This window comes from Helianthus annuus, chromosome 1 (assembly GCF_002127325.2).
Source record: "Helianthus annuus cultivar XRQ/B chromosome 1, HanXRQr2.0-SUNRISE, whole genome shotgun sequence".
NCBI classification, from domain to species: Eukaryota; Viridiplantae; Streptophyta; class Magnoliopsida; order Asterales; family Asteraceae; genus Helianthus; species Helianthus annuus.
This window is the reverse complement of record NC_035433.2, coordinates 79407856-79463654: the sequence shown is the minus strand read 5'-3', so window position 1 is coordinate 79463654 and position 55799 is coordinate 79407856. Positions and strand designations below refer to the sequence as shown.

Genomic DNA, 55799 nt, shown 5'->3' with positions numbered 1-55799 from the left:
CACAACGTTTTATGGAAATTACCGGGAGGAAATCAATTGGTGGTCCGTCAACAAAGCTTGGGTTCGATAAGTCAAAAGTAACGTGTTTTAAATGCAAACAAAAGGGCCATTTCAAGAGAGAATGTAGGAATGCATACGTTGATGAATCTGAGAATCCATTTCGTGATGATTATTACAAGAAGGCAATCTACCATCAGAATAAATCGGAGCCGCCCAGACTAAAGCAGGCTGAGGAGCAAAGAGAAAAGTCAAGGGCTTTGGCAGTGATTTATGATGACGAGGGATATGATTGGAGCAAAGAGGTTTTGCCGGAAGAGGATGCTGTAGGTTATGCCTTCATGGCATGTCATGATGAACCAATTCCATGGAAGGATACTCGTACTGAGGAAGAGAAGTACAAGTATAGGATGATAACTGCTGAAACAAAAATTATCAGACTTTCTGGTATATACTTGGAAGCAAGAAGAGCTAATCGATGGGATCCGGATAGAGAGTGCTACTTGGATCGATATGGAAATGTTGCGATTGATGACAAAACTTTAGATATTGAAGCCATCATTGCAGAATACAAAGAAGAGGATGAATATTGGCAGCATAAGTGGTGGGGAACACCAACTTCGAAGATGATCGAGGAGGAGAAAGAAAAAGAGAGAAAGGAAAAAGAAGAGAGAGAGAAGAAAGAAAACGCAGAGACTGAGAGATCAAAGATGGTTGATACAGAGTTGATCGATGTGACTCGGAAGTTGACAACTGAGAATTCAGAGAAAATGGCTGACCAAGTGCTAGCTGCAAAAGCACTTGAGGTAGATTCTATTTCTGTTTCTGAGTCAAAAGAGAAGGTCAGTCAAAGTGTGTCAACATCCAGGTCAGGTAAAAAGGTCGATGGAAATGTTGACTGCAAAAATTGCAACAAACAATGCAATTTTTGTAGTACAGTCACGTATTTGAATGATGAGAAATTGAAAAATCTGAAATCAAAAGTTAAAACTTTTGAAGATCAGATTCTCGATCGTGACACAGAGTTAAAAGTTTCAACTGAACGGTTTAATGAGTTAACCACTAAATGTGACAAAATTACAACTGAAAATGAAAAGTTAATTCTGGAAAACCGTCAGATCTTCGAAAAATTTGAGAAACTTAAAAGTGTTGTGAAAGACAGTGATGATCGAAACGGAAAAACATTCACAGAAAACGTACATCTAAGAGCTGTGTTGCGATCAAAAGAAAAAACAATTAATGAACAACTGGATGAGATTGCAAATTTAAAACTTAAGGTTAAAGAATTTGAAATTGAGAATGAAAGAATTCAGTTGAAGTTGAACAGCTACAGCTCAGCTAGCTTTGTTTTGCAGCACATTGTTCCCAAACCTATAGGGAAAAACAAAGCTGGAGAGGATGTGTTTTCTGATGGAACGGGTGTAGGGTTTCACAAAGTTCCACCGCCAATTTTAGACAACTACACGAAAAAGCAGTCTAGTTTGGTGGAAATTGAGGAAGAAAGTGATGTTTCACTACCTGAGAACATTGATGTCACGTTCACGTCTTCCAATGAAGAGGGTGTCCAAAATGATGTGGTGAAAAGTGTGATAGACAAAGTGCTTAAGCCGGATTGTGACACTTCTGAGGAGGATGGGTGTTTTCTAGATAAATACATTCCGAAGCAAAAGTCCAAAAACAACTTATATGATGAATCTGATCTTGTCATGTACAAGATGTCGGGATCGGATAAGTTGTTTTCGGATTCTGAATTTCCATTAGAGAATGTTAATCTGAACAAATTGACAAATGTTTTCAAACTGGTTGAAGTCGAGTTGTCAGCAGTGAATAATCTGAGTCGAAAGAAAGAGAGGGTTTACAACAAGAAAGCTGTTTATCCACCACGTTTTTACAATAACAACAGAAACAATTGGTCGGGTGGTTATCAGGGGGGTAAACCATTTCATAAAAGAAATGTTTCAAACAAGAGGTATGTCGAAAAGAAAAAGTTTGTGCATAGTTCAAGTTCACTTGCTGATGAAGAAAAAGAAATTTTTATAAAATCAAACAAAGAATTTTTTGAGAAGAGAGCTTCACAGGCTCAGTCTGAAGGCACGAGTAGGGTAGCTGATACTCGTACGTGTTTTAGATGTGAACAGGTTGGTCATATTGCACGAAAGTGTACATATGTGAAGCCTAAGACTGAAGCTGTGAAGGTTCAACAAAAGAAAGTTGATGTGAAGGGTAAAACACCGATGTATGTTGAGAAGAAAGTGATTGAGAAGAAAAATGTTAAAAACAACAATGTAAAAGCAAAAACTGAACCCGTAAAGAAACTGGTAAATCAAAATGATAAATTTTATAAGAGGGTTGCAGTAGCTCAACAGGTGTGGAAACCTAAAATTGAACTTAAAGCTGAGAAGAAAGTTTCAAATTCTGAGGAGAACAAGGCTGAAGAGCCAATTATTGTTGATTATGATGCAAATTTTCCGCCTCTAAAGGCTAAAAATTTCAAAATTCAAATTGCAAGAGTCAAGGTTGCACCTAAGGCTGATGAGGCCTGGGTGGACACCATGTTTGACTAAACAGTTTGAATTGCCGGAGCTTCCTGGATTGCGAAGCATGAATCGGCATCTTTCTTGAAGTTGTTTGAATGATGATTTGTTATGTGCAGGATCTTCCAAAACTTGTATCCAGGTGGATAATGGATAGTGGAGCTTCAAGGCATATGACAGGGAAGACCGCATTGCTATATGATGTGAATGACATTAATGGTGGTTATGTGGGTTTTGCGGGTAATCAAGGAGGCAGGATCATAGGTGAAGGAACATTATCAAATGGTATTATCACGTTTGAGAGAGTTAACTACATCGCTGAGCTGGAGAACAACTTGCTGAGTATCTCCCAGATCTGTGACAGGATGTATACTACTCATTTCACCGACAAAGAATGTTTGATCTTGAAACCGGGATTTGTGATACCTGAAGAGTGGATCATCATGAGGGCACCAAGAGTCAATGATCTGTACGTGTTGGACATGAGCATTGCTACTACAACCACGGGTCAGGCTCATTGTTTTGTGTCCAGAGCAACGGAGAAGGAGTCAAGGTTATGGCACAGAAAGATGGGGCATATTCATTTAAGGAAAATGAATCATTTAGTGCATAACGACTTGGTCACCGGAGTGAATATTAAAGGTTTTCATCTGGAAGGGGAGTGCATAAGCTGTGTCAGAGGTAAACAAAAGAAAAAGTCACACCCTACAAAACAAGTCAATTCAGTTTCGAGACCTTTGGAAAGACTTCACATGGATTTGTTCGGTCCAGTGAATGTTAAAAGTATAACAGGAGATTCTTACTGTTTGGTCGTGACTGATGACTACTCCAGATTTTCGTGGGTCATGTTCTTGAAAACGAAAGACGAAACCTTTGATAGTTTGGTAGTTTTGTTTAAGAAAATTGAGAATCTGTACCAGAGACCGATTTGTAGAATTCGAAGTGACAATGGTACTGAGTTCAAAAACAGTAAGATGGAGGAATACTGTGATGAAAGAGGTATACTGCATGAGTTTAGTGCTCCGTACACTCCTCAGCAAAATGGAGTTGCAGAACGCAAGAACCGGACGCTAATCGAGACAGCCAGAACGATGCTTGCAGATTCCAAGTTACCAATCAATTTCTGGGCTGAAGCTGTTTCTGCTGCATGCTATACTCTCAACAGAGTTCTTACTGTGAAGAAGTTCAACAAGACGTGTTTTGAGCTAATCAATAAACGCAAGCCGAATTTGAAATATCTAGAACCGTTTGGGTCACCCTGTACGGTAATAGAGTCACATGGCAAGCTTAGTCCGAAGAACTTTGAAGGAATATTTGTTGGATATTCAGGTCCTACACGGCGTGTCTTTGTTCCAAGCGAAAAGCGTATTATTGAAGCAGCAAATGTTGAATGTCAGGGTTATACAATGCCGCCTCAGAATCCTGGTGATTCATGGCGTTTTAATTATGACAAACTTTGGGAATCGTTTGACATTAGAGAAGAATCAGAGGAAGAGGAAGATTTCTTTGATGAGCTGGATATTTTATGAGAATATGAATCGTCGCTCAGGTTTCCAGCAGAGTATTCTAGCAGACCTCGGGAGACTTCAAATGATGATGAAGCAGGTCCTAGTAACGCTGGTGAACATGATGATGAAGTTGCTCCTGGTAATCAGTCGGAGGTGAATGATGATCAAGAAGCTGAAAACATGCCAGTTTTTGACCATGGTGATTCAGATCTTGAGGGGGAGCAGATCCAGTTGTCAAGTCAAACAAACCAAGTTGGTGAACAAGATGCAGAGCAGAATGTTACTAATCTGGAGGGAAATGTAGAAGTTCCAAGCAAAGTGATGCCGCGAACTCTTTCTTATCATCCAGAGGAGTTGATAATAGGAGAATTGCAATCAGGCGTTCGGACGAGACGTCAAATTGACCAGGGCTTAACATGTTTTTATTCTATAGTAGCACCTTTACAAACTGAATTTTCATTAAGTTGTTTTATCTCGCAGGTCGAACCGCGGACTTACAAAGAGGCGCTTACTGAAGACTCTTGGGTCATAGCGGTGCAAGAAGAATTAAGTCAGTTTGAGAAGTTAGGTGTGTGGAAGTTGGTTGATTTACTGGACGGTCAAAGAAAAATCAATACAAAATGGGTTTTCAAATGTAAGAGGGACGACAGAGGAGTGGTTGTAAGAAACAAAGCTCGACTCGTTGTTCAGGGCTTTAGTCAACAGGAGGGGATTGATTTTACCGAAGTCTATGCTCCTGTTGCACGACTAGAGGCTATCAGAATTTTCCAAGCATTTGCGTCTTGGAAAAATTTCAAAGTATTTCAGTTGGATGTTAAATCAGCGTTTCTTTATGGGAAGGTCAAAGAGGAGGTTTATGTTGGTCAGCCGCCGGGTTTTACTGACCCAATCCACAAGAACAAAGTTTATCTGCTGGATAAAGCGTTGTACGGTCTACATCAGGCGCCGAGAGAGCCTGGTACGAGACTTTGTCTCAACACCTACTCGCTAACCAGTTCATACGTGGAAAAGTGGATGCCACTCTCTTCACCAAAGTCGTTGATGGTCATCTTCTGATAGTACAAATTTATGTAGACGATATTATTTTTGGGTCAACGAATGAGAAATTATGCAAAGATTTCGAACAGGTGATGAAGCAGAAATTTGAAATGTCTTCAATGGGGGAGATGAAATTCTTTCTGGGATTACAAGTTGAACAACTTCCTGAAGGTATTTTCATTCATCAAACGAAGTACGTGCATGATATTCTGGAGAAATTTGGAATGTCAAGTTCTACTTCAGCTGCTACCCCACTTGCGACAAATCATGGTATTCACCCAGATCTCACCGGAGACAGGGTTGATGAGACACTTTATCGATCCATGATAGGTTCTTTGATGTACCTAACTGCTTCACGTCCTGACATCATGTACCCAACGTGCCTCGCAGCAAGATTTCAGTCTAACCCGAGAGAATCGCACATGATTATTGTGAAAAGGATTTTACGTTATTTGAAAGGCACACCCACATTGGGGTTGTGGTATCCTCGCAAAGGCGATTTTACACTCGAAGGGTTTTCCGATTCAGATTTCGGATGCTGCAAAATTAATGCGAAATCAACAACTGCAGGATGCCAGTTTTTTGGACCAAGATTGGTTACTTGGCAGTGTAAGAAACAAACATCTGTGGCGCTATCTACATGTGAAGCAGAGTATGTTTCTGCTAGCAGTTGCTGCTCTCAGATCCTGTGGATACAGCAACAGATGCGCGACTACGGTTTGCAGTTTCTTAACACACCTCTGTTTGTTGATAATGAGGCCGCAATTAATATAACTAAAAATCCAGTACATCACGCTAAAACTAAACATATTGAGATTCGTCATCACTTTATTCGCGATTGCTTCGAGAAAAAGTTGATACGAATTGAGAAAATCCACACTGACGAACAAAAAGCTGATTTGCATACCAAAGCTTTTGATAAAAATCGCTTTCAATATTTGTTAAAACTTAATGGTATGAAATTGCTTTCGGTGTCGGATGGGGTTGTGAGCGTTGATGAGAGTACTGTTGCGGATGAAGATGAGAAACAATCTGCGATGGTTTGTCGATTTTTTAATTGTTTTGGTATTTAGGGGGAGATAGATAGTTGTACATATTTTATTTTCAGAAAAATACAAAAACAGTAAAAAATGCAAAAATCCAAAAACATGATAAAATTGAAAAAGAGCTTGTGTATATAGGGAAAATGATAGTACATCAGTTAGACAATTACAGTATGCTAAAGATTTGGAAAGATAAAATGAGTTAAACAGTCTCACTAATGATGTGTCGATAGGTTTTTGTACATTTAGTAGATATATTCGGGATATAAACCTAAAATTTCAAACTGGTGAAATTCGTGGGGAACACTACTTGGATATATAGGTAACCCCTGAAATCTCGTTTGAAAGGTCTCGTATTCTGATATACTAGGTGGTTATACTCTATGATGTCTGGGGTATTATTCCGGGACTTCTGCTGAACGGTGGTTCTGACCTAGTCCCTGGCTAATACTTTCACCAAAATGCTTGAAACATAGCATTATAGCCCTCAGCTGATTAGACAATAAAATTGATAATCAGTTGTTGTAGCTAAAAGATTCTCTAAAGGGAACACATTGCAAAGTCGAAGCTGATATCTCTCTGCTGAACGGAAGTTCTGACCTGAGATCCCTCAGTTCTCGCATACCCTAATTTATGTACAGACATCATTGTAGTATCTTTGCCTGTAAGACTGAATATTGGGATTCTGGATACGGGAGTATATTCAAGAGGTGGGACACATGAATCGATCTATGTTCTTAAAACACTTAAACAGTATCCTGAATAGATTGAAGTTTGTATGAAAATTTAAGATGGATCAGTATATCGACAATCGAGGTGAATTGTTTAAATCTGAGTATGTAATATAGCTTAACGGTACTTGTAATTGGTCTGAAAAGCTGATATGATTCCCTGACACGCTCGCCAAAAACAAATTTGTAAATAGTTTGTTTTCTGCAATTTAAGTTTTCTGTTATTTCATTTCTTAGTTTAGATCAGCCTAAAATCCAAAAAGATTTTATTTCTGCTTTATTTTAGACAAACCAAAGTGGAAAGTTGATTGTCGGATTCTAGCAAAATGAAGCAGATGCAGGAGATTCTGAGCTGAAGATCGAGGAGAGCTTATATTGTTGGAAAATGTTTGTTTTCAAAAAGTTTTAAACAAGTTCATTAAGTTGATACTTGTTATTTTTCAGAAGATTGGAAAATTGTTTTACTAAATCAGTTTGTTTCGTCACAAGATCAACCAGGGTCATTAAGTTGAACTTGGTAGATTAATCAAGTATTCAGGGTCATTAATTTGAACTTGAAAACTTGAGTGGATTTTTAAAACTGATTGAAGTTGTGTTTATTGTTTGATAAGATAGAATGTAATGTTATCGGTTGAGTAACAGGTTTGGACGATATTTCCCAACGGAGGCAAATTGCAAAAGCTTGATCCAGATATCTCAAGATTCCAGCATAATGAGAGGGGGAGTCAGTGAGAGGGGGAGTTTGGATTAATAGCTATTGGGAAGTTGGTAGATAAAGCTAGAAGTCAGTCTGAGAACCTGTGAAGAATGCTTAAAGATAGACAGAGTTGGTAAAAAGACAAAGACTAAAGACTACGGATCAGAAGATGCTAAAAGGACTACGTCAACATCCAAGGGGGAGTCTGTTGATGCACGGAATGTCTGTTGACTGCGTCTACAAGAAAGTCTGAAGTCAAGATTGGTCTAAAGGGGTCAAAGTGTAAATATTGAGTAAAATAGACTTAGGACCGCTTATTTGTCAGTGTTGTATTGAGAACCGCTTTTGTGTCATTAGGTTTAGACTGGAACCGCTTTTAGGACATTAAGGTAGGATCGCTTATATGACAAGGTGCTGGATCGCTTATTGGACTGTCACATAAGCGACCCATGATCACTATAAATAGGGTGGAGCGGTTCTTCATTTGTAACGGTGTATGTATGTGCTGAGGTGCCGAAATTCTGCTAAAATTTTATCAGAAAGCAATACAAACACAAGGAATTGAAAGGATTAGCTGTTGTTACTTTACTTACGTTGATTCCGCCTTCGTATGTGAAGATGAACTACTTCGACTGACTTTTCGGGTCATAGAACGGTCCAACACATAAACCTAAATGTTGACGGTTTGAAAGTCACTCAAAGTGTTTTTAATTTTTTAAACCTTGTAAAACACTGTTAAATAAGTTTATCTAACTTACACATAGAGTTGTTTTTTAATCTTATTTAACACAATGAACTGACCCATTTTAACCCATCTCCATTTTTTTTTGTCGTGATGCACTATAGGAAACAATGGTTCAAAATGGGTGAAAGTGAATGAAAGAAAAACCCTTCATGCGGTTCTCAAAGAACCGAATTTCATTATCCCCGGAATCCCAGGTTTGTAACCATAAAACTTAAACGTTTTCGTGCTCTTTTGTAATTAAGCCTCACGTATCTTTTATTTTTTATGCAAATTTTTATATTTTTATTTATGGGTGTAGTGTTTTTTGTTGTTTCCAAGAAATCTAGCTTCTATAAAGACTTCAAAAGTGGAAGTTGGTCCCTTCCATCCCGACACGGGCGCTACCTCACTGCCGCAGCCATGTTCCGTGGTAAAATGAGCACAAAGGAAGTGGACGAACAAATGATCAATGTGCAAAACAAGAACTCGTCTTTTTGTCGAGTGGATTCCTAATAATGCGAAGTCAGCCGTCTGTGACATTCCACCGAGTCGTCTGAAAATGGCGTCCATGTTTTTTGGAAACTCAACGTCGATTCAGGAGGCGTGTGAGCGAGCAGTTTACGGCTATGTTTAGAAGGAATGCTTTCTTGCATTGGTACACGGGTGAAGGAATGGATGAAATGGAGTTCACTGAAGCCGAAAGTAACATGAATGATCTGGTTTCGGAGTATCAACAGTATCAAGATGCTACTGCTGCTGATGAAGGTGAATACCAGGAAGATGAAGAAAGTGGCGAGTACGAGGAAGAAGTGTAGGTCCCTTTCCGGAGGATGACGAACCTAAACCTTGTTATACAAACCCACTAGCGAGTGCGGAATCCAAGCTAGCAAGCAAACCGGGATGAAGCAAGTATAAACACAAACACACAAGGTTCACCGATTAACACCACTGTATTAATACGTATGAAGGTTTCGGTTACAAGCACAATGTTTACAAATCTGACTTGCAAACTCTCAAAGTGTGTGTGTGTGTTTCGGACAGAATCCTCTCAAAGAAACTCTCAATCTTTCTGTGTGCATCTACCTTCTCACATACACTGCATGGGTATATATATACCCAACCTAGGTTGACATGTCCGAAAGATTCGATAGATGGTCGAAGGATCATATATATACCCAACCCAGGTTGGTGCACTTGTGTCTGTACTTTGTCTGTATTCGGTCTATATGTAAACGATGTCCTAGTTAGTCTGTAAGTTGACCGAGTCAAGCATCCTCCGGATTGACTTGGTTAAACTGTTAGTTATTGGTTCTCATTTGTCTGGCTCGAAGGATGCGCATCGAAGGATAATACTGATCCTTCGATGAACTCGAAAGATGAACCTTCGAATGGATGATCGATAGATCATCCTTCGAGGTGAATATTGATCCTTCGAAAGCTTTGTAGTCGATAGATGATCATTCGACCATCTATCGAATCTTTCGGACATGTCAACCTGGGCTGGGTGTATATATACCCATGCAGTGTGTTGTGTTTTAGCTAGACACTTAGATGCACATAGAAAGATAGAGAGACTTTGAGAGCATTCTGTCCGAACACACACACACATTCTTGAGAGTTTGCAAGTTAGATTTGTAAACATTGTGCTTGTAACCGGAACCTTCATACGTATTAATACAGTGGTGTTAATCGGTGAACTCTTGTGTGTTTGTTTCTCTACTTGCTCCATCCCGGTTTTCTTACTAGCTTGGATTCCGCACTCGCTAGTAGGTTTGTATAACAAGGTTTAGGTTCGTCATCCTCCGGAAAGGGACCTACAAGTGGTATCAGAGCCGTGGCTCTTTACCTTGTTTAAAACCGGGTTTGTTCAAGTTCTTGGTGTGTTTGGACACTAGGTTTAGCACCCGTTTTGGTGGTTTTTCTTGCATCTTAAAACTGAAAAACGAGTTCTAAACCTTCGGGAGTGTTCTAGGTTGGGTTGGGTAACTTGAAAACTTGTTTTTTTTAGTGACCTTGAATTTTCCGGCCAAGATTCCGGTTATCTCCGGTGACTGGACTTGTTGGATAAGATTTGCCTTTTTGGGAAATCTTGTTTGAAAGTCAAAAAGTTGGTGAAAAATCGTGTGCAGAACATCCCTTCTGCCGAAAGTTGGTACACCAACCTGTCACCTTTTTCACCAACCTGTCACCTTTTTCAGTTGTGTCAGAATTATTCGAAGGATATCTTTCGACATCGAAAGATCATCTTTCGATCAAGGAGGCTCGACAGATACCCATCCTTCGAATATCTTTCGAAGCGTGTATTCTATCTTTCGAGCCAAGGAATCTTTTCGAAGGATACATCTTTCAAGCTACTGTTACTCTACGAAAGATAAGGATCCTTCGTATTGGTGAATCTTTCGAGATCTGTGTTCGAAATATAAGGAGAATCTTTCGAAATCATCTTTCAAAAGATAAGGATCCTTCGTGTGGTCAATCCTTCGAGGTCAATCTTTCGAAGTTTTTGTTCGAAACTCAACAGTGATCCTTCGAACACTGTTGATCCTTCGAACAATCATTGATCTTTCGAACAAGGTTGTATCTTTCATTTCGGGTCTGTTTGAACCTTAACAGTTTGTGTTTGTGTAGGTTATCTCTTAGTAATTGATCAAAATGAGTTGTACAAGTCCTTGGGATTGGAGTTTGAACTCACAATCTAGTCAAGAACTAACTTCTGCTGATGCTTGGGCAAAAAGTATGTTTCCACCGCCATCAATCAGTCCAAGTCAATGGGCTTTGGTATCCAATCAAAGTCAAAGCATTCAAAACCTTTTGATCAGTGAGAGCGAAACGGGCAGCAACAATCGTCCACCGAAGTTGAACCATATGAACGATTTTCCATCATGGAAAAACCGTTTTCACACGTATGTTCAAGGGCAAAGCACCGATCTTTGGACGTGTTTTATCAATGCGTTCAATACTAATCTTGAAACTGCTGCGTCCACTTCAGAAGGTTATGCCAACATGCTGGAAAATGACAAGAAGGCTTATGAATTGGAGAAAAAGGCCTTTGCTACACTTACACAAGCACTCAACAAAGATATCTATCATCAGTTCTCTTACTGCAAGACCACGAAAACGTTGTGGGATGCCTTAGTAGCTAGAGGAGAAGGCAATGCAGCTGCTCGCAAGTCTCGTCATGATTTGTTGAAGAAAGAGTTTGAATCGTTTCAGTTTTTGGAAAACGAAACTCTAAATGATATGACAACCCGTTTCTATCATCTGATCAGTGAAATGTGTGCTTATGGGGTTGTTTCTACTCAACAAGACATGGTGAATAGGTTTGCTGACGCCTTGCCTCCAAAATGGAGTTCTTTTATTGAGTTGTTGAAGCACACTGGAACTCTAGACACGGTTAACATCTACGAGTTCATTCAGAAGCTGGAACATAAAAATGATGAAGAAATCAGGAAAGCAAGGCGTGCTCCCGCTCCTCAGAATACAGAAATGTACCTTCCAGGCTTCGATGCTTTGGCATGATCCGCTGCAGCTCAGCAACAGCAACCTAAACTGCAGACTGCTTTTGTGTCCAACACAAGTTCCTTTCCGTTTCCTCAGTCAACGGCTGCTCCACCACAACCTCAATTCGATCCGAGGTCGTACATTCCTGTCCCAACACAGCCACAAGTCCAACCTCCACAAAAACAACAGCAGGCTCATTATACAAACAATCCTCAAAATCCTCACACAATCCGAGTCGACAATTCAAACCTTTCACACCTTAGCATTGAAGTTGCTAAGGAGCACATGGAAATTATCAATACAATGGTCAGTGCTTAGTGTGGTTTGGTAGCAGGTCAGCTTGGAAACATCAACATGACCAATGAAGATTATCAACAGATCGACAAGGAAGAAATGGAGTTGATGGATATTAAGTGGGCTTTTGCAAGTGCGGTTAGAAGGGCCAAAGACTTCATGGCTCGTACTGGTAGAACTTTGTTAGAAGGAAAGAAAGATACGAAGTATGGGTTTGATATCAACGCCGTGACATGCTTCAACTGTGGTAATAAAGGGCACTTCAAACGTGAGTGCACCCTACCAACAAAACATAGCAATCACAACCCTTTCAGAAACCAGACGAGTACTACAAATGTGAATGCCCAGCAAGAGAACCGTGAGAGGAGGATGGTGGCAGTTAATAACAATCAGGGCCAGCCTGGAACTTCAAATCCCAATCGGGCTCTGGCTGTTCAAGCAGATGAGGGATGTGACTGGTCAGTTCAGTTTGGTGATGATGATCAGAGAAGTGGAACAGCTTGTTATGCAAAGATCATCGAGCATGTTCATAAAGAAGAGTCTTCTGGAAGTGATGACAGTTCTGGTTATTCTGGAAGCTCTGATGAAGAAGGCTCTGTTTCTGGGGATAATCACTCAGAGCCTGATGTGAAGGAGGAAGAAGGTGATGATATTCAGGATCTACTGAATGAAGCTGATGAGCTTAAATGTCAGAAATCAATTCTGATTAGGAAGGCGGCTACTGCATCAAAGGAAATGGAGAAGTTATTTTCTGAAGATGGAGCTTTTTCTTTTCAAACTGCCTTTATGGCAAACGGTTCAGCCTCTTCTAGTCAGGTAAATTCTGAACCTCCTGCTCCTAGTGTTTGTAAATCATGTGTGCTGATATGAAGCTTGAATCAGAAAAGCTTCATAGTCATAACCAGAATTTGGTTATTGAACTGTCGAAATGCAAAGAGGCAAACATGGCTTTAACTCGGAATGAAAAAGAATTTAAATCTGTAATAGAGACATTAAAGAAAAATGTGTCCGAGGTTAACAAAGTAGTTTACCACAAGCAAGTAAGTATAAATGAATATATTAACATTGTGGAAGAAACTAAAAAGCAATTAGCCATTGCCCAATGCGAGCATGGTGCGATCAAACAGAAATTGGATAGTTATTCTAACTCCCAATTTGTGCTTGATCACATCATCGATGTTCAACAACCGAAGGGAAATCAGAAAGGCATAGGGTATAAGAAATGTCCGCCCCCTTTGATGAACAATTATACCAAAATGCCTGATGAGGAGGAAATGCCTCGGTATGAACCCAGTGTGCCTCTTGATGTTGAGGAATTTGGTGCTGGCCTAGGGTTCAAACCGGACAATTCTTCAAACACATCTTCTGAGCAACCGGAAACTTCATCATTCGTGAAGCAAAGTCCTCCAATTATCGAGGACTATGAGACATCGGATGATGAATCAGAAGTGGATGTAGGTGAACGGGATAAATCACTTAACAAGATGAAAGGAGTAGTTATTCCACGAGAGAATCACATTCTTTGTGATCCTGATACTCCTGATGTTCCATCTGTTAAGAAGCAAGTGATTGATCCTGTCAAAGCTGATAAGACAGGTGTGACTACTGTTAAAAGCAGTAACGTGTTGTATACATTGGTTGGAGATAATAAAATCTACTCAGATCATGTTTTCCCAATTAAAAATGTAAATAAATCTTTGATTGACAAAGTCTTTGAAGACAACACAAACAAATTTTTGGGAAAAACACTTCCGGGAATTGTGGTAACACAATGTGATCCAATTCCTAAGGCTGAGATTAGAAAACAGTTTGGTAAACAAAAATCTTCAATCACTCAACAACCTACTGCTTCTAATGGTAAACAACCAGTCAACCGAGCTCAAAAGCATAAAGTCTCTCAGATGAAGTCTGAAACAAAAGGAGCTCGTTTTCAAAAGAAAGCAAAAGATGTCAAGTTCGTGTCATCCAAGGGTACTGATAAGATTGAAACTTTTGAAAACAAATCTAACACGGATTTTGTAAAACAAGTAACAATCTTAAAGCGTAACAGTGATAACAATTACACTCAAATCACAAATGGGTGTGATGAAAAGGCTAGTACCTCGGGTTCCACGAGTTCGACATCTTGTGGTCAATCAAGTTCTCCAAAATCTGTTGAACGGAGAACATGTTTTAAAAGTGGAGAAATTGGGCACATCATCAGAAACTGCCCAAATGCTCCAAAGAATAAATTTGTTGAGAAAGCTCCACCTGAAACAGTTCATCCTCAACGTCGGTCAGTTTCACCTAAACATGATAAACGAACTGTAAAAGAACAAGAAACTAAACAACGACGTAAGAACATGAAAACTGTTGCAAAGGCTTTAAAATCTGAAGTTAAAACAGTTGAAAGGAAACCAAGTGTGTCACAACCTGTAAAACCAGAATCTTCAAAAACTAGTAGGCAAAAACGAACTTGGTTACCTAAGTCGGGTGACAATTCAGGGGGAGCAGTTGTTCTTGAAAACCATCAAGAGATTGATATCACGTTTCGTGATGCTCAGGGACGACCCAAGACCACTAAGGCTTGGGTCCCCATTCTCAACTAATGTTTTAAATGACATGTGCAGGATGTTCTAGGAGGAACTATTAATAGTCATTGGATTGTTGATAGTGGGGCATCCAGGCACATGACTGGCGACTTACGGCTCCTATACGACGTGAGAAACATTAGAGGAGGGTATGTTGCTTTTGCGGGTGACAAAGGAGGTTTTATCACTGGAGAGGGAAGTATCTCCAATGGCATCGTGTGCTTTGACAAGATCAATTATGTGAAGCAAATTGATCATAATCTTCTCAGTGTGTCGCAAATCTGCGATAAGAAATTCACCGTGCATTTTGATGATGCGGGCTGCTATGTGCTGAAACCTGGATTCAAAATTCCACAAGAGTGGATTCTCTTATCGGCTCCAAGAGTTAATGATCTTTATATTCTCAACATGAGCCAGGCGATTACTACATCTGCACAAGTCACTTGTTTTGTCTCAAAAGCCACAGAAAAGGAGTCTATATCTTGGCACAGAAGAATGGGACACATTCACTTGAGAAAGATGAACCATTTGGTGAAGAATAATCTTGTGAATGGTGTTCCTGTCAGAAGTTTTCATTTGCAAGATATCTGTGTCTCGTGCCAAAAAGGGAAGCAAACGAAGAAGTCTCACCCTTTGAAGAAAATCAACACTGTCAGCATGCCTCTCGAACGTCTTCATATGGACCTTTTTGGACCTATGAAGCACAAGACAACATTCGGAGATGCTTATTGTCTAGTTGTTACAGATGACTATTCTAGATTTTCTTGGGTATCCTTCATGGCACACAAGAGTGCAACTCCTGGCATCCTCAAGGATCTTCTTACAATGTTGGAGAATCTCTATTCGTTAAAAGTAAAGAGGATCCGAAGCGACAATGGTACTGAATTCAAGAATCAAGTTATGGATGAGTTTTGTACTTCTAAAGGCATTCTTCATGAGTACAGTTCTCTTTATACTCCACAACAAAATGGTGTCGCGGAGAGGAAGAATCGAACGATTATAGAAACTGCAAGAACAATGTTAGTAGAGTCGGAACTCCCTATTCAATTCTGGGGGGAAGCTGTATCGGCTGCATGCTACACGTTAAACAGAGTTCTTACAGTAAAGAGACATGGCAAGACTTGCTTCGAACTCCTTCAGAAAAGGAAACCGGATCTTTCTTACCTTGAACCGTTTGGTGCTCCATGTACTATGATTGAGCCGGATGGAAAGTTTGGTGCAAGAGCTATCGAGGGTTTCTTCCTTGGATATGCTACTCCGAATTTTCGTGTTTGGAATCTAGCTACCAAAAAGATTGAGCTTTGGAGCGAAGTTAGGGTTCAAAGGTACACGAGTCCTGTTAGGGCTCCGGGTGATCCGTGGATGTTCGATTATGATGGACTATTTGACTCCTTCAATCTGCCAACCTTTGACGAAGAATCAGCAGCGGCTAGGATGTTGTTGGAAAGTGACAACGCTGCTGTCTCGCCTTTGGTTAGACCTATTGTTGTTGACCCTCAAGCTTCTTCATCTGTCAACAATATGGTTCAAAATGAGGTTTATGAAGATGCTGCTGATTATAATGATTCTTCCGAAGATGAGGAATATCATGATGCAGCTGAAGGATCTTCGGCTCCAGTTGCTCCTGTTCAAGGTGCCTCTGGTGATACACCTCATATGTAGAATGTAGACACTGCTGAAGGGAATGCATCAACTTCTACACACATTCCTGGTGTGGAGTTGGTTGTTGATCTTAATCTTACCAATTTGGATATCAATGCTCGTGTGCCAGATAATCCTGAAATGAGGATTCATGATACCCATCCCCAGCAGAACATAATAGGAGATGTCCATCGCGGTGTGCAGACGCGTAATCAGCTGAGAAACAACCGAAATGCTGGTTTGTATTCAGCTATAAGAGAATCTGGTCAACAGAATGACTAGTCCTTCGCGTGTTACGTGTCACAAGAAGAACCAAAGTCGTGGAAAGAAGCGTTGAAAGACAGTGCTTGGGTTGAAGCCATGCAGGAAGAATTACAGCAATTTCACAAGCTTGGTGTTTGGAAGCTTGTTGAAAAGCCTGAGAACTACAAGAAGATTGGCACTCGATGGGTCTTCAAATGCAAGAAAGATGACCGTGGAGTGGTTATTCGGAACAATGCTCGTTTAGTCGTTCAAGGTTTTCGTCAGATTGAAGGGATCCACTACAACGAAGTGTATGCACCTGTTGCACGTCTCGAAGCAATTCGAATCTTTCTAGCCTATGCTTCCTTCAAAGGATTCAAGGTTTATCAGATGGACGTGAAAAGTGCATTTTTACATGGTGTGGTTGAAGAAGAGGTATATGTCGAACAGCCTCCAGGTTTTGAAGATCCTGTCCATCCTGATCGGGTTTGGTTGCTCAACAAAGCTCTTTATGGTCTTCATCAAGCACCATGAGCTTGGTATGCAACCTTATCTACCTATCTGCTGGAGAACGGTTTTCGAAGAGGTCTTATCGATTGTACTCTCTTCATCAAAGAACAAGATGGAGATCTTCTTCTGGTACAGGTATATGTTGATGATATTATTTTTGGTTCTACTAATGATGTTTTGTGTAGGAATTTCGAGCGCATTATGCAGGATAAGTTCGAGATGAGTGCTATGGGGGAAATGAATTTCTTCTTGGGCCTACAAGTGCAACAAACGGAGTCTGGGATATTCATCCATCAGACTAAATATGTTGGCGACATCTTGAGCCGGTTCCAGATGTCCGATGCAACGCCCATTGGTACCCCATTGCCAACTAATCACGGAATTACTCCTGACTTGAAGGGTGAAGCTGTTAGTCCTTCATACTACCGCGCAATGATCGGATCCCTTATGTACCTCACAGCATCAAGGCCAGATATAATGTACCCAACGTGCCTGCTTGCCAGATATCAAGTTAACCCGAAGGCCTCACATCTTGCAGCTGTCAAAAGGATTTTTCGTTATTTGAAGGCTTACCCCAACACCGGTCTGTGGTATCCTAGGGATAATAACTTTGACTTGGTCGCATTCAGTGATTCTGATTTTGGCGGATGTAAAATCGACGGCAAATCCACAACGGCTGGATGTCAGTTTTTAGGAAATCGCCTAGTCACATGGCAGTGCAAGAAGCAGACATGCGTCGCTACATCAACATGCGAAGCTGAATACATTGCTGCCTCAAGTTGTTGCTCCCAAGTTCTTTGGATCCAACAACAATTGCGGGACTATGGTTTTGAATTCCTAACTACTCCTATTTACGTTGATAATTCTGCTGCTTTAGATATCACTAGAAATCCTGTGCAGCATTCAAAGACCAAACACATCGAAACCAAATATCACTTCATACGTGATTGCTTTGAGAAAAGGCTAATCGATGTTGTTAAGGTCCACACCGATGACCAACGTGCCGACTTATTTACCAAAGCTTTTGACAAATCTAGATTTGACTTCTTATTATTGGTAAACGGCATTAAGGTCAAGCAAGAGTAAACCAACATCGGAAAATCATTTTTGTAAATATCTTTGTGTGTTTTAAATTTGTCTTAGTTTATTGATTTTAGGGGGAGTAAATCCGAAAATCAGAAAATCCAAAAACATCGAAAAATTTCAAAAACACAAAAACAATAGAAAAACAAAAATGAGTTTCCTGGCAAGCAAAAGAGAAAATGATAGTACATCAGTGGTCTATCCAAACCTCTTTAAACCTTAAATGAAAAACGATAAGCAGCTCTATATAAGATGTATCGGTAGGCTCACAATCATTTTAAAGTGTGCAGGGTGATATAAATCTTAATCGACTGAAGACCAGGTGGGAACCATTCATTGGCATATGGTCTTAGTACCGAAATTTCGTTTGATAGATTGCCGAGGTTCTGAGATATTCGGTCTTTATGCTGCTTATCATCTGGGTATCATGGTTGTATCTTTTACCGAAAAATAACGGGGACGCAAGTCTAGATCTTCCATGATACTATACATACCTGTACATATTACATACTGCATTCGACCTCAATAAGTGATAAACAATCACATGTCCAATCAAATAAGTGATAAAATATCACATTTTTCCGGGTGTCAAGTTCGTCTCTCTGCTGTACGAAAGTACTGACCTGTTCACGGACTTGCACCTGTGCCCTCATGCATACGAAAATCAAGTTCCTCATCAATAAGTGATTATATCACATAGGGCTTGTTTTCAAATCAAAATAAGTGAGTATCTCACAACTTATACGGTCAAACAGATGATAATCGGTATACTCACCGGTAAGATGAACTCTCGTGCATACCTTGATACGGGAATGTGTCGTGATGTGGATGAACACCGGTCGGTAAGTATAAATCATACCTTAACGTATCCCCTCGCCATGATTACATCTGATAAGTTGAGCTTAAGTGGACAACAATACCGATAATTGTTATAGGATGCTTATCTTAATGTTAACTAACTGAACAACAAGAGTGTTTTGGCATGACCGTACACTGATATGATTCTCTTACCCTCGAAACTCGCAAAAAGAATGTCTGTATATATTTATTTACTGCTTAACTTTTATTGTTTTATTTTTAAACAGTTTCGTCGTTTGGTGCATATCAGCACGACATTAGCGGTGATGTCGTTTGATAACACTCAAAGGATTTTAAAATTGTTGTCTTTTAATTTCAAAAATACTAAAATCTGAGTTTTAATATAAACTTTATAAAAGCCAAAAAGATTTTATTTCTACCTTATTTTCGATCGTACGATGTTGGAGCTCGAGTCTTCGTTACCTGAAACCTGAACGAAAACCGAATTGACTAAATCTTCATAAACGGTCAAAATTTGCAAGTTTTGAAAGTTGGAAACTAAAATTGACAAATTTATTAAACTTTCAACCTATCGGACGGTGTTTGATTGTGACATGGTCATTCGTGTGTCATTTGTTTATGTTAACTATATTCCAAGCAGTTGTTCTCATTACGCGTTTAGATTTCTTGCATGTGCAGATTCTAAAGGCTAGGAGAACATGGTCGATGACAAAGCTTCGGAATGAAGACACGACGTGAAGGCGCTCAAAAGATGAAGATGATCGAGTTGCCGCTGGCCTTCATCAACACCACAAGGATCTCACTTCATAAAGATAAAGTCCTTTCACGAGCATAACTCAAGGGGGAGCTTATGTTAAGGGGGAGTTTGTCAACACACTTCCTACATGATACGGGTAGTTTGTTGATACACTTTCTGCTTTCAAGACGTGAAGACATTAAAGATCCTCCGACATTGAAGACTTGAAAGGACATCAGAGTTTTGAGAACTCGAAGACCAAAGACCATCGAAGTTCGAGACAAAGATACAGCCAAGGGGGAGTTTGTTGGTGCACTTGTGTCTGTACTTTGTCTGTATTCGGTCTATATATAAATGATGTCCTAGTTAGTCTGTAAGTTGACCGAGTCAACCATCCTCCGGATTGACTTGGTTAAACTGTTAGTTATTGGTTGTCATTTGTCTGGCTCGAAGGATGCGCATCGAAGGATAATACTGATCCTTCGATGAACTCGAAAGATGAACCTTCGAATGGATGATCGATAGATCATCCTTCGAGGTGAATATTGATCCTTCGAAAGCTTTGTAGTCGATAGATGATCATTCGACCATCTATCGAATCTTTCGGACATGTCAACCTGGGCTGGGTGTATATATACCCATGCAGTGTGTTGTGTTTTAGCTAGACACTTAGATGCACATAGAAAGATAGAGAGACTTTGAGAGCATTCTGTCCGAACACACACACACATTCTTGAGAGTTTGCAAGTTAGATTTGTAAACATTGTGCTTGTAACCGGAACCTTCATACGTATTAATACAGTGGTGTTAATCGGTGAACTCTTGTGTGTTTGTTTCTCTACTTGCTCCATCCCGGTTTGCTTACTAGCTTGGATTCCGCACTCGCTAGTAGGTTTGTATAACAAGGTTTAGGTTCGTCATCCTCCGGAAAGGGACCTACAACCTCGCACGCGGATAAAGAAAAGACAAGTTGCTTTTTGTATTGCCAAGAGATAAGACGATTCCCAAGAAGTTATGCGCCGCGAGAGGTTGACTTTCTGTTCACCGGGCACCCTCAGAAGTCTGCGTCAGCATACTCCAGCAAATCCAAACCACCTTCAGCTCCATACCACAATCCATGCTTTGGCGTTCCTTTTGACCGCTTTCATGTGAGACTCTTTCGGAGTTGATTGGAACCGAGCACACAAACAAACAGAAAACATAATATTTGGTCGTCAGGCAGTAAGATACATTAGCGAACCTATCATTGCTCGATATAGAGTCGGATCCACTTCAGGATCTTTCTCCTTATCGGGTGAAAGCTTGTGATTTGTCGGCAGAGGCGTGTCATAAGGTAAGCTATCTTCCAAACCAAATTTTTTGAGAATCTCGTGGACATACTTCGTCTGATGCACCGAATATGTATGCCTGAGAGTGAGTCTTTTGAAGATGGTGTTTTGTTTCCACTAGGACGACCCAAAAGCAACTGAATTCAAGTGGCCAAATTATTTCTGGCCAAATCTGTAGTATGTTGAGTGAATGTAATGGTATAGGTTGATTTCTCAGGTGAACAGCTTTTGCCCGCGAAGTTTTCTCCGATTGCTGTGAATATGGAGCCAGTGGCAGGTAAATATATAAAATGCAGATTTATCTGCTTCGATTTCTGGCCAAATCTGTAGTATGTTGAGTGAATGTAATGGTATAGGTTGATTTCTCAGGTGAACAGCTTTTGCCCGCGAAGTTTTCTCCGATTGCTGTGAATATGGAGCCAGTGGCAGGTAAATATATAAAATGCAGATTTATCTGCTTCGATTATAATTGAGGTGAAACGTAACTGCATTAATTTGTTGGATTTATGTTTGATTGATTTTATACGGTTAATCTGTTGAGTTTGTAAGATCGAATAAAGTTTTCGAAGCAGATTTTGTGCAATTGCTAGAGGTGATAAACTGATTATGCATTTTTGCATTTATTTGTTTGTAGATATACGTTCAATTGATTCATTAACTCTGTTGAGCTTTTAAGATCGAATACAGTTTTTGAAGTAGATTTTGTGTAATTATTGAAGGTGTTTCAGATTACTACTTGGAAACTACGGGTGTGCCCTTTCAGATTCAGAGGAAGCCATAAAACTGTCCCCAACAAATGTTGAGGTTTTTATTTTGTTCTTTACTCGATATTTTGTGATACATTTTGTAAATTCTTCTCAAATTCTTATTAGTACATGATTATGTGCATGTGTGTTTGTTGAATTCATAGGCTTATTATAGAGCAGCTAAAGCATCATTATCTGTTAATAAGTTGGTTGAAGTGAAGGCCTTTTGTGAAAAAGGAATCGATCAGGATCCAGATAATGAAGAACTAAAGAAACTGAAAAAACAAATTGATTGTCAAATATCGGAACTTCAACAATGCAAGGCTCAAGTTTCTAAAGCTTTGAAAACCGCTAAGGTCTTGCATCTTGCTTATGTTTGTAGGATTGGGTGGATTGGAAAACGGGTTTAGGTTGAAAGTCGAAATGAAAAGATTTTTGTCCAATCTTTATGAAAGAAGTTAAAGAGTAAAATACCATTTTCGTCCCAGAGGTTTGGTCAGTTTTGTGACTTTTGTCCAAAGGTTTGTTTTTTCGCATCTGGATCCAAAAGGTTTGAAATCTTGCCATTTTCACCTGGCTCATTAACTCCATCCATTTTTCGACTTTAAGTCAGGGGTATATCCGTCTTTTTTGTTAACTTAAAGGGCAATTCGATCTTTTTCATTTTACATGCAAGCATTTAGCATAATGTACAAGTATTCAAAAGACCGAATTGCGCTTTAAGTTAACAAAAAAGACGAAAATAACCCTGACTTATTGGAGAAAAATGGATGGAGTTAACGAGTCGGATGAAAATGACAAGATTTCAAACCTTTTGGATCCAGATGCGGAAATGCAAACCTTTGGACAAAAGTTGCAAAAATGACCAAACCTCAGGGACAACAATGACATTTTACTCAAAAGTTAATAAATATACAACAATATGTTACACCTTCGAATAAAATGACTCCAGGATCTTGTATGCATTAAACAAACAATCCGGGCGACTTTCAAGTTGTAACCCCTTCAGCCCATTTGGCGTATCTGAGATTAAAAATAGCAACCTGTGTAAAAAGCTTATTGTTTGAAATTTTTAGCTGTAATGAGAACCCTCTTGTTTTGGGTTTCCTTTTTCTTAAAATACGATTTTCTATTCTGATTATGCAGGATGTAATGTCAGCAATTGCAGACAGAGGAATAAAAATCGGGAAGGCTACATTTCAAGAATTAACCGGATTGAAAAAGCCGATATTAGATAACGATCATATGCTTCACTGCCCGTTCTTCTTCTTTATGCAGAGGTTATGTCGAGTGACTTCATTGAGGATTTCTGCGAGACCAATATGTTTTCAGCTCATCTCGACTTGTTATTCTTTCTCACTCATATAGATGATCAGAATATTACTAAAATTAGGAAAAAAATTGTTGGTGCACTTGTGTCTGTACTTTGTCTGTATTCGGTCACGATGTAAACGATGTCCTGATTAGTGTTGTAAGTTGACCAAGTCAACCTTCCTCCGGTTTGACTTGGACAACAGTTGGTATATGTTGAAGGATGTTCTGTCTCGAAGGATAAGAGATCGAAGGATGATGTAGATCCTTCGATCTCATCGAAAGATATGCCTCGAATGATTAGACCTCGAAAGGTGATCTTTCGAGGTCCTTGCTGATCCTTCGAGTGAATTGTCATCGATAGATGATCCTTCGGACCATCTATCGGATCCTTCGGACTGGACATCATGGGCTGGGTATAAATACCCATGCAGTGTGTTGAGTTCATTAGAGAGAAACACTTAGACAAATTCACACACCCGATAGATTGAGAGCTTTGAGAGCATTATGTCCGAATCTCACACACACTTTGAGAGTTTACAAGTTAGATTTGTGAACATTGTGCTTGTAACCGAAACCTTCATTTGCATTAATACAAGTTGTGTTAATCGGTGAACCCGTGTGTGTTTGTGTTTATACTTGTCTCATCCCGGTTTGCTTGCTAGCTTGGATTCCGCACTCGCTAGTGAGTTAGTATAACAAGGTTTGAGGTTCGTCATCCTCCGACAAGGGACCTACAAGTGGTATCAGAGCTTGGCTCTTTACCTTGTTTAAAACCGGGTTATTCAAGTTCTTGGTGTGTGTTTGAACACTTGGTTTAACACCCATTTTTGTTGGTTTTTCTACACTTTTAAACTGGAAAACGTGTTTTAAACTTACCGGGAGTGTTCATAAGTGGGTTGGGTAACTTGAAAACTTGTTTTAAGTGACTTTGTGTTTTCCTGCTATATTTCCGGTCAAGGATTCCGGTGACTGGTTTGGGGATAAGGTTATCCATTTTGGGAAATTTTTCAAAGTTGGTGGGAAAGGTACAGCCTGCACATCCCTTTCTGCCGAAAGTTGACTTACCTACCCATCACCTTTTCACCAACCTATCAAATCAGCGTCAGTTGTGTCAGAATCTTTCGAAAGATATCTTTCGACATCGAAAGACCATCTTTCGATCAAGGAAGGCTCGAAAGATTATCATCCTTCGACCCATCCTTCGAAGTCTGAAACATATCTTTCGATAAAGGAATCTATTCGAAAGACAGGTGTCCGAAAGATAAGGATTTAACTCGAAAGATAAGGATCCTTCAAAGGAGAATCCTTCGAGTTCTTGAATCTTTCGAAATCATTGTTCGAGATTCAACAGTAGTCTTTCGAGTACTGTTGATCCTTCGAACAAGAGTTGATCTTTCGACTGTAGTCAGTTTATTGTTAACAAGTTTCTGTGATTTCAGATCTTTCGACCAAGATCCTTCGGCTGTGTGATCTTTCGGATTACTCACTTAGCATTTATTTTGCTCATTAATCATGAATCCGAATTGGTGGAATCCGGCCCCCGACAGCGGTAAATATACAAGTTCTGGTGTCACTCCCTCATGGTGGGGCACACCGGCGCTAGACAGTGGAAAATACACGTCTACAAGTCTATCGCCTTCATGGGCCGAGTCTCCGGTATCGACATCTTCTCAGGGAAATCAATGGGCATTGGTATCGAATCAAACTCCTAGTATCCAAAGTATCTTACTGAGCGAAAGCGAAACAGGAAGTTTGAATCGACCTCCAAAGCTGATGCATTTAAACGAGTATCCGGGTTGGGCTGATCGTTTCCGTACATATGTTCTTGGCCAGAATACAGAGCTGTGGATACGTTTCACCACAGATTTTGATCAAGCTATCGAAGTCGCCGCTTCAACAACTGCTAGTTTTGCCGATCTTCCAGAAGATCAAAAGAAAATATATGATATGGAGAAGAAAGCCTACGCCATTCTCACTCAGGCGTTAAGCAAAGACATCTATCATCAGTTTGTCAGCTTCAAGACTACGAAGAAGTTGTGGGACGGTTTGAAAACCAGGGGAGTAGGGAATGAAGCAACACGTCAATTGCGTCATGATCTGCTCAAGAAAGAATTCGACTGTTTCACATGCTTAGATAAGGAGTCTTTGGGAGACATGACAAGTCGGTTTTATCATTTGCTTACTGAGCTGAATAATTTTGGTGTGACGACAACTCAAGCAGAAGTGGTGAAAAAGTTTGCTGATGCTTTGCCTCCACAATGGAGTAGTTTCTTGGAAATCCTGAAGTATAACGGAGTGTTGAAAACTACAAATATCAACGACTTCGTGCAGCTTCTGGAAAACAAGGATCAGGAGGAAACATTAAAGGCGAAGAGAGTTCCATTGCCACAAAATCCTGAAATGTATTGTGGAACTTCCAATACTTCGTCTGCAAGAACAGGTCCACATGCTCCTTTGCAAACAGCGTTTGTCACTAGCACGGATATGTATGGGAATCCGGTGCAAGTTCCTGTTAAGCCACCTCCCACCACAGATATGTACGGAAATCCAATACAACCACTACCTCCTCCTCCTCCTGCTCAAACACAACGTGCATGTTATGGAGGAACATCATCTGCTGGTCAACAATCAAAGCCAAGTACTGTACAGCTCGACACTTCAAGCTTTTCTAAAGTCAGTGTAGAAATAGCTAAAGAACACATGGAGCTACTTAACACTGTAGTGAGCGCGTACTGTGGGTTGATAGAAGGTCAGATTGGCAATATTAATCTGACACAAGAAGACTACCGGCAGATTGATAAAGAAGAGATGGACTTGATGGATATCAAGTGGGCCTTTGCGAGTGCTGTGAGAAGAGCAAAGGATTGGATGGAAAGTACTGGAAGAACCAGCTTGGAAAGTAAGAGAGACACCAAGTATGGGTTCGACAAACAAGCTGTTAAGTGCTTCAACTGTGGTGAACGGGGTCACTTTAAACGGGAATGTACAAAGCCAGCACAGCACGGAAATCAAAACCCCTTCAGAAACCAAGGCAACCAGCAGAACAGAAACAATGAGCGTACATTGGTGCCTGTCAACAACCAAACCAACCGGGCACTTGCAGTTCAGGTGGATGAAGGTTGTGACTGGTCAATCCAGTTGGGTGGTGATGCTCCCGATGGAACAGCATGTTTTGCTCAGATTGTGAAGGAGCTAGTTCACACCAGTGGTGGAGAATCTTCTGCCAGTGGTGGTGAATCGTCTGAAGATGAAGACTCCTCTGGGTACAGCAGGAGTGTTGATGAAGAATCATCCAATTCTGGTGATGATCATGTGGGTGAGACATCTAATGTTTCGGATGATGCTGACTTTGATGAACTTTTGGAGGAAGCTGCAGCAGAAACTCAAAGAAGATCTATTCTGGTGGATCAAGCTGCTTATACTTCGTCTTCTCTCCATTCAGCCTTTATGGCTAATGTCGACGGTTCATCAAGTCAGGTATGTGTCGATGAACCCACTGCTGTTAATTGTGATGAATGTGTTAGGTTGCATGCTAGGTGTGCTGACTTAGAAGGAAACATGTCTGAGTTGCAAGCCAAACATGATGCTTTACAAGCTAGTTTATTTGACTTGCAAGACAAACATAGTTCCTTGAGTGCTGAGTGGTGTGACTTGCAAAGCAAGCATGAGGCTTTGCAAGAGAAATATGATGTGACATTCATCCACAATCAGAAATTGACTGTGGACCTTTCCAAATGCATAGAAGCCAACATGTTTTACGAAAACCATGAAAAAGAATTTAAGTCAATGATTGAGACATTAAAGAAAGATAAAACTGAATTGACAAAAATGGTTTCAAGAAAACAGACGGACATCAATTTGTATATATCTCGCCTGGAGATTATGCAAAAAGAGATGGCTTGTGTGAAAACAGAAAGCGATGCAATCCAGCTTAAGCTAGACAGTTATTTAAGCTCTAGCTATGTGTTGGATCACATCATTGATGTTCAGAAGGAAAAGAGGGATGTCACATGCATTGGCTACAAGAAATGTCCACCACCAGTTAGACACAATTATGATGCCATGCCAGATGAGGAGGACAGAGTGGTATTTGAACCTTCTGTGCCTCTAGATGTTAAGGAGTTTGCTGCAGGGCTCGGATACCAAAAGGAAGTATCCTCAGATTTAGATGTGTCAGCAGATACATTTGTAAGTGCTGAACAAAATCAAGATCCTCCAGTTGTGATTGAGGATGCTGATTCTTCGGATGATGAATCTGATGATACTGTCCCAGCAAAGTCTGATGCGGTAGCCAAAAATGAGGACATACCTCTCGAGAATCACATTCTATGTGATCCCCCTGTAAAACCCGCTAAGACTGCTGCAACTGAGTCCTCATGTGCAGAAGAGCCGGAGAGTGTGAATTTGCTGTACACTCTAGTTGGTGATGAGAAAATTTACTCAGACAAAGATTTTCCCATTAAGAACGTTAATCAATCCTTAATCTGTAAAGTCTTTGAAAATTCGACAAGTAAGTTTTTGGGAAAGACAGGACCACGTGTTACAGTTACACAGTGTCCTCCTATTCCAAAAGCTGAAATCCGAAAGCAATTTGGCAACAAGAAATTGCCAACAATGCCAAAACAGCAAAATCACACCAAACCCAAAGGTAAAACACCGGCTCAAGCTGACAAGAAGTCGAACCAAAAGAAGAAGAAAAAGGTTAACTTTGTGAAATCGACGGGAACGGACAAAATTGAAGAGTTTTAAAATCAATCTAACTTAGATTTTGTCAAGAAAGCTATTGTCGATAAAAGAAATGAACTAAGCAGTTCAAAACCTAGTACCTCGGGTTCACAAAGTTCAACATCATCGGTTAGACGATCACATGATTCTTCGGGGTTTGTTGAACGAAGATCATGTTTTGAGTGTGGAACCATTGGGCATATTATTAGAAACTGCCCATATCTTCATAAACAGAAAGAAAAGGTTGATGATCCCCGTGACAAAACTGACCGTAGGCAATCGGTTTCTGCAAAACAAGATCCCCGCCTTGTAAGAGAAAGGGAAAAGAAACAGAAACGCCAACAGGTCAAAAAGATTGAAAAAGCAATTAAAACTGATGTGGTTCAAAAACCATCTGTTCCTGTAAAACCAGTTAACCCAAAAACTTCAAACAACAAAGAAGTTAAAATTTTAAAGAAAGACACTGGTAAAACAAAACAGACCTGGAAACCAAAATCGGTTACTGAATCAGGGGGATCATCACAATTCACCAACCATCAAAGACAAGAAGTTATTGTCATTGATGAAAATGGAAGACCCAAGACCACAATGGCTTGGGTCCCCATCTCCAACTAATTCATTTGAGTTCATGTGCAGGGTGTTCCAGGAGGAACTGTCAGTAGTCATTGGATTGTTGATAGTGGGGCATCCAGGCACATGACAGGCGACATGAAGCTTCTCTACGACGTTAAATCTATTAGAGGAGGTTATGTTGCTTTTGCTGGAGATAAAGGTGGATATATAACGGGTGAAGGAATGATATCCAACGGGATTGTCAGCTTTGACAAGATCAACTTTGTGCAACAACTTGATCACAATCTTCTTAGTGTTTCTCAAATTTGTGACAAGCAATTTTCTGTACACTTTGATGCTAATGGATGTTATGTGCTGAAACCCGGCTTCAAGATTCCAAAAGAATGGATTCTCTTGTCGGCTCCAAGGATAAATGATTTGTACGTCCTTGACATGAGCCAAGCTATTACTACGTCTGCACAAGCAACTTGTTTCGTTTCAAAAGCCACAGAAAAAGACACTATCTCTTGGCACAGACGAATGGGTCACATTCACTTGCGCAAAATGAATCATTTGGTTTCAAATGAATTGGTGAATGGTGTTCCCCTCAAAAATTTCCATCTTCAAGACGTTTGTGTTTCATGCCAGAAGGGAAAGCAAACAAAGAAGAAGCACCCTACAAAGAAAATCAACACGATGGCAGTTCCTCTGGAACGTTTGCACATGGATTTGTTCGGTCCTGTCAAGCACAAGAGTATTCGGGGTGATCAATACTGCCTCGTGGTAACTGATGATTATTCAAGATTTTCCTGGGTAGCGTTCATGGCACACAAGAGTGAAACCTTTGGCATTATCAAAAACTTGATCATTCAGATTGAGAATTTGTATAAGTTGAAGGTTAGGCGGATACGTAGCGACAATGGTACTGAATTTAAAAATCATTCCATGACGGAGTTTTGCACTTCAAAGGGTATTCTTCATGAGTTTAGTGCAGCTTATACTCCTCAACAGAATGGTGTCGCTGAACGTAAGAACCGCACATTGATCGAGACTGCTAGGACAATGTTGGTAGAGTCGCAGCTACCCATTCCATTCTGGACTGAAGCTGTGGCCTCTGCATGTTATACATTGAACAGAGTCCTTACAGTAAAAAGGCACAACAAGACCTGCTTTGAGCTTCTTCAAAAACGGAAACCAGATTTGTCTTATCTTGAACCGTTTGGAGCTCCATGCACAATCATCGATCCTAACGGAAAGTTTGGGGTAAAAGCAATTGATGGATACTTTCTTGGGTATGCCACCCCTAACTTACGAGTCTGGAATCTAGAGACTAAAAGGGTCGAGGAATGGTCTGAGGTCAGAGTACAACGGCACACCTTGCCAGTCAAAAATCCGGGTCAACCTTGGATGTTTGAGTACGATGACTTCTTCAATTCGATCAATGTTGAAGCCGTTGAAGAAAATGCTGCGGCTAGGATGTTTTTCGAGAGTGACAATGCAACAGTTTCACCGTTGGTTCGTCCGATTCTTGTTAATCAAGAACCATCTTCTTCGGTGAACAATAATACTCTCAACAATGAGGATTTTCATGATGCAAATGAATTGAACGAATCTTCAGAGGATGATGAATTTCTAGATGCAGATCAAGAAGCCCCAACAACAGCAGTTCATGGTACTTCAGAGGGTACTCCTCCAGTGGATGCTCATAGAACAGCTGAGGCTACTGCATCATCCTCTTCGTCAATTCCGGGCCTTGAATTGGTTGTTGATCTTAATCTCAACAACCTGGGTATAAATGTTCCAGTTCCAGATAATCCAGAAACAAGGATTCATAATACCCATCCTCAACAAAACATCATTGGAAATGTGCAAAGTGGCGTTCAAACGAGAAACATGTTGCGAAATAACAACAATGCAGGCTTGTATGCAGCTATTCGAGAATCCGGGCAACAAAACGATTGGTCTTTCGCGTGTTATGTCTCACAGGAAGAACCAAGAACGTGGAAAGAAGCCTTGAAAGATAACGCTTGGGTTGAAGCAATGCAGGAAGAACTGCAACAATTCCAGAAGCTGGGTGTCTGGAAACTCGTAGAGAAACCTGCTGGATACAAGAAGATTGGTACCCGTTGGGTTTTCAAATGCAAAAAGGATGACCGCGGAGTTGTTATCCGAAACAAAGCACGTTTAGTCGTTCAAGGTTTTCGTCAGATTGAAGGGATCGACTACAACGAAGTGTATGCACCAGTGGCACGTCTCGAAGCAATTCGAATCTTTCTAGCCTATGCGTCCTTCAAAGGATTCAAGGTTTATCAGATGGACGTGAAAAGTGCATTCTTACATGGTGTGGTTGAAGAAGAGGTATACGTCGAACAGCCTCCAGGTTTTGAAGATCCTATCCATCCCGATCGGGTTTGGTTGCTCAACAAAGCTCTCTATGGTCTTCATCAAGCACCACGAGCTTGGTATGCAACCTTATCACACTATCTGCTGGAGAATGGATTTCGAAGAGGTCTTATCGACTGTACTCTTTTCATCAAAGAACAAGATGGAGATCTTCTTCTGGTACAGGTATACGTTGATGATATTATTTTTGGTTCTACTAATGATGTCTTGTGTAGGGAATTCGAGCGCATTATGCAGGATAAATTCGAGATGAGTGCTATGGGGGAAATGACTTTCTTCTTGGGCCTACAAGTACAACAAACAGAGTCTGGGATATTCATCCATCAGACTAAATATGTTGGTGACATCTTGAGCCGGTTCCAGATGTCTGATGCAACGCCCATTGGTACCCCATTGCCAACAAATCACGGAATTACTCCTGACTTGAAGGGAGAAGCTGTTAGCCCCTCAAACTATCGCGCAATGATCGGATCTCTTATGTACCTCACAGCATCAAGACCAGACATAATGTACCCAACGTGTCTGCTTGCCAGATATCAAGTTAACCCGAAGGCCTCACATCTTGCAGCTGTAAAAAGGATTTTTCGTTATTTGAAGGCGTACCCTGACACCGGTCTGTGGTAACCTAGGGATAATAACTTTGAATTGGTAGCTTTCAGTGATTCTGATTTTGGCGGATGCAAAATCGACGGTAAATCCACAACGGCTGGATGTCAGTTTTTAGGGAATCGCCTAGTCACATGGCAGTGCAAGAAGCAGACGTGTGTCGCTACATCAACATGCGAAGCTGAATACATTGCTGCCTCAAGTTGTTGCTCCCAAGTTCTTTGGATACAACAACAAATGCGGGACTACGGTTTTGAATTCCTAACTACTCCTATTTACGTTGATAATTCTGCTGCTTTAGATATCACTAGAAATACTGTGCAGCACTCAAAGACCAAACACATCGAAATCAAATATCACTTCATACGTGATTGCTTTGAGAAAAGGCTAATCGATGTTGTTAAGGTCCACACCGATGACCAACGTGCCGACTTATTTACCAAAGCATTTGACAAATCAAGATTTGACTTTTTATTATTGGTAAACGGCATTAAGGTCAAGCAAGAGTAAAACCAACATCGGAAAATCATTTTTGTAAATACCTTTGTGTTTTAAATTTATCTTAGTTTAGTGATTTTAGGGGGAGTAAATCCAAAAATCTGAAAATCCAAAAACATCGAAAAATTTCAAAAACACAAAAACAATAGAAAAACAAAAATGAGTTTCCTGGCGAGCAAAAGAGAAAATGATAGTACATCAGTGGTCTATCCAAACCTCTTTAAACCTTAAATGAAAAACGATAAGCAGCTCTATATAATATGTATCGGTAGGCTCACAATCATTTTAAAGTGTGCAGGGTGATATAAATCTTAATCGACTGAAGATCAGGTGGGAACCATTCATTGGCATATGGTCTTAGTACCGAAATTTCGTTTGATAGATTGCCGAGGTTCTGAGATATTCGGTCTTTATGCTGCTTATCATCTGGGTATCATGGTTGTATCTTTTACCGAAAAATAACGGGGACGCAAGTCTAGATCTTCCATGATACTATACATACGTGTACATATTACATACTGCATTCGACCTCAATAAGTGATAAACAATCACATTTCCAAATCAAATAAGTGATAAAATATCACATTTTTCCGGGTGTCAAGTTCGTCTCTCTGCTGTACGGAAGTACTGACCTGTTCACGGACTTGCACCTGTGCCCTCATGCATATGAAAATCAAGTTCCTCATCATAAGTGATTATATCACATAGGGCTTGTTTTCAAATCAAAATAAGTGAGTATCTCACAATTTATACGGTCAAACAGATGATAATCGGTATACTCACCGGTAAGATGAACTCTCGTGCATACCTTGATACGGGAATGTGTCGTGATGTGGATGAACACCGGTCGGTAAGTATAAATCATACCTTAACGTATCCCCTCGCCATGATTACATCTGATAAGTTGAGCTTAAGTGGACAACAATACCGATAATTGTTATAGGATGCTTATCTTAATGTTAACTAAATGAACAACAAGAGCGTTTTGGCATGACCGTACACTGATATGATTCTCTTACCCTCGGAACTCGCAAAAAGAATGTATGTATATATTTATTTACTGCTTTCAGTCTTTACATTTCAAATATTAAAACACACCTAAAATCTGTTTTAATATAAACTTTATAAAAGCCAAAAAGATTTTATTTCTACCTTATTTTCGATCGTACGATGTTGGAGCTCAAGTCTTCGTTGCCTGAAACCTGACTGAAAACCGATTTGACTAAATCTTCATAAACGGTCGAAATTTGCATGTTTTGAAAGTTAGAAATTGAAATTGATAAATCTATTAAACTTTCAAACTGTCGGACGGTGTTTGACTATGACATGGTCATTCGTGTGTCATTTGGTTATACTAACTATTCCAAGCAGTTGTTCTCATTACGCGTTTAGATTTCTTGCATGTGCAGATTCTAAAGGCTAGGAGAACATGGTCGATGACAAGCTTTGGAATGAAGACACGACGAGAAGGCACTCAAAAGATGAAGATGATCGAGTTGCCGCTGGACATCATCAACACCACAAGGATCTCACTTCATAAAGATAAAGTGTTTCGCGAGCATAACTCAAGGGGGAGCTTATGCCAAGGGGGGGTTTGTCAACACACTTCCTACATGATACGGGTAGTTTGTTGATACACTCTCTGCTTCCAATACGTGAAGACTTTGAAGATCCTCCGACTTTGAAGACTTGAAAGGACATCAGAGTGTTGAGAACTCGAAGACCAAAGACCATCGAAGTTCGAGACGAGTCTACAACTATAGTAGATAAAGACAAAGCTACAGCCAAGGGGGAGTTTGTTGGTGCACTTGTGTCTGTACTTTGTCTGTATTCGGTCACGATGTAAACGATGTCCTGATTAGTGTTGTAAGTTGACCAAGTCAACCTTCCTCCGGTTTGACTTGGACAACAGTTGGTATATGTTGAAAGATGTTCTGTCTCGAAGGATAAGAGATCGAAGGATGATGTAGATCCTTCGATCTCATCGAAAGATATGCCTCGAATGATTAGACCTCGAAAGGTGATCTTTCGAGGTCCTTGCTGATCCTTCGAGTGAATTGTCATCGATAGATGATCCTTCGGACCATCTATCGGATCCTTCGGACTGGACATCATGGGCTGGGTATAAATACCCATGCAGTGTGTTGAGTTCATTAGACAGAAACACTTAGACAGATTCACACACCCGATAGATTGAGAGCTTTGAGAGCATTCTGTCCGAAACTCACACACACTTTGAGAGTTTACAAGTTAGATTTGTGAACATTGTGCTTGTAACCGAAACCTTCATTTGCATTAATACAAGTTGTGTTAATCGGTGAACCCGTGTGTGTTTGTGTTTATACTTGTCTCATCCCGGTTTGCTTGCTAGCTTGGATTCCGCACTCGCTAGTGAGTTAGTATAACAAGGTTTGAGGTTCGTCATCCTCCGACAAGGGACCTACAAAAATAGATGTGAATGAACACTTAATTAGTTTTTATTGTGGACTACTTGTCAATCCTTAGCTATCAAACATGTTTTTGGATAGTGCTGAACCGTTGCCATAGGATAAAGAAAATGCGCACACTCGTGATGCTATTGAGTTGTACTATGAGAGTATGAGGTAAGAAGTTGGGGTGATAGGAATCGACCCTCGAATCACGGGTTCAAATAAAACTGTAAAATAAAAGATAGATCTACGGTTCATTTTGGATACAGATACACCACCAAAACCAACAGTAGGGCTGCGAATCACTCCCGAAGATACAAAAATCACCACTCCGGTTATAAATTCGGGTCTAAGAACACCACTCAATATGCCACAATTGAGCTAGCATAGACACAATCAATTTAACTCAAAATCCATTGAGATAAACCCACCAAAGAGAAAAATCTCATACTCAAACCACACTAACTTCCATTCGTAAAACTCAAGTGAACACATAAAGAATTCCTAAAACTAATAACTACCCACTAACTCCACTAATGTAAATATAACATAAAAACAAAATATAAAATAAACAAAAGAAAATTGTAAACAAATAAGCTAAAAATGGAATTAGAGTAAAGTGGGACGTGGCTTAAATAATTGTGGCATCCAAACTAAAATCTTGACCCATTGTTTTTGTTGTTGACCCATATTCGGCTACCAAACCCCTATCATGGGGTCTATTTTATAGTTTGATTTATGTATATTTTTTCTTATAACTTTTTTTAATATCTTTGTTGTTTTCTATTTACTTAAAGAAAGAAATTCTTAGCAATTTATTACAGGGTACAGCTGCTTCCCATATTGAATCTTTCAGTGATGATGATACAGATGCAGCTAAATCTTCACCTAAAGAGATCTCTTCAGTTGGTATGTGTGTGTATATATATATATATCTTTTACTTCTTTCTGTTATCATGACATAAACCTAAATGTTGACGGTTTGAAAGTCACTCAAAGTGTTTTTAATTTTTTAAACCTTGTAAAACACTGTTAAATAAGTTTATCTAACTTACACATATAGTTGTTTTTTAATCTTATTTAACACAATGAACTGACCCATTTTAACCCATCTCCATTTTTTTTTGTCGTGATGCACTATAGGAAACAATGGTTCAAAATGGGTGAAAGTGAATGAAAGAAAAACCCTTCATGCGGTTCTCAAAGAACCGAATTTCATTATCCCCGGAATCCCAGGTTTGTAACCATAAAACTTAAACGTTTTCGTGCTCTTTTTATTTAAGCCTCACGTATCTTTTATTTTTTATGCAAATTTTTATATTTTTATTTATGGGTGTAGTGTTTTTTGTTGTTTCCAAGAAATCTAGCTTCTATAAAGACTTCAAAAGTGGAAGTTGGTCCCTTCCATCCCGACACGGGTGCTACCTCACTGTCGCAGCCATGTTCCGTGGTAAAATGAGCACAAAGGAAGTGGACGAACAAATGATCAATGTGCAAAACAAGAACTCGTCTTTTTGTCGAGTGGATTCCTAATAATGCGAAGTCAGCCGTCTGTGACATTCCACCGAGTCGTCTGAAAATGGCGTCCATGTTTTTTGGAAACTCAACGTCGATTCAGGAGGCGTGTGAGCGAGCAGTTTACGGCTATGTTTAGAAGGAATGCTTTCTTGCATTGGTACACGGGTGAAGGAATGGATGAAATGGAGTTCACTGAAGCCGAAAGTAACATGAATGATCTGGTTTCGGAGTATCAACAGTATCAAGATGCTACTGCTGCTGATGAAGGTGAATACCAGGAAGATGAAGAAAGTGGCGAGTACGAGGAAGAAGTGTAGGTCCCTTTCCGGAGGATGACGAACCTAAACCTTGTTATACAAACCCACTAGCGAGTGCGGAATCCAAGCTAGCAAGCAAACCGGGATGAAGCAAGTATAAACACAAACACACAAGGTTCACCGATTAACACCACTGTATTAATACGTATGAAGGTTTCGGTTACAAGCACAATGTTTACAAATCTGACTTGCAAACTCTCAAAGTGTGTGTGTGTGTTTCGGACAGAATGCTCTCAAAGAAACTCTCAATCTTTCTGTGTGCATCTACCTTCTCACATACACTGCATGGGTATATATATACCCAACCCAGGTTGACATGTCCGAAAGATTCGATAGATGGTCGAAGGATCATATATATACCCAACCCAGGTTGGTGCACTTGTGTCTGTACTTTGTCTGTATTCGGTCTATATGTAAACGATGTCCTAGTTAGTCTGTAAGTTGACCGAGTCAACCATCCTCCGGATTGACTTGGTTAAACTGTTAGTTATTGGTTGTCATTTGTTTGGCTCGAAGGATGCGCATCGAAGGATAATACTGATCCTTCGATGAACTCGAAAGATGAACCTTCGAATGGATGATCGATAGATCATCCTTCGAGGTGAATATTGATCCTTCGAAAGCTTTGTAGTCGATAGATGATCATTCGACCATCTATCGAATCTTTCGGACATGTCAACCTGGGCTGGGTGTATATATACCCATGCAGTGTGTTGTGTTTTAGCTAGACACTTAGATGCACATAGAAAGATAGAGAGACTTTGAGAGCATTCTGTCCGAACACACACACACATTCTTGAGAGTTTGCAAGTTAGATTTGTAAACATTGTGCTTGTAACCGGAACCTTCATACGTATTAATACAGTGGTGTTAATCGGTGAACTCTTGTGTGTTTGTTTCTCTACTTGCTCCATCCCGGTTTGCTTACTAGCTTGGATTCCGCACTCGCTAGTAGGTTTGTATAACAAGGTTTAGGTTCGTCATCCTCCGGAAAGGGACCTACAAGTGGTATCAGAGCCGTGGCTCTTTACCTTGTTTAAAACCGGGTTTGTTCAAGTTCTTGGTGTGTTTGGACACTAGGTTTAGCACCCGTTTTGGTGGTTTTTCTTGCATCTTAAAACTGAAAAACGAGTTCTAAACCTTCGGGAGTGTTCTAGGTTGGGTTGGGTAACTTGAAAACTTGTTTTTTTTAGTGACCTTGAATTTTCCGGCCAAGATTCCGGTTATCTCCGGTGACTGGACTTGTTGGATAAGATTTGCCTTTTTGGGAAATCTTGTTTGAAAGTCAAAAAGTTGGTGAAAAATCGTGTGCAGAACATCCCTTCTGCCGAAAGTTGGTACACCAACCTGTCACCTTTTTCACCAACCTGTCACCTTTTTCAGTTGTGTCAGAATTATTCGAAGGATATCTTTCGACATCGAAAGATCATCTTACGATCAAGGAGGCTCGACAGATACCCATCCTTCGAATATCTTTCGAAGCGTGTATTCTATCTTTCGAGCCAAGGAATTTTTTCGAAGGATACATCTTTCAAGCTACTGTTACTCTACGAAAGATAAGGATCCTTCGTATTGGTGAATCTTTCGAGATCTGTGTTCGAAATATAAGGAGAATCTTTCGAAATCATCTTTCAAAAGATAAGGATCCTTCGTGTGGTCAATCCTTCGAGGTCAATCTTTCGAAGTTTTTGTTCGAAACTCAACAGTGATCCTTCGAACACTGTTGATCCTTCGAACAATCATTGATCTTTCGAACAAGGTTGTATCTTTCATTTCGGGTCTGTTTGAACGTTAACAGTTTGTGTTTGTGTAGGTTATCTCTTAGTAATTGATCAAAATGAGTTGTACAAGTCCTTGGGATTGGAGTTTGAACTCACAATCTAGTCAAGAACTAACTTCTGCTGATGCTTGGGCAAAAAGTATGTTTCCACCGCCATCAATCAGTCCAAGTCAATGGGCTTTGGTATCCAATCAAAGTCAAAGCATTCAAACCCTTTTGATCAGTGAGAGCGAAACGGGCAGCAACAATCGTCCACCGGAGGATGGTTGACTCGGTCAACTTACAGACTAACTAGGACATCGTTTACATATAGACCGAATACAGACAAAGTACAGACACAAGTGCACCAACAAACTCCCCCTTGGCTGTAGCTTTGTCTCGAACTTCGATGGTTGCTGATTTGTCTCGATCTTGATCATCTTTGATCTTCATGTCTTCGATGGTTGCACATTGATGTCCTTTCAAGTCTTTAATGTCGGAGGATCTTCAAAGTCTTCACGTCTTGAGAGCAGAGAGTGTATCAACAAACTACCCGTATCATGTAGGAAGTGTGTTGACAAACTCCCCCTTAACATAAGCTCCCCCTTGAGTTATGCTCGTGAAATACTTGATCTTTATGAAGTGAGATCCTTGTGGTGTTGATGATGGCCAGCGGCAACTCGATCATCTTCATCTTTTGAGCGCCTTCTCGTTGTGTCTTCATTCCAAAGCTTGTCATCGACCATGTTCTCCTAGCCTTTAGAATCTGCACATGCAAGAAATCTAAACGCGTAATGAGAACAACTGCTTGGAATATAGTAAACATAAATAAATGACACACGAATGACCATGTCACTATCAAACACCGTCCGACAGTTTGAAAGTTTAATAAATTTGTCAATTTTAGATTTAACTTTCAAAACTTGCAAATGTTGACCGTTTATGAAGATTTAGTCAATTCGGTTTTGGTTCAGTTTTCAGGTAACGAAGACTCGAGCTCCAACATCGTACGATCGAAAATAAAGTAGAAATAAAATCTTTTTGGCTTTTACAAAGTTTATATTAAAGCTCACCTAAAATCTTTTTGGTATTTTTGAAATTAAAAGACAACAATTTAAAATGAATCCTCAAAGATCTTCTTACTATGCTAGAAAATTTGTACACGTTGAAAGTGAAGAGGATCCGAAGCGACAATGGAACTGAGATGAAAAACTGTGTAATGGAAGAGTTCTGTACTTCCAAGGGCATTCTTCATGAATACAGTTCTCGCTACACTCCACAACAAAATGGTGTCGCTGAGAGGAAGAATCGGACGATAATAAAGACTGCAAGAACGATGTTGGTAGAGTCGGAGCTTCCTGTTCTCTGGGGGGGAGGCTGTGTCTACTGCTTGCTACACGCTTAACAGAGTTCTCACAGTTAAAAGGCATAACAAGACGTGTTTTCAACTCCTACACAAAAGGAAACCGGATATTTCTCACCTAGAACCTTTTAGCGGTCCATGCACTATCATTGAACCAAACGAAAAATTTAGCGCCAAAGCTATCGAGGGTTTCTTCCTTGGATATGCTACTCCAAATTTTCGTGTTTGGAACTTGTCAACCAAAAAGATTGAATTATGGAGTGAAGTAAGGGTTGAAAGGTATACTAATCCTGTTAGAGCTCCGGGTGATCCTTGGATGTTCGATTATGATGGACTATTCGACTCCTTTAATCTTCCAACCTTTGACGAAGCATCTGCAGCTGCTCAAATGCTATTTAACAGTGATAACGCTGCTGACTCAACGTTGGTGCGACCAATTGTTGTTGATCCTCAAGCTTCTACTTCGGTTAATAACAATACGGTTCAAAATGAGGTATTTGAAGATGTTGTTGATTACAATGAGTCATCGGAAGATGATGAATACCATGATGCAAATGAAGGCACTTCAGCTCCGGTTGCTCCTGTTCAAGGTGCCTCTGAAGCAACTCCTCATGAGCAGAATATAGACACTGCTGAAGGGAATGCATCAACTTCTACGCCTATGCCAGGTGTGGATTTGGTTGTTGATCTTAATCTTAACAATTTGGGTATCAATACTCGTGTCCCTTATGTTCCTGAATCAAGAATTCATGATACTCATCCGCGGCAGAATATTATTGGAGATGTCTATAGTGGTGTGTAGACGCGTAATCAGTTGAGAAACAACCAGAATGCTGTTTTGTATTCAGCTATCAGAGAATCTGGCTTTCAAAATGATTGGTCCTTCGCGTGTTATGTTTCACAAAAAGAACCAAAGTCTTGGAAAGAATCCTTGAAGGATAATTCTTGGGTGGAAGCCATGTAGGAAGAACTGCAACAATTTCAAAAGCTAGGTGTTTAGAAGCTTGTTGAAAGGCCTGAAAATTTCAAGAAAATTGGCACACGTTGGGTTTTAAAATGCAAGAAGGACGATCGTGGAGTAGTTATTCGAAACAAGGCAAGATTGGTTGTTTAGGGATTTCGTCAGATCGAAGGCATTGACTACAATTCAGTTTAAGCACCATTTGCACGCCTGGAAGCTATTCGGATCTTTCTAGCTTATGCTTCATTTAAAGGATTCAAGGTCTACCAGATGGACTTCAAAAGTGCTTTCTTACACGGTGTGGTTCAAGAAGAGGTGTATGTCGAACAACCTCAGGGTTTTGAAGATCCTATTCACCCTGATCGGGTTTTGTTGCTCAACAAAGCTCTTAATGGTTTACATCAAGCACTGAGGGCTTGGTATGCAACCTTATCCAACTATCTTCTGGTGAACGGTTTTCGACGAGGTCTTATTGATTGCACTCACTTTATCAAGGAACAAGATGGAGATCTTCTGTTGGTGCAGGTATACGTTGATGATATTATATTTGGTTCAACTAATGATTCTTTGTGCAGGCAATTCGAGCGTGTGATGCAAGAGAAATTTGAGTTGAGCGCAATGGGGGAAATGAATTTCTTCTTGGACCTACAATTTCAACAAACCAAGTCTGGGATATTCATCCATCAGACAAAATATGTTGGTGACATCTTGAGCCGGTTCCAAATGTCTGATGCAACGCCCATTGGTACCCCACTTTCGCAGAATCACGGGATTACTCCGGATCTAAAGGGTGAAAGCATTAACTCTTCATACTATCGCGCAATGATCAGATCTCTCATGTATCTCACAGCTTCGAGGCCTGACATCAAGTATCCGACGTGCCTGCTCGCAAGATATCAAGCCAACCCGAAGGCCTCACATCTGTCTGCTGTTAAAAGGATTTTCCGCTATTTGAAGGGATGCCTGGACACTGGTCTTTGGTACCCAAGGGATGATAGCTTCGACTTGATCGCGTTTAGTGACTCTGATTTTGGTGGCTGCAAAATCGACGTCAAATCAACAACAGCGGGATGTCAATTCTTAGGAAATCGCCTGGTCACGTGGCAGTGCAAGAAGCAAACCTGTGTTGCTACATCAACTTGTGAAGCCGAATACATTGCTGCCTCTAGTTGTTGCTCCCAAGTTCTTTGGATACAACATCAAATGCGCGACTACGGTTTTGAATTCCTATCTGCTCCTATCTTTGTTGATAATAATGTTGCCTTACAGATCACTAACACATCGAAATTAAATATCACTTCATACGTGATTGTTTTGACAAAAGACTAATCGATGTTGTTAAAATTCACACTGATCACCAACGTGCCGACCTGTTCACAAAAGCTTTTGATAAATCACGTTTTGATTATCTTCTTTTGGTCAGTGGCGTTAAGGTGATACCAGAGTAAAACTTCTTTGTCGTTTTTTGTAAATATTTTCTTAAAAACTCTAAAAATACAAAAAGATTTTCAATTTCGTAACCTTTTAGTATTTTAGGGGGGGGGGGGATTTCAAGAAAATACAAAAACATTTGAAAAATCAAAAATCCGAAAATATGTCTTTACTTTTTGTCTTTTCGTTTGAAAAATTCAAAAATTCAAAAAATAGAAAAAATTAGAAAACCAAAACTGAGTTTCTTGGATAAAGAATATGATGATATTCACTGGTGTGGTCGGTCAACATGTTAAAAATGTAAAACAAAAAATTGAGAAATGATAAGTATCTCTACTAACGATGTATCGGTAGGCTCACAATCAGACTAAAATGCGCAGGATATACAAACCTAACAGACTTCAAGTTAGGTGGGAACCATTCATTGGCATATGGTCTTGGTACCGAAATTTCGTTTGAGAGATTGCCGAGGTTCTGAGATATTCGGTCTTTATGCTTCTTATCATCTGGGTATCATGGTTGTATCATTTACCGAAAAAATAACGAAGACAAAGTCTAGATCTTCCATGATAATATACATACGTGTACATATTGCATTCGACCTCAATAAGTGATCAACAATCACATGTCCAAATCAAATAAGTGATAAAATATCACATTTATCTGGGAGTCAAACAGATGATAAACGGTATACTCACTGGTAAGATGATAAACGGTATACTCACTGGTAAGATGAAGTCTGGTGCATACCTTGATACGGGAGTGTGTCGTGAGTGGATGAACATCAACTTATAAGTATAATCCTTACCGTAAATCGTGTCTTCTAATTTTGATTACATCTGATCAGTTTGAGCTTATGTGGACAACAATACCGTAATCGAGGTACTATACTTATCCAGAGCTTTAAACAGAACTAAAATCATGTTGCCTAAGACCGTAACCTAGTATGATTCCTCATCCTTGAAATTCGCAAAAAGATTGCTTTTGTACAGTTGTTTATTGCTTTTCATTGCTTGTCATTTAGTTTACCGCACTTTAAATTTTTTTTATTGTAGTTGTAAAGTTCATTTTTGAATTAGCCGAAGTTGTAACTTGGTGTTTTCTGCCGAAAGCTTGAAACCTACTTCATAAAATATCCTTGCATTTGGTAAACACAGTGAAAATGGAAATCTGTTCAATTAAAGAAAATCTGTTCAGTGTGCAAAGTTTCAAGACTTAGTGAATTTGTGAAAAAAAATGGTCGACCAAACATCTTTATGTCGATGAAACTCCTAGTTGTCGATGAAAGTCCATGGTCAAAGTCAACTGTTTTAACCTTAGTCAAAATTGGTCAAAACTGTTTGTGTTCACGATAGTTTCGTCGAGGTCACGACGAAACTCCACTGGGCCTTTTAACTTTCGTCACGGGCTAACTGTTCAAGCCCAATCCAAGCCCAAATGAGGTTTCGTCGAGCTCATGTACAGTTTTGTCGAGAATAGTGTTTCGTCGGGGTCATGAGTATATAAGGGGTCCCAGTCTGTTATAACATCACTTTTTCAAACCCTGGGAACCGCTCATTGGCATATGGTCTTGGTACCGAAATTTCATTTGATAGATTGTTGAGGTTCTAAGATATGTGGTCTTTATGCTGTTTATCATCTGGGTATCATGGTTGTTTCTTTTACGGAAAACAACGGGGACGCAAGTCTAGATCTTCCATGATACCATACATACGTGTACATACTTCATACGACCTCAATAAGTGATCAACAATCACATGTCCAAACAAAATAAGTGATAATATATCACATTTATCTGGGAGTCAAGTTCGTCTCTTTGTTGTACGTTCGTACTGACCTGTTCAGGGACTTGCCCCTGTGCCCTCATGCATAGAATATCAAGTTCCTCATCAATAAGTGATTTTATCACATAGGGCTTGTATTCATCCAAAATAAGTGAGTATCTCACATTTTCATATACGTCAAAACAAATGATAAATGGTATACTCACCAGTAAGATGAACTCTCGAGCATACCTTGATATGGGAATGTGTCGTGTGTGGATGAACACCGGTCGGTATGTATAAATCATACAGTAATGGTTTCCCCTAATCGCGAGTACATCTGATAAGTTGAGCTTATGTGGACAACAATACCGATAATCGTTATAGGATGCTTATCTAAATATTAACTAACTGAACAACAAGAGCGTTTTTGCGTGACCGTACACTGACATGATTCTCTTACCCTCCAAACTCGTAAAAAGAATGTCTTTAAATATTTGTTTAATGTTTTCAGTTTCTGCATCTCTGTTTATATTTATTTACTGCTTTCAGTCTTTACGTTTGAAATATTCAAAATTCCAAAAAGATTTTAGGTGTGTTTTAATATAAACTTTATAAAAGCCAAAAAGATTTTATTTCTATCTTATTTTCGATTGTACGATGTTAGATCTCGAGTCTTTTTTACCTGAAACCTGAACGAAAACCAAAACAACCGATTCTACATAAACGGTCAAAATTTGCAGGTTTTGAAAGTTAAAAACTAAAATTGAACAATTTGTTAAACTTTCAAACTCTCGGACGGTAGTTGATTGAAAAATGGTCACATGTGTGTAGTTTGTTTATGTTAATTATATTCCAAGCAGTTGTTCTCATTACGCGTTTAGCTTTCTTGTATGTGCAGATGCTATAATCAAACAAGCTAAAGGCGAAGAGAACGTGTTTGATGACAAGCTTCAGAATGAAGACATGACATGGAGGCACTCAAAAGATAAAGATGATCGAGTTGCCGCTGACCTATCATTAATACCTCAAGGATCTAAGTGCTGTGGAGTTTATTTTAGGTGAGGGTTTGTTAACACACTTCCTAAATGAAAGGGGGAGTTTGTTGATGCACTTTCTACTTACATCAAGTGTAGACTTTGAAGATCCTCCGACATGATAGACATGGAAGACGAACCCTCACAAGCAGCATCCAAGGAGGAGTTTGTTGATACACTTTGTGGATGCGTCTCACTCGGTTTGACAAAGTTACGAGATACATACTGAAACTCGATATCCTCCATGAAAGTTTCGAATCGAATGTGTCTATAGTTTCTGCATATTCTGCTTGATTGCTTGATTGCAGATCTTCCTGTTTGTTGCAAGCTGATTGTTTCTGCAAGTGTCCAAGTTGCAGCCAGCGACCAAACTCCTACACATGATGAGCGACGAAAAACCTGCTCATGCTGTTGGCGAAAAACTGAGCACACATATGATGAAAAACCTCCTCACCTCTTACATGACGAAAAACCTGCATGTATTTCGTTGAGGTGCTTTAAGGACTGATGTCTTTCGTCAGCTGTTTGTCATTCGTCGAAGTGTTTCGTCGCTGCAAGTCTTTCGTCGACCTGCAGCCTTTATATAGCAGCAGAGAACTGAAGACAGAAGGTAGAGCACACTAGCAAAGTTGAGAACAGTTTCTTGTACTTTCATTGTAACAAAACTTTGCAGAATTAATATACATCTGAAGCGTTAAAAGTTGAATCTTTCTTTTGTGTTTCCTCTCCCGTTCGGTTTGTTCGCAACGAGGATTCCGCACTCTTACGGCACCCGAAACAAGAAATCATCGTAGTTCGACGATCCTTATCGGGACCTACATAGAGATATACGACTATGTACGTAATGTGAAAACTAGCCTAAAGATGTGTAGTTTGAAGTATGATTTGCACAACTATATAAAATTAGTCTTACCCGTTGAAAACATAAAATAATATTAATTTAGTCTTAAACAAATAAATTTACTAAATGAAAGGGCCAAAGGTATAATTAATAGTTAAAAAGAGTGTAAAAACGAGGGTTTAATAGTAAAGGCTCACATGAACGTAACATTATAAATCAAACGATATGAAAATGATGATAATTTGAAGTAGTAACTTGGAAACTTCCATGGTTAAAAGGTTTGCTAAGCTATTTGTTCACATCGTCGTTGTCAGCCTTCGCTGGATTGCATTGATGTTGAAAGCTCTATCCCTTGCTGGTGGGTTTCCCGGGTTTGCCTGATTTGTTTGGTTAATTGGGTTGAGCTCAGGCACTAATAGAACTCATTAGTGTCGTTTATATGTTGAAATCAAGAAGATGTATAACTTGGTTTATTTGGGTCAACTTTTTACCAAAATTCATAAATCTTAAAATCATGACCATATTTGTGATTATTATTGTGAATTCTTAACCCATTATAATATTGTTCATGTGTACAACATAAAAATCTTGAATTAAGTGTTATTATATTTTTTTGGGACATCTTATTTGTGCGTAGGATTTTCTATTAGAATGTTAAAATACATCACAAAAATACATATTGCCTTTATGCAAAAATGTACTTTGGAAATCTAAACAGAACCTAAAAGTTCCAATCATGACTATGCGGTCTTTACATGTTATCACTCCAAAACTAAAAGCACGAATCTTAATCGGATCTAAATTACAATCTTCAAATCCATGAAGAATCTAAGAAATCGCTTGTGCTTGTTAATTTCATGGTTGTGACTAAAGTTCCTCGGTATCCACCTAGCACGTGTTATATTATTATTCAACAAGATATATATTTCTATGTGAGTTGGAAAAAATCGTGTGTGGAAGAAGCAGTTGTCACAACAATGAGCTCCCTTATATACGTGGATGTGTGTTTTAATGAAGTTGGTTAAATGTGATATAGAGGTAGACGAATATGTGATATGAAAAATGAGAATAGGTTTAATGGATATACTTGATTTCTCCTTCTCAAACCCTTTAAAAACTTCATGTGTACAATATAGTGACACTCATTTTTTTACAAGAAACTTCAAATGCAGTGTTATTAGTTTTTTTTTTTTCAAAAACATATTGATTTTACCCATGTGTTTATCTAAATAAAAGTGAAACCGCCAAACTTGGCTTTCTAATCTTTACCCATTGTCACTCTAACGACGAGACGAGATCTAAAATGAAATCTTAAAATCTATAAAGAATCTAAGTAATCGCTCGAGTGTTTTCAAAAGTATTAAAGATGTGTGTTCATAAATTATATCTTCAAATTAGAACATTTTATATTTTAGTACACATTTTTATATGAATTAAGATCATTTTTTTTTTGTTCGGGAAAGAAATTAAACACGATTAAGTGTTGTCATATTTTTTAAAGAACATATAAGATTAGATTAATGCAACGTTAAAGCACACATGAGCATATTACTCGCTTATTAAAATGTATGAAAAAATCTTAATTATATGGAACAGCTCCAAACTTGGTTATGCAATCATAGCCCCCGTCCCTTCTCCCTAAGATGAAAGCAAGATTCTTGAGTACATTTAAAGTTGAATTCTTAAGATTTATGAAGCATCTAAGAATTCACAGGTATTTGTTATAGTTGCAAGAACAAAGTTTCACTAACTCTACTTAGCACACATGTCATATAATTGCTCAACAAATCACATATTGCTATGTGATTTTGAAGCACATGCATTATCGTGTGATGAGAGTGGCTATCCCACCCATGTTGATGCAGATTTTGTGTCCGATGCTTGTCGAATAGATTAGTTTTATTTTATGCTGAATTTGTAATAGTTAGTGAAACGGTCAAACGAACGTGTATAGACCCGCTCGTTTGAAGTGGTCAAACGAGAGGGTTGTTGGTTTGACTGTGTGTGTGTGTTGCTAGACAAAGTTGCTGTGTTGTTATTGGTGTCGAAGGATAAGGCATCGAAGGATTATGAATATCCTTCGATGAGCTCGAAAGATACCCATCGAAGGATGGACCTCGAAGGATATCCTTCGAGGTATATGTGTATCTTTCGAAGACTGTCTGATCGAAGGATGATGTTTCGACCAGTCAGTCTGATCCTTCGACCTGCAGCCTGTGTTTTGGTATAAATACCAACACTTTGTCATTTGCAACATAAGAGTGAGAGCACAAGTGTGTGCTAGAGAGTGTGAGGAGGTCTGAGACCTCACCGGGAGAAATCACCACTTGGTTTCTCCCCGGATGTATACTTCTTTGGTATTAGTTCGGTTGTCATGTAACCGGGCCGACTTGTAATGTTTTCTACCGGATTAATACAAAGTTTGTTTGTTATCATCTCTCTTATCTCTTCCATCTTTGAACATGAACATGAAAATCACGGTTTCGGTCCCGAAACCTGGACCTACAATTGGTATCAGAGCCATGGTGCCCGATTTAGTAAAACTAACCGTTTACTAAGTCACATGTGCTCTAGATCTGTGATTTTTGTGGGTTTTTGTTCAAGATGTAAAAAAGGTGAAAATGAGAAAAACCCAGATCTGGACCCGGATATCCAGATCTGTGCTAAACCGGGTGTTGGGTTTTATGTTTTTCTCCTAAATCTTCAAGTTTCCATCATCAAAAACTGTATACAAAGTGTTTTCGTCAGATCTGCAGATGAACAGTCATCCGTGTTCTTGATGTTCTTGACAGCTTAAAATTTCGAAAGATGCTGTTTGTCCATCGAAAGAAGATTGAACAGTTTTCGAAGGATCAAACAAAATTCAAATTTCAAATTTTCATGCTTCGAAATTTGCAAAAGTTGGTCACCTACCACATCAACTTTTCACCAACCTGTCGTACTTTCTGTCCTTGTGTCAGAACCATCGAAAGATATCTTTCGATCTCGAAAGATCATCCTTCGAACAAGGAGATTCGAAAGATGAACAGGAGTGCTCGAAAGATCATCAGTTCTTCGAAGGATCAAAAAGACTTCGAAGGATCAACTCTGAAGTGTACGAAGGATCAGCCATGTCCAACTTCGAAAGGTGTTCGAAAGATCTGTGACATGTGCTCGAAAGATGCTCGAAAGATATGTGACATGCGCTCGAAAGACTTACGAAAGATCATCTTTCGAAGCTGTCTTGGTGTTTATCTTTCGTTTGATGCAGATGTTTCGAAGGATCCAGATGTTGTGGAATTTTATGAGCTCAGACAGTGTGTTGGGGTTATTCATTTAATTCACTTGGAGTCGGGTCGGGTGTTCGCAAGGATTATTCAAACCGGGCTTCAAAGTTTCAACATCAAAATTCGTACGGGCTTTGGGAACACGTGGGGTGATGCAGCATGATGAACACAAGAGATGATGAAAACTTGATGTTTGAAAAATTGTGGGGTAGTCACGGTTACCGATGCAAATGTCAAAAATGGTAACGCGACTATTATGGGCCAAAAACAACACGATATGTTCGCTTCCGCGCATCAGTATTTATGATTGTTACCGGTTATTCGGAAATGTTCGAAAGGATTTTGTTTATTGTCATATTCTCGCATTTGAAGACGTACGTATGAACCTGGAACGTCTATACCGGTCCTAACGAGTTCACAAAGACTTTGGTCTTTGGGGGGATACAAGTCAGATCCTACGGGGTACCAGGGGACGTTCTTATTCAACTAGTTTATGCAAAGAAGAAAGTCATGTTCGTGAATTTTCGGAACCGAGAACATTCAATAAAGATTGATGACAGTTTCGCTCAGTGGAGGGAATTGGTGAACATTGGACGACAGTTTCTTTGAAGTGGAAAGAATCTGTTAAGGTTTAGAGATCTTACCAAAGAAATGGGGGGATAAAAATTTTCAAATGTTGAATTTCTTCGGTAAATCTCTAAACGCAATCTCAGGTGGTAGAGTTTATGATCTTCTGGTGATTCAAACGGTTCAGCGTGGAATGTTTTGCACAGACACTTGAAGATCAAGACTTGATGCAGTTGTTTAAGAATGGAACCTTTATCATATGCCGGTTGGAGTATTGGAAGATCAGCGGAAGATCGGTCAATTGATCCTTTTGAGGAAATTGCACAACACTCAACACGGATACGCGTACTTTGAGGGGGAAATCTTATACAAGGAGCATCAGGATACTACTTACCTGGATCATCGGTCAAGGGGGAATTTGTCTACACAGAGAAGATGAATACTTGGCTGAAGATTGATTGCAATTGCATTTTCAGCATTCGACAGCAACGGACAAGGGGGAATTTGTTGATGCAGATTTTGTGTCCGATGCTTGTCGAATAGATTAGTTTTATTTTATGCTGAATTTGTAATAGTTAGTGAAACGGTCAAACGAACGTGTATAGACCCGCTCGTTTGAAGTGGTCAAACGAGAGGGTTGTTGGTTTGACTGTGTGTGTGTGTTGCTAGACAAAGTTGCTGTGTTGTTATTGGTGTCGAAGGATAAGGCATCGAAGGATTATGAATATCCTTCGATGAGCTCGAAAGATACCCATCGAAGGATGGACCTCGAAGGATATCCTTCGAGGTATATGTGTATCTTTCGAAGACTGTCTGATCGAAGGATGATGTTTCGACCAGTCAGTCTGATCCTTCGACCTGCAGCCTGTGTTTTGGTATAAATACCAACACTTTGTCATTTGCAACATAAGAGTGAGAGCACAAGTGTGTGCTAGAGAGTGTGAGGAGGTCTGAGACCTCACCGGGAGAAATCACCACTTGGTTTCTCCCCGGATGTATACTTCTTTGGTATTAGTTCGGTTGTCATGTAACCGGGCCGACTTGTAATGTTTTCTACCGGATTAATACAAAGTTTGTTTGTTATCATCTCTCTTATCTCTTCCATCTTTGAACATGAACATGAAAATCACGGTTTCGGTCCCGAAACCTGGACCTACAACCCACCCATGTAATTCGTATATGTTCATGGATGAATGCTTCAAACCTAATTCCATGAAATGTGAAATAGAGATACATGACTATGTAATATGAAAACTAATGTAAACATGTGTAGTTTGAAATATATCATAAGCAGATATGCACAATTACATAATTTTTTAGTCTTAGCAAACATACTAAATGAAAGGGCCAGAGGTGTAATTAATAGATATATAGACTGTAAATCAAACCCTACATTCTCCATTTTATTCAGCGCCGCTTCTGACTGCCTGCCACTGTCGGTAGGTAAACCCTAGTGCACCATTGCCGCTTCAGACGCGCCACATCTTCTGCCTCCAGTTAACCAAAGTAGCGCACGGACTCAATGGTTAGTTATCTTTAATTCTTGGTTTATATTTTTTGTGCTGTTAATTATCCTAACTGATTCCTGATGCAGGGAACTGAAGAATGCGTGTTAAATCTTGATGACATGGTGATTGTTCATAGGAATGTATCACCATGCCCAAGATTCGATCAATCAGAAGGTAAATAATCAAGCCAATTTTAAATCTGAGAACAACTTTATAAATATAATTGTTTTCATACAGATCATCACTTCATCAGTATATTCATTTGACCAATATCTCTTTATGCAGATGAAAATGCTTTCTTTATCGATGCGTTTCTTGAGTTACCTGGTGGTGCCTCTGAAAGAAAAGCCACCGCAAGCAGAAACCAATGTATATATATTCCGATTTCAACACTTCCATTAGAGATGCCAGGATGGGTGGGTTGGGTAACAGGTCTCTTTTCACTACCGTCCCAGTCGGTTGACCACAAACACTTTCTTGTGCATTATAATATTCTTTATAGTAACAATATTATTTTAAAAGTAATTTATTTAGATAAACAATTTAGCGGTCAAATGTTTTAAAAATAGACGTTTGGTGGGCATGCCATCTCAATAAAAACAAATGCGGTTAGTTTACATAACATCTGTCTATTGCAGCTTCCTTATTAGCCCATGCAGAATCTTTGACTCCGAGTTACCTGCATGAAGAAGATGTGAATGTCCTCAGGTGAATTTTTTAAATCCGTTTTAAGTATAAATCTTTTTATGAACTAAGGCGTTAATTATGATTATAATAACAATATTATTAATATTATAATCTAAATCTTTAAATAAATGATTTATGAAGATGTATGCGTTATGAGTAGAATTCAATTGACTTATGGTGATATGGATATCATGATAATGGAACTGAAACGTTAACTTATGAACCATCTCAGAAACATCATATATTACCTAGCTTATGATTTTTATCTTGTCTATTTAGGTGGTTCATTAGTCAAGTGGAGAAACCACCTATGGTTCAAGAATCTGCTAGCCACAGAGTTATGGTAAAATAATTCATATTTTGTCTGTTTATTGCATAGTTATAATGTCTGTCCGTTTCCAGCCAACTAGGATCATTTTACTGTTTCTTATTAATAATACTGGTGAGACACACCCTTACGGGTGAGCCAGGAACAGTCACAAAATCAAAATGGGTAAAATTTTCAGGTCAGGTTGAATGTGGTTTGGTTTGGTTGAACCATCAACGCTCTTGATCTTTCTTTTAGAATTTCATAGATTATATATACATCAAATATGATTACAAAATTATTACTAAAATAATCATGCATTTTGTTGATATAAAACATACTTGAGTATGCGACGGGTGACTTTTAAATGATTAAGCGATTTGGCATCTTAGAGGAGATGTGATTTAAAATTCTCGCCAATAAACTAATTACAACCCATTTACTTATAAATGGGTTGATTCGGGTTGTGTATAAAACCTCTTAGATGATAGTATTTTGAAATTTAAATTGTTTTTTGAAATTTAAATTATTTTTGAAATAATGTAGTTCTGCTAATCATACGTGACTGTCACGCTATCTATAAGATAAACATATATTTTGGACAAAAAGTGTTTTAAGGCCTACCAATTGTGATCTACGGAAACAAAATATTACCCACTGATTTGTTACCCATCATGATTGACCCACTGGTTTTTTCCAACTTGTAGGTGAATGTACTGACACATGCAAAATCCGGTGTCATTACATCCACAAAGCTTAACAAGACAAAAAAAGTGAAAGAAAAGCATGGTGACGCAATGGAGGGAATCGCTCTGTGGGATGTATTTCATAGGCAAGATGTAGCTAAATTAGAGGAATATTTAAGAAATCACACAGCAGAGTTTAGGCATACTGATTGTCTTTCAGTTGAGCAGGTAATGTTGGGGATCAGAAGATGTTTGTGCAGCGGAATTAGTGACTGAATTGAAGTGCTCATGCATGATTGAACCGAATTGAATAGGCATTATTTGAAAGGATGAATGATAAATGATGATGTTAATGGACAATTCAAACGATAGTAAGAATGTCTTGATAGCCGGACATATTGCCGGTAATACAATATATATATGCATTGTTTTGGCGGTTGTTTTTGGCGGGTAACTGCCTCCGGCAGTTATTCGAATTCTTTTACCCGCTTATCATCAGCCAATGCACACTCCTATCATCTAATCGTTCGAGTACTTATAATACATAATTATCCTACTTAGTAAATCCGAATAAATACACAATTAACATAACTAAGTTTAATAAATATGTCTAACATAACCCCCTTAAACTTGGTTATGTTTAAAAGTTTTCTCCATCACACTCCGGTTTGCTTCTTCGACTGCCCATCTAGCATAGTTGAAGTTAAACCGCTTCCTTTTCTTTCCTTGATTCCAATCAGCATCATCAACTCCAGCGAAGAGAGCAACTTGTCCTGAAACTGCAGATTGTGAGTAATCGTTATCTGCACTTCTTGCTTCTCTGTGAAAATCCGTGGATGACCCTCCTTCTTCATGCACTACCTTCTTGTCCTGCACATTCCCTTGTATTGTTTTGTATTTATAATAGTATTCTAGGATGTCGAGATACATGGCATAAATGACCCTCATGTAATCTCCATCATCGTAATCAAATCCTAGATCTTTTGCAATTGCAGGCCACAAATTTTCCGTAGTGACTTCCTTGTATCCACCGTCGATTGCCACCAGTATGTATAAACCTAACAGGTTTATCCTCTTCTTGTTTGGAGCAAATGGTGGAAGCGGTCTTGTGGTTAATCCCATAAAATCATACATGAACCATTTGACCATTTCCTCAAATTTCATCTCCAACATGTGTTTGTATTTAAACACAAATTCTCGATCATCAAGCAAGTCCAGAAAGGATTTGCAGTCAGCGAATTCATGGAATTCCATCTCTTTAACGATCATCATATTCCAGTCAGGTTCTTGTGCCGATAGATCCAGTTCTTCAAAATACGAATTCAAATACCTTTCTTTGAATTCATCATCATACATACTTTCTTCTATAATACCCTGTTTTTCTTTTGTTGGTGCACTTGTGTCTGTGCTTTGTCTGTATTCGGTCTGATATAAACGATGTCCTGATTTGTATTGTAAGTTGACCAAGTCAACCATCCTCCGGTTTGACTTGGACAACAGTTGAAAGATGTTCTGATCGAAGGATAGCCTCGAAGGATACACCTGATCCTTCGAGGTGATCGAAAGATATGGTTCGACCATGGTTCGACCATTAGACCTCGAAGGATGATCCTTCGAGGTCCATGCTGATCTTTCGTATAACATGTGGTCGACAGATGATCCTTCGGACCATCTGTCGAATCCTTCGACCAGACATGCTGAGCTGGGTATATATACCCATGCATGTGTTGAGTGTGAGTTAGTTCTGGAGTTCTGAAGTTCTGCCATTTGCACCGAGAGATAGAGAGTGTTGAGAGCATTCTGTCCAGAACTCACACACACACACACTTGAGAGTTTACATGTTAGATTTGTAAACATTGAGCTTGTAACCGAACCCTCATTGCATTAATACGACTAGTGTTAATCGGTGAATCTTTGTGTGTTTGTTTCTCTACTTGCTACTAACTCGGTTTGCTTGCTAGCTTGGATTCCGCACTCGCTAGTAGGTTTGTATAACAAGGTTTAGGTTCGTAATCCTCCGCGAAAAAGGGACCTACAAGTGGTATCAGAGCTTGGCTCTTTACCTTGTTTAAAACCGGGTTTTTACAAGTTTTGGTGTGTTGAAACACTTGGTTTTGCACCTGTTTTTACTTGTTTTCTTGCTTTTTCTTTGAGTAAAAACGTGTCTAAACTAACCGGGAGTGTTTAAAGTGGGGTTGGGTAACTTGAAAAATTGTTTTAAGTGATTTTGAATTTTCCGGCTATATTCCGGTTCAAAATTCCGGTGACTGGTGTTGTTGTCATTTTTGGCAAACTTTCAAAGTTGGTGGTGAAAGGACAGCCTGCACATCCTTTCTGCCGAAAGTTGACTTACCTACCCATCACCTTTTCACCAACCCGTCACATCTGTGTCAGTGTGTCAGTGCCCATTCGAAAGATATCCTTCGACTTCGAAAGATATCCTTCGACATCGAAAGACCATCCTTCGATCAGTGACAGCTCGATAGATAAACATCTTTCGAGTAGTCCTTCGAAGTTCGAAACATATCTTTCGATCAGGGAATCTTTTCGAAAGATAGTTGTTTTATCTCGAAAGATAAGGATCTTTCAAGTGAGAATCTTTCGAGATTTTGAGTCTTTCGAAGCCAGTGCTCGAAAGTCAACAGTGATCCTTCGAACACTGTTGATCATTCGAACAAGTGTGATCCTTCGGAAGTTAGCTATTCGAAAGATAAGTGTCCGAAAGATAGGGATTGACTCGAAAGATAAGGATCTTTCAAAAGGGAATCCTTCGAGTTCTTGAATCTTTCGAAATTATTGTTCAAGACTCAACAGTAATCCTTCGAGTACTGTTGATCCTTCGAACAGTAGTTGATCTTTCGATTGTGGTCTGTTTATTGTTAACAACTTTCTGTGATTGCAGATCTTTCGACCAGGAACCTTCGGTTGTGTGATCTCTCGGATTATTCACTTAGAATTTATTTTTCTTGTCAAAGATGAATCCGAGTTGGTGGAATCCTGCTCCAGATAGTGGTAAATATACAAGTTCAGGAGTTACTCCTTCATGGTGGGGTACACCGGCTCCTGATAGTGGAAAATACACGTGTACAAGTCTATCACCATCATGGGCCGAATCTCCAGTATCTACATCTTCACAAGCAAATGCTTTACCATCAAATCAATGGGCATTAGTAACGGGTCAAACTCCGAGTGTACAAAGTATCTTATTAAGCGAAAGCGAAACAGGAAGTTTGAATCGACCCCCAAAACTGATGAGTTTGAATGAATATCCAGGATGGGCTGAGAGGTTTAAAACATATGTTCTTGGTCAAAATACGGAACTGTGGATACGTTTCACCACAGATTTCGATCAAGCCATAGAGGTTGCTGCTTCAGAGACTGCGTCATTTGCTGATCTTCCCGAAGATAAAAAGAAAACGTATGATCTGGAAAAGAAAGCATACGCCATTCTCACCCAGGCTTTGAGCAAGGATATTTATCACCAGTTTGTCAGCTTCAAGACAACTAAGAAGTTGTG

At 39.4% G+C, this 55799-nt stretch overlaps 1 protein-coding gene and 3 pseudogenes across 1 annotated transcript; 2 read left to right on the top strand and 2 right to left on the bottom strand.

The window, feature by feature from the left end:
• Nucleotides 1–8673: 8673 nt before the first annotated feature.
• Nucleotides 8674–8989, bottom strand: LOC110869860 (annotated as a pseudogene).
• Nucleotides 8980–35514, top strand: LOC110916235 (annotated as a pseudogene).
• Nucleotides 35515–35691: 177 nt separating this feature from the next.
• On the bottom strand, nt 35692–36007 carry LOC110869846 (annotated as a pseudogene).
• A 14485-nt stretch (nt 36008–50492) lies between these two features.
• On the top strand, nt 50493–51900 carry LOC110937421 (nodulin homeobox-like). The gene is made up of 5 exons (XM_022179844.2): nt 50493–50618; nt 50688–50775; nt 50887–50970; nt 51240–51309; nt 51568–51900. The coding sequence occupies exons 1-5, from the start codon at nt 50616–50618 to the stop codon at nt 51638–51640; spliced, it is 318 nt and encodes a 105-aa protein (XP_022035536.1). The 5' UTR covers nt 50493–50615; the 3' UTR covers nt 51641–51900.
• Nucleotides 51901–55799: the final 3899 nt, after the last annotated feature.

Coding starts and splice junctions, on each gene's coding strand:
- LOC110937421 (XM_022179844.2), top strand. Junction 50,971..51,239: donor CACCGCAAGCAGAAACCAAT/GTATATATATTC, acceptor TGTCTATTGCAG/CTTCCTTATTAGCCCATGCA. Junction 51,310..51,567: donor GAAGATGTGAATGTCCTCAG/GTGAATTTTTTA, acceptor TTGTCTATTTAG/GTGGTTCATTAGTCAAGTGG.